The sequence below is a fragment of the Taudactylus pleione genome, unplaced genomic scaffold (genome assembly GCF_031769625.1).
Source record: "Taudactylus pleione unplaced genomic scaffold, aTauple2 ptg000092l, whole genome shotgun sequence".
Taxonomy (NCBI): domain Eukaryota; kingdom Metazoa; phylum Chordata; class Amphibia; order Anura; family Myobatrachidae; genus Taudactylus; species Taudactylus pleione.
The window spans coordinates 16978171-17050259 of NW_028284494.1; the positions used below are offsets into that span (position 1 = coordinate 16978171).

The 72089-nt window shown below is 42.6% G+C and overlaps 1 protein-coding gene across 1 annotated transcript; it reads left to right on the forward strand.

Annotated features, from left to right (window-relative positions):
• Positions 1 to 14426: 14426 nt before the first annotated feature.
• Positions 14427 to 39181, forward strand: CCL28 (C-C motif chemokine ligand 28). The gene is made up of 3 exons (XM_088469437.1): positions 14427 to 14522; positions 30439 to 30565; positions 35928 to 39181. Exons 1-3 carry the CDS (start codon positions 14456 to 14458, stop codon positions 36127 to 36129), a joined length of 396 nt encoding a protein of 131 aa, XP_088325563.1. The 5' UTR covers positions 14427 to 14455; the 3' UTR covers positions 36130 to 39181.
• The last annotated feature ends 32908 nt before the right edge of the window (positions 39182 to 72089 follow it).

A 72089-nucleotide genomic window follows, 5' to 3' on the forward strand; every position in this document is an offset into this window, starting at 1 on the left:
ACACTAGCCTGTGTTGCACTAGTTCTTTCTTGTACGCTTGCAATTCTCTCCCTGTGTACCTGAATGTGTCATCGTACATCTCGGTGATATTATCTATTAACTTAGCTAGTTCCTGGATATATCTAAAATTGAATGTACCCCTAGCAATTCTGGTGGGATCCAGGGCGACTAAAACTTGGAAGCCACTTGTCTCACTGATTAACTGAGCGGCTTTATGCATATCACCAGGTATCATATTTCTCTTGCCTCTGTGTTCATATTGTGTGTGAAGATATGGTGACGGTGTGTTTTTATGTATTCCCAACATTTCAACATGTGTGAGGGTCATAACTTCTGGGACTACTCTTCCCAGATAACACAAACCTTCGGAACTCGGGGAGAGCCATTTATACGCTTTTCTTCCACATATAAAATATACATTATCAGGGAGAATATAAGGAATGGTATGCATAATTATCATTAAACACATTTCTCTTGCAAACAATCCTATCTCAGGCTCTTCCATCTGGTATATGCAAGTTTCTGGTTGTATTATTTTAGCACAATAACCATCTGGTACTTTACCAATCATTTCTTTGGTGGAACTCAATGTATACCGGTACCTAAAATATTTCCCACTTGATTTAATTGAGCGTAGCAGATCATAGTTTATGGACTCATTATCAGCTCTTTCTGAGAAGGTCATCATCTGATTATTCCCCGTCACTTCCCAACCTCCGGGTTTATTGGGGTTGGTTATGTTTAAACACAAAAGTGATTTATCTACTTGAAATTGATAGAGTTTGAAATGAGGCGGTTTGGATGAGAGGAATTTTCCATCCAATGTTTTCCCCTTTTGTAATTCTAAAATTTCCGTGATATTCAGCGGAAATGGCACCAACCCTACATTATGCTGTCCCTGTGGCACATGTGAACACACCCAGCAATCGGTTTGATTTAACACTTTGCCTACCATGCTGTGATAATCCTCTAAAGGATACCCTCCCCAGTACGGGTTATATTTAGGTTGGCACCGTTGAATACAGTTCTCATCAACTAGGGACCCACAAAACTCACAAATACAGGAATCTTCAGACGATAACCCTTCACACCTTCCCCGAGTATCCGGAATGACAGCTCTCTTAACAATAACAGTACTAAGATTCGTCACACTCCCCTGATTGGCATTGCACTCCTCCTTCCTCTACTCCATCAGCACTGCCATCAGCTCCTGTTTCCTCAATAGGTCCCCCATCACAGACACTGGATATTCCCGAACTGACCAGGATGGTGAACACTCTAAAAGAGAATATGAAAATGAACACAGCAGGCCCATCCATTGTCACAACAAGACCTGCAAATTTCTCTCAGTTCAGGTATCTCACTACAACCTTTTCAATCCTCCCGGAACAAGCTCGCGAGTGACAGATCCACACTATCAGCTTTGTCTCCGACTTGTTTCTCCACCGGTTGATTGACCTTTTTGCAGTGAGTGGAATGGACCCAGGTATCTCTCTCGGCCACCTTCAAAGATGTAGTACTTGTCAGCAGCACCTGGTACGGACCTTCCCACCGATCAGTCAAACAACCTGAACGTAAGAAATTTTGGATCATTACATATTCTCCTGGTTCAACATCATGGCAGTTCATTTCAGGCATATCATGGGACAACAATTTCAGTTTCTGCTGCTGTTGCTTTAACTGCTTACTCATTGATATGATACTTCACAGTTACCTCGTTGTTACCCTTTAGATCTTCCTGTGGACTTATAATCAAATGTGGTTGTCTACCAAACAATATTTCAAATGGGGACAGATTCAGAGGAAATCTAGGAGTGGTCCTTATACTATGTAGGACCAAAGGTAAAGCTTCTGGCCATCCTAGTCCAGTCTCCACCATGATTTTACTTAGCTTATTTTTAATAGTCCCGTTCATCCTCTCTACCTTGGCACTGGCTTGCGGTCAGTAGGGGGTGTGAAGTCGGCTATTAATACCCATCAGCTTACACATATTTTGGAAAACATCACCTGTGAAATGGGTACCCCTATCACTTTCGATGATTCTAGGGATACCGTACATGCATACAAATTCCTGAACTATTTTCTTGGCAGTAAACGCAGCAGTATTAGTGGCTGCTGGGTAGGCCTCAACCCAGTTAGAGAATACGTCTGTGCACACTAATACATACTTAAGGTTCCTGCAGGGTGGTAATTGCATGAAATCAATTTGTATCACCTGGAAAGGTCCATCAGTCGGTGGAATGTGGGACGGTTCGGTAGGGATCGCTTTCCCTATGTTCTTTCTCAAGCAGGTCAGACAGGACATTGCTATCTTCTCTGCTTGTGAAGAAAACCCTGGTGCGTACCAGTATGCCCTCACCAACTTGCAAATGCCCTGTTTACCCAGATGAGTCAGACCGTGTGCTGCTTCAGCCAGGCTGTGGTAAAATGCCTTGGGGGCTACTGGCTTACCATGTCCGTCCCTCCAGAGCCCGGAGGACTCTTGCCCACACCCCTTGGACTTCCAAATGGATTTTTCCTGAATTGAACACAAATTTTGCATCTCAATTAATTTCAGCATATCAGTGGTTTGGAATTACATAATTGTTTCAATTGGAGAAGGCATTTTTAACCCCGCTGCCCATTTTGCAGCTTCGTCAGCTCTGTTGTTACCCAGTGACACTGGGTCATCCTCACATGTGTGGGCTTTGCATTTAATTACTGCCACTGCTTTGGGCAGTTGGATTGCTTCTAAGAGATGTTTTAAGTGTCGGGAGTGTGCAACTGGTGTGCCAGCTGCTGTCATAAAATTTCTCAGACACCATAGGGCCCCAAAGTCGTGCACCACCCCGAATGCGTACCTCGAGTCAGTGTAAATGTTAGCAGATTTGCCTGCTGCCAGTTCACATGCTCTAGTCAGTGCTACTAACTCTGCCACCTGGGCTGAGTGAGGAGGACCGAGAGGTTTAGCTTCCATGATGTCTGTGTCATTTACAACAGCATAACCTGTACATAATTCACCTGTGTCTGTTTGTCTATGACAACTCCCATCCATATAGAAAGTTACATCCACATTCTCTAAAGGTGTGTCATGTATGTCAGGTCTAGCAGTAAAGGTCTGATTCAGATATGTCATACAATCGTGAGTATCATCATGTCTGCCGAACTCACCTCCCGCCAGCAACTCCTCTCCTTCCACCCTTTGTACATCATGTTGTACATATGGCAGGTATGTTGCTGGATTCAGCGTACTGCAATGTTTAACTGTAATATTTGCAGGAGCGATTAGGGCTAGTTCCCATTTGGTGAACCTAGCCGAGGAGACGTGTCTGGTTTGAGCTGAGTTCAACAGGGCAGATACAGCATGGGGAGTGTAGACAATCATATCATGGCCCAATACTACGTCCTCACTTTTACTCACCAGTAAAGCGGTAGCTGCTACACTTCTCAAACAGGTGGGGAGTGATCTTGCTACCGTGTCCAATTGGGCACTGTAGTATGCTACGAACCTACTGGCATCACCATGTTTTCGTGTAAGGACACCTGCAGCACAACCATCGGCTTCCGTACAATATAAATCAAAAGGTTTTTCATAATCGGGTATTCCCAATGCAGGAGCTTTTGTCAGACTATCCTTAAGATTAAGGAAAGCCTGTTCTGATTCCTCAGTGTGTATGACGCGATCGGGCTTTGAGGAAGAGACTAGTTCCTGTAAAGGTAAGGCCAAAATAGAAAAACCTGGTATCCACATTCGGCAATATCCACACATTCCCAAGAAGGTACGAATTTGCTGTTGATTCTGCGGCAGTGTCATGTTTTGTATGGCCTGGATTCTATCATTTGTGAGATGTCGTAACCCCTGGGTTAGACAGTGTCCCAAATATTTTACTCTGGGCTGGCACGGCTGTAACTTGTCCTTAGCCACTTTGTGTCCTGTTTGCGAGAGATGAAGTAACAAAAGTTTAGTATCATTCACACATGACATAAAAGAGTCAGAACATAGCAATAAATCGTCCACATATTGAATTAGAACTGATCCATTGGGAGGTTGAAAAGCTTGTAAACAGTCATGCAATGCCTGGGAGAAAATACTGGGGCTGTCTATGAAACCTTGGGGCAATCGTGTCAATGTATATTGCACACCTCTGTATGTGAATGCGAATAGGTACTGACAGTCAGGATGGAGAGGCACAGAGAAGAAAGCAGAACAGAGGTCAATTACAGTGAAATGGGTTGAATTTGGTGGGATCTGCATCAGGATGACAGCTGGATTTGGCACTACAGGGAATTGGCTCTCTACTACCTTATTAACACCTCTAAGGTCTTGCACCAGCCTATAACCCCTCCCACCACTCTTCTTTACTGGAAAGATGGGACTGTTGGCTACACTAGCTGTACGAACTAAAATTCCTTGTTGCAATAATCGCTCGATTATTGGAAACACCCCTAGTTCCACTTCCTGTTTTAGTGGGTACTAGGGAATTTTTGGAGCTTGCCTACCGCTTTTTAAGTTTATCATTACAGGGCTTACGTTTGCCATTAATCCAGTGTCCTATCCATCTTTTGTCCAAAGGGAATCTGGAATTTGGGACAACATTTCATCTACTTGTGATGGATTTTCTTTTAAAACTGTAGAGTGGTACATTATCCTTTGAGGGGTGTCTAACATATCCCGCACCTCGTATACCATTCTCTCTGGGATATCTAAATATACACCATCAGGGGTGCAATATATGACACATCCCATTTTACATAACAAGTCTCTGCCCAGCAGGTTAGTAGGAGCCGCGGCAGCCAGAAGAAAAGAATGTCTGGTATGCAATGGCCCAATACTAACCTCTGCGGGCCTTGTTAAAGGATAACATTCCACTTTACCTGTCACACCCATTGTTGGTATTGTCTCGTTGGTCATCTGTAAATTAACGGGAGATTTCATCACTGACTTGGTCTCCCCTCTGTCTACAAGAAAAGGATATTCAGTACCAGCTGCATCAACCATCAAGACCGGTTCTTCCCTAGTACTTCCCGTTAACCTGACTATCTGTAGACTACAGGTATGACCTGACCCCTAGCGTTGGCTACCATTCTCCAATAAAGCATTTACGGCTACAATTGGAGCTGGTGCTTGCTGAATATTTGCTGATCTCTGTGCTTATACCTTATGGGGATATCCAGGTTTCCCTTGGTGTGGGGTCCATACTCTTTTTACTGTGCAGTTTCTACTTAAGTGTCCTGTTTGTTTGCAATTAAAACATGTCCGTGATTCAGGTGAAAGCATGTGTTGTTGTGGAGTTTGAGCAGAGGGTAAAGGTGGTGGATATGGGTAAGGATAGGGGAGGGTAAGGGTATTGTGGGGGATAAGAAGTAGGTGGATATCCTGGGACCTGTGGTTGCATTGGGTTAGTGGGATAGAGTTGTGTTTGTTGTTGAGTGGGGTTAGTGAGAGCAACTTGTTCTGACATGAGTGTGTGTGCAAGTGCAAGCGTGTCTGTTGGCTGCGATGTTAACGTCATTCTCTCCAGAGCTTGTATACTGACAGCCATTAATTTTTCGCTCTGGGTCTCCCTCTTTTTTGAGATGTTTTTGTCATGTTCTATGGCAGACTCTATGAGGTTATCTATTGTAAGTCCCCACCAGCCAGGCTGTGAGGTCTGAACCCGAGTTTTTAAATTCTCTTTTAACCCATCCATTAATATCGTGACTATCATTCCCCTGTGGTGAATGCTATCTTTAATCTCTTCTATCCCAGTGTACTGGGCGATAGCCTGCAGAGCCCGGTCGCAATATTCTTCTGCAGTTTCACTCTCTTTTTGTTTGATTGTGAAGATTTTGTTCCAGTTAACTACTACTGGAAAATATACACCCAATTGAGTCACAATGCGGGAAATGTTACCTTGGTTTACTTGGTCTGTTAAGGGAACGTCGCCATCCAATACACAGTCTGTGATAAATTTTGTCACGTCGGTATTGCGTGGCAGGCAGGCCCTTAACACCACACGACAATCTTTATTTGTGGGCTCATGAGAACTACCCAAATTTCTCAAAAATCTTTGACATTTGGCTAATTCTTTTTTTGGATCAGGGAAATCATTTATGATTGAATTAGTTCTGCCCTTGTCCATGGACAATGCATCACTACTTCCCTCGTGGGTACTATACCGTTTGCATCCGCATTTCCATTTGGAACAGTTATTGTCCGAATCGGATGCAGACCGGCAGCATTGCCACCTCTGACCTGGTTACCTGGCTGGGGGTTTAATCTGCTGCTGCTACGTATGGTATTAACAACTTCCTCAATGGGTGCAGAGTGTATTAACACTTCCCTTGCTGTTACCGATGGAGATGGCGGCACCACCCGTGATTGTGGTGATGCAGCATCTATCATTTGCACAGCATGGGAAATGGCAGACATTACAATAGGCTCATCTTCTACATCATAAACATTTTCTTTATGGTTACTTAAGAGGGGGTACAAATTACTTGTTACATTTTTATTGGTATTTTTGGTAACTGTACTTGCACCTCCATCCACATAAGGTGGGGGAGGTGAGCGTGAACTGCTGACAATACTCTCCACGACGCTACTTTGCCGCACGTGCGTGCCAATTTGCGGCTAGCCCGTATTGCAACTCAGCGTCGTGGATGTATTTTCTGGCAATGCGTTCGCAACGCTAGTTTGCGTCACATTTTTAAGCCAAGCATCCCCTTCATGCTGCCATATTTTTAAACATTCAAAATACTTAATCTTTTTCTCTCGGGATCGCACCATACTGATGTGATCCTGGACATTATCTAACACATTTTTGTCAAAACTACCAATTCTGGGAAACGGTCTAACACATCTTTCTCGTCATATTAAACCATGTATCACAATACCTTATTGCATAAGTACCGTACTTGGTATGCATGATACGACGGGCCGACCCGATTGGCGCTTCCATTAGCAGCACATCATTGCCTAACATCTCTACTGTTTGCGTGGCTCCCATTCTGAGACAACTCCTACGCTTTTCAATAAAAATTTAAGCTGGTGAAAGACAATCAAGATACTTTCACTTACCTGTGAACGATTTAAGTCGGCGACGTCCACACACCTGGATAAGATTTGGTAAGGCAACTTCCACACCTAGATAAGTTTTGAAACAGGCAACTTCCAGACCCGGATAAGCTTTAGTAAGGTAACTTCCAGACCTATGAGAGTTTATATGTCGGCCACTCTCATGCACCTCTATACAACAAAGACAACATGTACACCTGCTACTGTGTTTAGAACGGTAAAGCTGCTTACCGAGCGACTAGGCTAACCCTTGCACCTAGCCCTTAAGGATCATACGGTACCCTTAACTTTAGGGAATAAATTACCCCTACCAACAATACACTCACTGTTACACACTTTTTCTCTGCGCAGAAAATAAACGTTAACCCAGATATTGGTAGATAGAATAAAAATGTAAACCTCAATGGCTTTGTTCAAACATGTGGCAGCAGAACCGGAAGTGCGTATACGCTATTGTGTGACCGGCCGCATACACAATTATGCGACTACCACACAAGCGTATAATGACTTTTTAACTGCGTACGCAAAAATGCGTCTCAGCCGCATACTCAATACTGCGGCACCCCTCTAAACATAAGGTTCTATCAACAGAGAAAAAAAAACTTTTTTTCCTCTCTTGTCCCTGGATTCTGATCAGCGCTTCCTCTACACAATAACCGGCAGTACGCTCTCAGCAACACTGTGGTAATGAAAGACTAATGCGTCTCTCAAAAGGCACCTCCACCCTTTTGCTGAGAGAGAACCGTGTATCAGATAACGTGATAAACGGATGAGCCCCCACTGTTGAATTGTCCGTATTAACCTTTAGTATATTCCTTCCTATAAACCTCTAAGATTCACCTGCCTAGAACCTCTAAGACAAAAACCTGCCTATAACCTCTAAACAGAATGCTAATTGCGTACGCAGTATTACTGCAAATAAAGACAGGAGTTGAATCTGTGGTTCCAACGCACAAGTATTATTCAGGTAAAAGTACAGTCAATTACACGCAATCTATACATACACAAGTTAGGCGTAAAAGGAAATAATACAGACCCAAGTACAGTATACTTACGCTGCGCCTCTGGACCCAGAGATAGACCTCAGACTAGAGATCCTCAGTACACCCAAAATTCAGCATGGACTGGCAAACCAGTATTTGGACACATGTATTTATTCCCCCCCAGACTGAAACAGGACAAAGGGAAAACTTCCTGCTGATCTCATTGGTTCCCAGAGGAGAAGCATATGTTACGGCACATTTAACAGGTTGTTTCAAATAGACTTTCCCTGCCTCCGACAACTGGGGTCTTTCTAGTAACGCCTCCTGTAACATTCCATCAGCTAAACATTTTGTTGCTTGTAAGTTCTGCGATCCGTAACTTGAGTTTGCATGATGCGATCTCTCCACCGATAACACCGGGATGCTGTAAAAAGTGTACGCATCAGAACAAAACCAAACACACCTTGCTTATCATGTATAATACCTTAGTTATCAAAAACCTCTATTTCTTAGCATTTAAACTAACTTAACCAACTTGAATCATACAATTTGATGCTAATGGAACCTTGTGTGCGAATATGTAGTGTGTGGGTATTCGGGGTTTGGTATAAGGACGCTAGTTATTAATGGGTGAGATTTAAGTGCATAATCTCTCATACACGAAGTGAACATCCAGCAGTGTGGATTGCTGAGGGTTGTAGTTCTACATGCCCTCTGTCAGCAGGCCCCCACCTGTTGTGTGTTCAAAGGAAAACAAAACCTCTTTTGTTCTCACAGACTCTTGTGTGAAATGCAAATGTATTACCACCTCAAGCTGTGGAGTTTGGGGCCATCCTGTCTAGGATTCAGACAAATCCAATTGTGTAGATCAATGCCTGGATTATATTACAATTGCCACAACTATACTTTATCTGCATCCAGGGATTCCCAATTTGTATGTAAAAATACCCATTGTCTATTCTTATTTACTTTTACTCAGAAAGCTTGTTTTTCCAGTTGCCCTTGGTAGGTTAACAAAAACATTGCCATCTGTTCTTAGCTCCTGAGTTATAACTTGAATTGACGCTGGCCACTAAATGGTGTCTTGCGATCTCATTTCCAAAATGGAGTCTTGCGGCCATTTGCAAGATGGCGTCGCCGCGATTAAATTTTAAACTGAACTTGTCTCAGCCAATATTTCAGCTTTGACACATCCCACTTGTTAAGCAATCTGGGTTTGTTAATTGTCTCATGGCATCCGCTGGTGAGTACAGTAACTCATCATCCCATACACACGTATTTCCAACACTATTCAGCACAGGACTGATATTACTAGGGGCATGGATATTTTTTTTTGTCCCAATTCCCCTAGGGTACTCTGCCCCATTTTGATTAGACTGAGGCTGCTGCAAAATTTTTATAGGGAGGCCCTATGCTGCAGATCCTCCCTGGTGGTGCTATGGCTATGGACCCAAAACATCGTCTATCCAAAGTCACAGCTCTGCTCTTCTACTTTCCTGTGCATGCACAGCCCCTTACACAATCCAATGAGCAAAGTTGGGGATCACAGAAGAGAGAAAGAAGATAACTATTGCCAGGGCTTGATTAAGGTCGGTGGGAGCACCTGGGCAACAAACATGTGGGGGCCCCTATTAAATGTGAACAAACTGTATGCATAATGGGGACCTCATGCAGAGCTCAGTGGTAGTGCCCCTTATGCAGTGCCCCAAGGAGTGGTTCTCCTTAGGCTGTGCCCCCTATGCAATACCCCCATTAGTAATGGTCCCTGTAGTAGTGCCCCAGTAGTAATGTCCCCTGAGTAATGCCCCCTGTATAAATGCTCCCGAAGTATTGCCCCAAGTAGTAGTACCCCCTGTATAAATGCCAGAGTATTGCCCCCAGTAAAAGTGCCCTCTGTAGTAATGCCCCCCCGAATATTGCCCCAAGTACTAGAGCCCTCTGTAGTAATGCCCCCCAAGTATTGCCCTCAGTACTAGTGCCCTCTGTAGTATTGCCCCCGAGTATTGCCCCCATTACTAGTGCCCTCTGTAGTAATGCCCCCCGAATATTGCCCCAAGTACTAGTGCCCTCTGTAGTAATGCCCCCCGAGTATTGCCCTCAGTACTAGTGCCCTCTGTAGTAATGCCCCCCAAGTATTGTCCCCAGTACTAGTGCCCTCTGTAGTAATGCCCTCCCGAATATTGCCCCAAGTACTAGTGCCCTCTGTAGTAATGCCCCCCGAGTATTGCCCTCAGTACTAGTGCCCTCTGTAGTAATGCCCCCCGAATATTGCCCCCAGTACTAGTGCCCTCTGTAGTAAAGCCACTTGCAGAAATAAAAATAAAACCTAATACTTACCTTGAGCCCCGCTCCCGCTGCCGTCTTGTCCGCTCGGCTGCTTCAGCTCCTCTGCACTATGGGAGAGACATCAAGACGTCTCTCTCATAGTGCTCTGCGGAAGCCGGAACTTGAGCTCCAGCCTCTGGCCCCAACTGCTGCTGCTGGGAGAGAGCCGGGCGCCCGCTGGATGCAAAATGTCAGCGTGTGCCCGACAAATAGAGCCTTCTTGCGGCGCTGGGCCGGAGGAGGCGTAACTGGTTCTGTCTCTTCCGGCCCTTTACGTGTGGGGGCCCAGGGACGACTGCCCCTGTTGCCCCCCCCATTAATCCGGCCCTGACTATTGCAGCTCTCCCAATTAGTTTGCTATAGTGCAAAGCACTGTTGCTCTCTGTCCCTGTGTCTCCCTGTATGACCTACCCTGGTGCTGGTTGTCACTTTTGGGGGAGGAGACGCACTTTGTCCTCCTACGTTAGCGGTAACATGCCCAGGCTACAGGCAGAGATGCTGGTCACTCTATTATGCAAGAATAAGTTATATTTCTAAATATATAAATTTCAACCAAACAGCACTTTGATCTAAATGAAGTCGATTGTGATGAGTGATAAAGCTTTACTGCAAAATATGTTATCAACATGAAACAATTTAATAACGAACACATCATAAATCATACATGCATAGTATATTAAAAATATATAAGCATTTAAGATGGAACTTGTTTCCTTTTGGACCTTTTTTTTTCCCATTGTTTACTTTGATTGGATAAATATTTGGGGGGTGTGCCTGCCATATCTAGATTGCCTTGAATAATATACTGTATGTTGTGTCCTGATTTTGTTTTATGAAGGAAATGTTTTTTATGTAGGTATATTGTTCTATGGATATACTAATGCCCTTAAAAGGCCTATGTTTTATTTCTAATTTACCATTATTTTCGTTGCATAAGTGCTGTATTGCTCTGATGAATAAAATATATATTTTTTTAAATATATATATAAGCATACATTAAATCATAAATACACATAAATAGCTAGCCAAGTGTAAATACGAATGTATAAGGATGATAATGTAGACAATAAAAAAGAGAGTTGATCAGACTCTCTATATGTATTGTAGATAGGAATATTGAGTCCCGTAAAAAAAACCCAGCTCAACCTTGGCTTAATGTAGCTGTTTAACAAAAATCATTACGGATTGCAATATAATTGTATCCATATAGCTTATATAGTTGCAATATCCTCAGTGATATTTCCCTGGCAATTCTCTCTTTAACCGCATAAATACACAGCAGCTCTCCTTTAGATTGGCTACTCTCCAATTCAGGATAACAATCACAGTAGGAAAAAAAACTCTAGTTTAGCGGTGAAACATGCTATATGGCCAACCACACAATATGGTGACTCCTCAGCTATCTGTTGTGATTGGTCCCATGTACGTGCATAGCAATGCACGAGGAGTGGTAAGTTTACAGTCACTGGCAGCCCATAAGAAATGTTGTACCTGTAAATGTCCTGGGCGTTGCAGAGGGAGACGGCCTGATGTAGTGAACTGAAATAGCGGATGATCGGCACTCGTCTCTAGGTGGCTGTAGCGGTGTGAGACAATATAGCAGGTAGGACTGGCGGTCAGCTTACTAGTCACGGTCGGCTCACGTGTCCACAAAAGCCCGGCAGTGTGAAAACTGTAACAGGTGAAGGGCTTTGTAGCAGTCACTTCCCGATTGCCGGGTGATAGTCAAAGGTGGCGGCTGAACAGGGATCGAATCTCCGGTATTCCCAAGGTAGGAGCAGCAATGCGTTTCGGCTACTAATGTAGCCTTTTTCAAGCTAGAATGCTCCCCTCTATCCATTATCCGATTTAAATAACACAGGAACAAGAGTGATTGGGCCGTTAATTAATCAGATTTAGCCATCAGCTGTCATTCTCAGATTCAGCTGAAAAGCACCTAATCAGTCTCATTTAGTCTAAAAACACACTGGTTTATTTTATCTAGGTTATTTTATAAATATCACTAGTATTAGCATAGTAATATGCAATAAAAACATATAAATCATGAACCTTTAGTGTATTGGCTTAATAATACTGCAGTTAGAAAAATAAACAATAATGAAAAAAAAATATACATTCAAAATAACATACATATTAATCATATTATATTTTATTTTAGCCTAATGTCCCAACAAAAAAATAACATAACATCATAACTAAATAATTAACAATAAATAAATAAGTAATAAATACTAACTCGTATCATTTTTAGAGAGAGGATTTGGATTAAATTCCATATGTTTTTAGTTAACTCATAGTGATGTAAAAGAGAGTATATATAAAAAACTTTTTAAATCATTTAATTTATTTACAGCAAGTCCATTACTGATGATTTTATTAATAGCCTCAAAAGTAGAAGGAGGAAATCAGAGACACCATCTAAAAAGTACCCAATTATTTATTGTTTGTATATCCTCACTGCGAGTATACCATTCTAATGACATGCAAATAGAGGGAAGAGAGAGGAAACACAGATAATATTATAAATATTATATTATAATTGATCAGAAGCAAAGAACCAACCTATAACATACATCATTATGTCAGCATACCAACAGCATGTTTAATATTTTAATCATTGTAATACTTTTAATAATAATGTTAGTATTTTAATTCTTACTATGAATATATTCTAGTAGGGAAGAAATGTTATTTTTTATTTAAATAAATATGTGAATACATATATGAAAATAATGTATTATGATAAATATGCAGTATGATAAATATGCACATGTTGGGTATTCCCTTATGCATATATGACCTCCCTAGTAACAATAATACTAACCCTATATGGAGAGACATTACTACTATAGATCTCATGTATCCAATATTAATAACAGCAGCATTGGTGTGACATCTAGCCCTCAAATTAATTAATATAATATCAACATTAATGTTAATGTAGACCAATTTCAAAAATAGCTGACAATAATGACCGATCTATATAAGGACCCCTATAAATATAGGGTACAGATATGAAGAGTGTATATACACAAACACATATATAAGGTGTACACATGAATTCATAGATGAACCAGTAAGGGATCTAGGGACAGAACCCAGACAGAGAAGTCAGCAGAAGGTAGAGAGGATGTGGGGAGGGGTGAGACCGCACCATTGACCGGACAGTATATATGAGGCAATATTGACCCACCCCACATCCTCATAGTAAAGGCTACTCATTAAATTCCAGAGCTTCATTTAGACCGTCTGGAGATAGTGTTTGAAGTCTGAAGATCCATTTAGATTCAACTTTGCATAGTCTCTTGTATCTATCACCACCTCTTATTGTTCAGCCTACACTCTCTATCCCCATGACCCTCAACCCAGCAGGGTCTTTATGGTGGACCTCAGAAAAGTGTCTAGAGACACTATGTGTTTCCAGGCCTTTCAGTACATTGAGAAAGAATGAGAACAGCGCTGAGATATACCTGAAGACTATTTAAAATTATCAATAATTAATTAATAAATTTAATAGAAAATGAAACTAATAGAATGAGCTATGTCAGTAGACAATACATCTATTTAATTGCAAAAATACATGAAATACAATATATCAAACATCATTGGCCAATGAAACACATAAGAAATACAATATATAATAAAAAATAACCAATCGATGTTGATCAGTGATACAATGATACACAATGTAGCTAAAAATCATAGGTTATTTGAATCACCACAATGCTTATATCAAGTGATAATCAAGTGCTGGTTATTGAGAGTACTGGTATAGACATCCCCTATATTAATAGATTCATACTTTATGAAAATATCTGTAGTATTACCAATGTGGATTGTAGTAAATAGAGCCCTATGTAAGGTATTGTGGCTAGAGAAAGTGCCATGTCAAGTCGGGTTATTCCACATGCTTTTTGTGCAATGCTTCTTTCTTTTTGCATATAAGGAATGTGTACATAAGTCACATGAGTTACAATAAGATAAATCACAAGTAAAAAGGTTTTGTGGGTGTTACTGCACGTTTGGAATGAAGACACTGGGTGGGGACATAACTATGCCTTTATAACACCTCAGGATAGGTAGAAGCAAGCACAGTGCTCTCACTCTTTCAATGAACCTAAGAATGACTTCTCTGCAACTGGCAGCCGTGCTCCTGTGCGTCCTGCATGTCTCTGAAGGTAGGCTCCCACTGTCCCTATCATTAATCTGACAATGTACAGAATTCCAAAGCTTAATTGAGCTTCAATGGGACACAATCACAAATGCTCCAGTCCAAGTGCTTAGACTGTCTGTATCTCTGTGTACTGCTGATAGCGGCAACATTAGGCTGTTCTGGGAAGACGTGGGACATCTAACAAGCACGTTGCACTCTTTTGCTTCTAATTTATTTATACAGGTATTTATATAGCGCACACATATTCCATAGCACCTTCCAGAGAATAACTGGCCATTCACATCTGTCTAATAAAGTCTCATTTTGTTTATATCTGTGTATGGCTGAGTCACGATGGACTGAGCCAATGACCAAAATAAATTCATAGAAATAAATTATTTAACATTATTGACAGAGAAGTTCAACTGAGGTTTTTATATGTCAGTAAAAAAAAAAAAAGAATTGCGCAAAATATAACCTAACACTGCAACACAAACGTGTGTTTTTGGGGGGCATTATGTGAGGTTTGTGGAATTTTTATGCCCACCTATAGATAATTATATATCCATTTTTAGAGTTACTGTGACATAACATAACGATATGGCAGTAAAACAATGTATTGTTAGTAAATTCTCACAGCATTGTGCTGTTTGGCATTTCTGCTGCTGAGTGACACGTGTGAATATACAGAGAAACACCCGGACGTCTGATGGTCAGAGCGCAGTTTATATATATATATATATATATATATATATATATAAATAAATAAGCGTTTGGAATTTGTAAGTATATTCATTTAAAAGAAAAAAAAAAGTAATAATTTGAATATATAAATCAACTTTCTCCAATGTGAATGAATTTAGAGAATAGTATATGTAACAAGAGTAGGGGGCAATGTGCCATTGTCCCAGAAGACGAACATACGGTATGTTCTGACATGTCTAGAACATACTGCTTCTACCTGTTAATCCGGCCCATAGGGAGAAGGAAGACCATCATTAGTTACATATGAGTTAATAGTTCATTATGTTAAGATGATAAAACCTCTACCAGATAAGTAGCACACACACAAGAAGCATTGTCACAAACATTGTTATTACTCATAAAAGTATATATAATTTAACGATACAGAAAAGTTTTGCAATTGTAACGACAGATCAAAGCCGTAACTAGACTCTCTGGTGCCCTGGTGATCTGTCCCATATGAAAATCTAGATGTACCACTGTTATCCAGTTGTCACTGCTAAACAGTGTGAATCCAAAGGCTGCAGTGCTGACACAATAATTATGCAGTATAATACCCCTTTTACACCAGAGCAAAAACCTGGGTTTTTGCTGGGTCTACCTGGGTTGCAGCTCAGTGTAAAAGGGTCCCTGATAAATAACACGGGTCAAGTGACCCGGCAATCCAACCTAGGTAGCTACCAGGGTCGGACCCAGGATGGACCTGGGTAATGGTGCAGTGTAAACAGTGCAACCTGGGTTATCCAACCTGGGTCATGCCTAAAATTAGCTGATTGGTGGCTGTAGAGCAGTCACCTTCCACTTTTTATACCCTCACAAGTTTAGCAGGGCAGACACAGGTTCAGTGTGAACGGGGCTGACCTGGGAATAACCCAGATCGATGGTGCTGTGTAAATGGTGTCTGACCTGGGTTGGAACCATCTCTGAAAACCCAGGTTGGACCTGGGTTTTTGGTGTAAAAGAGGTATAACTAACCAGCTCTAGATGTAGGAGAGCGCTGGTGAAGCTGCAGCAGGAACTGTCCATCAGAACAGCCATGCACAAACCTGGAGCAGGCAGTGGAGCAGTGCAGCTCACCAACTCAAGATATAGAAAGAGTGCTACTTGCGGGGAGATCCGTATGTATGCACCCTGCACCGGGCAGCTGAAACCACTCGCAAAGGTACTCAAGCTGTGATGTTAACACCTGACTGCCAAATGAGAGGTGATAGGTTTGAATCCCGGGTATGACAGTATTTTGAAATGTGTGTGTTAAAAGAAGATGTTACCGAAGGTGCTTGGGGAGGTGGCCAGATGGAGGAGGGTTCACCAGAGAGGCGATAGGTGTGGCAAGGAGATGCTAGGGATAAAAAAAAAAAAAGGAAGCTACAAGTGAGTATGATTATAAACAGAAAATTGAAAATCGACAGGCCCTGCAGTGCCCTGTGTTCTGTAGTGGAGAAGTGGAGTCAGACAAGGGCATCTTCATTGGCAGAAACTCTTCTACTACTAGGCTCCTGTATGCATGGAACAGACAACGTAACGTACACCACCTACTTTACAGTAGCCTATAGACATTTAGGGGTAAGTATACTGTGCAGAGCTTTCCACTGAGTCTACAGCGGTTTCAGCCACTGAATTTAAAGAGGCAATAATATTGAGTGCAAAGCACGCCCAGTTTTTGTATCTATATTTATTGCCCCTTTATATCAACCGGCCAAAACTGTTGCAGCTTTGGCATCTTTGAAAAGCGCTGCATAGTAAATTTACACCTTAGGATCGGGTTTCCCAAATTCAGGCCTCAAGGCACCCTAAAGCTGGCCACACATCTACAGATTATCTGTCCAACCAGCCAACTAGTTGATTGGTTGGAATGAAAATCTGGTAAGGGATGAAAGCAAATGACAATCAGCAATTTGCTCCCAAACGCCGGAAAATTGACAAAAACTGTTCTTTGAACAAATTGTTTAGATCAAACATTTAACAAACTTGTCTGAACGACCATTTTCATCTGTAGGAGCAAATTGCTGATCATCATTTACTCCCATACGTTACCAGAGTTTCATTCCAACCAATCAACTAGTTGGCTGGTTGGACAGATAATCTTTAGATGTGTGGCCATCTTAACAGTCCAGGTTTTACGGTTTTGTGCATAGATGGTATAATCAAACTGATTGAGGCACTAATTAAGCCACCTGTGCTCAAGCATGGATAGCCTTAAATCTTGGACTGATAGGTGGACCGTGTTTGGTCCAGTGGTGTTTGGTTTAATGTAATTAAAAATGTGGGCACTAGCATATTTGTAAAATATGTGAATCTATTCTATTTCAATACAGAATACCGAGCTGATACAGCTGCCCCTACAATGTAGGTATGGAAACCTAGAAACCCCAATGAACTTTGAAAAAAAAAGCTAATAGGAGCATAAACAGCTGCTGGATTGAAGATATTACAAATAATTGATTTAAAATACAATTATTCATACTGCAAATCACATCACAAACGGTTAACACAGGTCAACCCAGATTAATTCAGATTAATTCATACCTAGAGTATATTAAAAAAGGGGTATATTTTCTATAGGTCTAGTTTATTTGATTTTGATCAATTTAAAATTGATTAAAATCGATCAACAAAGATGTTGAGTTTCAGGGGCTAAATCACACATTTTACTAATAATTAAAAACTTGAATAAAAACTTGTCTGTTAGTAAATGAATGATATCAATCAGTGCCGGGCTCCCTCCCTCATTCCCAAACATGCAACAACCTGACAATATTGTCAGGTTGGCCTGCATGTTTGGGCGATGAACGACAAAGACCAATGACCAGCGGGAGCGCGCATCGCTGGTCGTTATCGTTAATCGTTTTTGCGCACAAACTGAACAATATTTTGGACGACTGATCGATATCGTTATCGTTCTGTCGTCCAATATATCGCCCAGTGAGTACGCACCTTTAGCCCCAGAAACACAACATCGATTTTGTTTGATTTTTAATCAATCAAAATCGATTTTTAGTAAATATACCCCTGTGGCCACAAATCCAAATATAATAGACTGCTGCTTCTTTCGGGTGCTGTTTGTACTACTTGTAATATGTTGTGCTATTGTGCGTCTTGCAAAGGTCCTTGCTGGTGAGTGAAACATTTACTATTTTTACTAGTACCACTTTTATACCAAAGCTACGGGTCTGCCCCAGGTTGCTGGAACAGAATTCCAATCTGGATCAGACCTGGAACTTACCCCTTTCATACTGTGGCGCCGACCCAGGATATTCCCGAGTTGGCGCCGTTCACAGGACCTGTAGCCAAGCCTGTAAAATGCCTGAGTTGGTTCACCGTGTCCCTGGCCCCGGGGATTCAGCCATTTACACAGACAAAAATCCCGGGTTGATGTGCATCTTTAGATCGATGTAAAAGGGGTACGTATAAGTAACCCTGAAAACCCTGGTGAGTGCCCCTCATTATACTTCTCTATATGCTGGACTTCCTAGGAGCCCTCCTTTGTGGGATGACACCTCAGTTGCTGCTAAGGATTATTTAGATGTGAGTGCGACCTTAACAATACATGTGTGTATATATTAGAGATGAGCGGTTCGGATTCTGTGGAATCCGAACCGCTCAGAACAGTAGGGATCCGAGTCCACTTGAGCCGAGGCTCGGGTGTTCCGGCTGACTCGGGTCCCCACTGCAAGCCCAACGTCAGCATCCTGACGTCGGATCTCGAAGGAATGCCGAGCTCTCACAAGAGGTGAGAGTTCGCCTCTACATAAGGCGCCGAGTCCCGCGACTTGGTGCCAGTTGTCCTGTACGCTCCCACAGTGCGCTACTCTACAAGTGGGCTGAGGGGGCACTGAGTGGCTAGATCACTAGCACTGATCACTGAGTGGCTGTATAGGGGGACACACACTGATGCTGCGCTATACTCTGCTAAGTGGCTGCACTGGCAAAAGTGACTGTGTATGTAAGGGGGCACACTGCACGCTGCTGTATGCTGTGGTATACTCTGATGATTAAGTGCTGTGTCCAGAGACTCACAAGTGGCTGTGACTGTGTAAGGGGGCACAGTGACTGCAAGAAGTCCTCTGTGTATAACAAATATAAGCACCGTGACTTTGTTGGCCACTGCCCTCTGTGTATAACAAATACAAGCACCGTGACTTTGTGGGCCACAGCCCTCTGTGTATAACAAATACAAGCACCATGACTTTGTGGGCTATAGCCCTCTGTGTATAAGAAATACAAGCACCGTAACTTTGTGGGCCACAGCCCTCTGTGTATAAGAAATACAAGCACCCTAACTTTGTGGGCCACAGCCCTCTGTGTAAAACAAATACAAGCACCCTGACTTTGTTGGCCATAGCCCTCTGTGTATAACAAATACAAGCACTGTGACTTTGTTGGCCATAGCCCTCTGTGTATAACAAATACAAGCACCGTGACTTTGTGGGCCATAGCCCTCTGTGTATAACAAATACAAGCACCCTGACTTTCTGGGCCACAGCCCTCTTTGTATAACAAATATAAGCACCTTGACTTTGTTGGCCACAGCCCTCTGTGTATAACAAATACAAGCACTGTGACTTTGTGGGCCATAGCCCTCTGTGTATAACAAATACCAGCACCGTGACTTTGTGGGCCATAGCCCTCTGTGTATAACATATACAAGCACCGTGACTTTGTGGGCCATAGCCCTCTGTGTATAACAAATACAAGCACCGTGACTTTGTGGGCCATAGCCCTCTGTGTATAACAAATACAAGCACCGTGACTTTGTGGGCCATAGCCCTCTGTGTATAACAAATACAAGCACCGTGACTTTGTTGGCCATAACCCTCTGTGTATAACAAATTCAAGCACCCTGACTTTGTTGGCCATAACCCTCTGTGTATAACAAATACAAGCACCGTGACTTTGTGGGCCATAGCCCTCTGTGTATAACAAATACAAGCACCGTGACTTTGTGGGCCATAGCCCTCTGTGTATAACAAATACAAGCACCGTGACTTTGTGGGCCATAGCCCTCTGTGTATAACAAATATAAGCACCGTGACTTTGTTGGCCACAGCCCTCTGTGTATAACAAATACAAGCACCGTGACTTTGTTGGCCACAGCCCTCTGTGTATAACAAATACAAGCACCTTGACTTTGTGGGCCACAGACCTCTGTGTATAACAAATACAAGCACCTTGACTTTGTGGGCCACAGCCCTCTCTGTATAACAAATACAAGCAATGTGACTTTGTGGGCTATAGCCCTCTGTGTATAAGAAATACAAGCACCGTGACTTTGTGGGTCACAGCCCTCTGTGTATAACAAATACAAGCACCCTAACTTTGTGGGCCACAGCCCTCTGTGTATAACAAATACAAGCACTGTGACTTTGTGGGCCACAGCCCTCTTTGTATAATAAATACAAGCACTGTGACTTTGTTGGCCATAGCCCTCTGTGTATAACAAATACAAGCACCGTGACTTTGTGGGCCATAGTCCTCTGTGTATAACAAATACAAGCACTGTGACTTTGTTGGCCACAGCCCTCTGTGTATAACAAATACAAGCACCGTGACTTTGTGGGCCATAGCCCTCTGTGTATAACAAATACAAGCACCCTGACTTTGTTGGCCATAGCCCTCTGTGTATAAGAAATACAAGCACCATGACTTTGTTGGCCACAGCCCTCTGTGTATAACAAATACAAGCACCGTGACTTGGTGGGCCACAGCCCTCTGTGTATAACAAATACAAGCACCATGACTTTGTGGGCTATAGCCCTCTGTGTATAAGAAATACAAGCACCGTGACTTTGTGGGCCACAGCCCTCTGTGTATAACAAATACAAGCACCCTAACTTTGTGGGCCACAGCCCTCTGTGTATAACAAATACAAGCACCCTGACTTTGTGGGCCACAGCCCTCTGTGTATAACAAATACAAGCACCCTGACTTTGTTGGCCATAGCCCTCTGTGTATAACAAATACAAGCACTGTGACTTTGTTGGCCATAGCCCTCTGTGTATAACAAATACAAGCACCGTGACTTTGTGGGCCATAGCCCTCTGTGTATAACAAATACAAGCACCCTGACTTTCTGGGCCACAGCCCTCTTTGTATAACAAATATAAGCACCTTGACTTTGTTGGCCACAGCCCTCTGTGTATAACAAATACAAGCACTGTGACTTTGTGGGCCATAGCCCTCTGTGTATAACAAATACCAGCACCGTGACTTTGTGGGCCATAGCCCTCTGTGTATAACATATACAAGCACCGTGACTTTGTGGGCCATAGCCCTCTGTGTATAACAAATACAAGCACCGTGACTTTGTGGGCCATAGCCCTCTGTGTATAACAAATACAAGCACCATGACTTTGTGGGCCATAGCCCTCTGTGTATAACAAATACAAGCACCGTGACTTTGTTGGCCATAACCCTCTGTGTATAACAAATTCAAGCACCCTGACTTTGTTGGCCATAACCCTCTGTGTATAACAAATACAAGCACCGTGACTTTGTGGGCCATAGCCCTCTGTGTATAACAAATACAAGCACCGTGACTTTGTGGGCCATAGCCCTCTGTGTATAACAAATACAAGCACCGTGACTTTGTGGGCCATAGCCCTCTGTGTATAACAAATATAAGCACCGTGACTTTGTTGGCCACAGCCCTCTGTGTATAACAAATACAAGCACCGTGACTTTGTTGGCCACAGCCCTCTGTGTATAACAAATACAAGCACCTTGACTTTGTGGGCCACAGACCTCTGTGTATAACAAATACAAGCACCTTGACTTTGTGGGCCACAGCCCTCTCTGTATAACAAATACAAGCAATGTGACTTTGTGGGCTATAGCCCTCTGTGTATAAGAAATACAAGCACCATGACTTTGTGGGTCACAGCCCTCTGTGTATAACAAATACAAGCACCCTAACTTTGTGGGCCACAGCCCTCTGTGTATAACAAATACAAGCACTGTGACTTTGTGGGCCACAGCCCTCTTTGTATAATAAATACAAGCACTGTGACTTTGTTGGCCATAGCCCTCTGTGTATAACAAATACAAGCACCGTGACTTTGTGGGCCATAGTCCTCTGTGTATAACAAATACAAGCACTGTGACTTTGTTGGCCACAGCCCTCTGTGTATAACAAATACAAGCACCGTGACTTTGTGGGCCATAGCCCTCTGTGTATAACAAATACAAGCACCCTGACTTTGTTGGCCATAGCCCTCTGTGTATAACAAATACAAGCACCGTGACTTTGTGGGCCACAGCCCTCTGTGTATAAGAAATACAAGCACCATGACTTTGTTGGCCACAGCCCTCTGTGTATAACAAATACAAGCACCGTGACTTGGTGGGCCACAGCCCTCTGTGTATAACAAATACAAGCACCATGACTTTGTGGGCTATAGCCCTCTGTGTATAAGAAATACAAGCACCGTGACTTTGTGGGCCACAGCCCTCTGTGTATAACAAATACAAGCACCCTAACTTTGTGGGCCACAGCCCTCTGTGTATAACAAATACAAGCACCCTGACTTTGTGGGCCATAGCCCTCTGTGTATAACAAATACAAGCACTGTGACTTTGTTGGCCATAGCCCTCTGTGTATAACAAATACAAGCACCGTGACTTTGTGGGCCATAGCCCTCTGTGTATAACAAATACAAGCACCCTGACTTTGTGGGCCATAGCCCTGTGTGTATAACAAATACAAGCACCCTGACTTTGTGGGCCATAGCCCTCTGTGTATAACAAATACAAGCACCGTGACTTTGTTGGCCATAACCCTCTGTGTATAACAAATACAAGCACCCTGACTTTCTGGGCCACAGCCCTCTGTGTATAACAAATATAAGCACCGTGACTTTGTTGGCCACAGCCCTCTGTGTATAACAAATACAAGCACTGTGACTTTGTGGGCCATAGCCCTCTGTGTATAACAAATACAAGCACCGTGACTTTGTGGGCCATAGCCCTCTGTGTATAACAAATACAAGCACCGTGACTTTGTGGGCCATAGCCCTCTGTGTATAACAAATACAAGCACCGTGACTTTGTGGGCCATAGCCCTCTGTGTATAACAAATACAAGCACCGTGACTTTGTGGGCCATAGCCCTCTGTGTATAACAAATACAAGCACCGTGACTTTGTTGGCCTTAACCCTCTGTGTATAACAAATTCAAGCACCCTGACTTTGTTGGCCATAACCCTCTGTGTATAACAAATACAAGCACCGTGACTTTGTGGGCCATAGCCCTCTGTGTATAACAAATACAAGCACCGTGACTTTGTGGGCCATAGCCCTCTGTGTATAACAAATACAAGCACCGTGACTTTGTGGGCCATAGCCCTCTGTGTATAACAAATATAAGCACCGTGACTTTGTTGGCCACAACCCTCTGTGTATAACAAATACAAGCACCGTGACTTTGTTGGCCACAGCCCTCTGTGTATAACAAATACAAGCACCTTGACTTTGCGGGCCACAGACCTCTGTGTATAACAAATACAAGCACCTTGACTTTGTTGGCCACAGCCCTCTGTGTATAACAAATACAAGCACCGTGACTTTTTGGGCTATAGCCCTCTGTGTATAAGAAATACAAGCACCGTGACTTTGTGGGCCACAGCCCTCTGTGTATAACAAATACAAGCACCCTAACTTTGTGGGCCACAGCCCTCTGTGTATAACAAATACAAGCACCCTGACTTTGTGGGCCATAGCCCTCTGTGTATAACAAATACAAGCACTGTGACTTTGTTGGCCATAGCCCTCTGTGTATAACAAATACAAGCACCCTGACTTTGTGGGCCATAGCCCTCTGTGTATAACAAATACAAGCACCCTGACTTTGTGGGCCATAGCCCTGTGTGTATAACAAATACAAGCACCCTGACTTTGTGGGCCATAGCCCTCTGTGTATAACAAATACAAGCACCGTGACTTTGTTGGCCATAACCCTCTGTGTATAACAAATACAAGCACCCTGACTTTCTGGGCCACAGCCCTCTGTGTATAACAAATATAAGCACCGTGACTTTGTTGGCCACAGCCCTCTGTGTATAACAAATACAAGCACTGTGACTTTGTGGGCCATAGCCCTCTGTGTATAACAAATACAAGCACCGTGACTTTGTGGGCCATAGCCCTCTGTGTATAACAAATACAAGCACCGTGACTTTGTGGGCCATAGCCCTCTGTGTATAACAAATACAAGCACCGTGACTTTGTGGGCCATAGCCCTCTGTGTATAACAAATACAAGCACCGTGACTTTGTGGGCCATAGCCCTCTGTGTATAACAAATACAAGCACCGTGACTTTGTTGGCCTTAACCCTCTGTGTATAACAAATTCAAGCACCCTGACTTTGTTGGCCATAACCCTCTGTGTATAACAAATACAAGCACCGTGACTTTGTGGGCCATAGCCCTCTGTGTATAACAAATACAAGCACCGTGACTTTGTGGGCCATAGCCCTCTGTGTATAACAAATACAAGCACCTTGACTTTGCGGGCCACAGACCTCTGTGTATAACAAATACAAGCACCTTGACTTTGTTGGCCACAGCCCTCTGTGTATAACAAATACAAGCACCGTGACTTTTTGGGCTATAGCCCTCTGTGTATAAGAAATACAAGCACCGTGACTTTGTGGGCCACAGCCCTCTGTGTATAACAAATACAAGCACCCTAACTTTGTGGGCCACAGCCCTCTGTGTATAACAAATACAAGCACCCTGACTTTGTGGGCCATAGCCCTCTGTGTATAACAAATACAAGCACTGTGACTTTGTTGGCCATAGCCCTCTGTGTATAACAAATACAAGCACCGTGACTTTGTGGGCCATAGCCCTCTGTGTATAACAAATACAAGCACCCTGACTTTGTGGGCCATAGCCCTGTGTGTATAACAAATACAAGCACCCTGACTTTGTGGGCCATAGCCCTCTGTGTATAACAAATACAAGCACCGTGACTTTGTTGGCCATAACCCTCTGTGTATAACAAATACAAGCACCCTGACTTTCTGGGCCACAGCCCTCTGTGTATAACAAATATAAGCACCGTGACTTTGTTGGCCACAGCCCTCTGTGTATAACAAATACAAGCACTGTGACTTTGTGGGCCATAGCCCTCTGTGTATAACAAATACAAGCACCGTCACTTTGTGGGCCATAGCCCTCTGTGTATAACAAATACAAGCACCGTGACTTTGTGGGCCATAGCCCTCTGTGTATAACAAATACAAGCACCGTGACTTTGTGGGCCATAGCCCTCTGTGTATAACAAATACAAGCACCGTGACTTTGTGGGCCATAGCCCTCTGTGTATAACAAATACAAGCACCGTGACTTTGTTGGCCTTAACCCTCTGTGTATAACAAATTCAAGCACCCTGACTTTGTTGGCCATAACCCTCTGTGTATAACAAATACAAGCACCGTGACTTTGTGGGCCATAGCCCTCTGTGTATAACAAATACAAGCACCGTGACTTTGTGGGCCATAGCCCTCTGTGTATAACAAATACAAGCACCGTGACTTTGTGGGCCATAGCCCTCTGTGTATAACAAATATAAGCACCGTGACTTTGTTGGCCACAACCCTCTGTGTATAACAAATACAAGCACCGTGACTTTGTTGGCCACAGCCCTCTGTGTATAACAAATACAAGCACCTTGACTTTGCGGGCCACAGACCTCTGTGTATAACAAATACAAGCACCTTGACTTTGTTGGCCACAGCCCTCTGTGTATAACAAATACAAGCACCGTGACTTTTTGGGCTATAGCCCTCTGTGTATAAGAAATACAAGCACCGTGACTTTGTGGGCCACAGCCCTCTGTGTATAACAAATACAAGCACCCTAACTTTGTGGGCCACAGCCCTCTGTTTATAACAAATACAAGCACCCTGACTTTGTGGGCCATAGCCCTCTGTGTATAACAAATACAAGCACTGTGACTTTGTTGGCCATAGCCCTCTGTGTATAACAAATACAAGCACCCTGACTTTGTGGGCCATAGCCCTCTGTGTATAACAAATACAAGCACCCTGACTTTGTGGGCCATAGCCCTGTGTGTATAACAAATACAAGCACCCTGACTTTGTGGGCCATAGCCCTCTGTGTATAACAAATACAAGCACCGTGACTTTGTTGGCCATAACCCTCTGTGTATAACAAATACAAGCACCCTGACTTTCTGGGCCACAGCCCTCTGTGTATAACAAATATAAGCACCGTGACTTTGTTGGCCACAGCCCTCTGTGTATAACAAATACAAGCACTGTGACTTTGTGGGCCATAGCCCTCTGTGTATAACAAATACAAGCACCGTGACTTTGTGGGCCATAGCCCTCTGTGTATAACAAATACAAGCACCGTGACTTTGTGGGCCATAGCCCTCTGTGTATAACAAATACAAGCACCGTGACTTTGTGGGCCATAGCCCTCTGTGTATAACAAATACAAGCACCGTGACTTTGTGGGCCATAGCCCTCTGTGTATAACAAATACAAGCACCGTGACTTTGTTGGCCTTAACCCTCTGTGTATAACAAATTCAAGCACCCTGACTTTGTTGGCCATAACCCTCTGTGTATAACAAATACAAGCACCGTGACTTTGTGGGCCATAGCCCTCTGTGTATAACAAATACAAGCACCGTGACTTTGTGGGCCATAGCCCTCTGTGTATAACAAATACAAGCACCTTGACTTTGCGGGCCACAGACCTCTGTGTATAACAAATACAAGCACCTTGACTTTGTTGGCCACAGCCCTCTGTGTATAACAAATACAAGCACCGTGACTTTTTGGGCTATAGCCCTCTGTGTATAAGAAATACAAGCACCGTGACTTTGTGGGCCACAGCCCTCTGTGTATAACAAATACAAGCACCCTAACTTTGTGGGCCACAGCCCTCTGTGTATAACAAATACAAGCACCCTGACTTTGTGGGCCACAGCTCTCTGTGTATAACAAATACAAGCACTGTGACTTTGTTGGCCATAGCCCTCTGTGTATAACAAATACAAGCACCCTGACTTTGTGGGCCATAGCCCTGTGTGTATAACAAATACAAGCACCCTGACTCTGTGGGCCATAGCCCTCTGTGTATAACAAATACAAGCACCGTGACTTTGTTGGCCACAGCTCTCTGTGTATAACAAATACAAGCACCGTGACTTTGTGGGCCATAGTCCTCTGTGTATAACAAATACAAGCACCTTGACTTTGTTGGCCACAGCCCTCTGTGTATAACAAATACAAGCACCCTGACTCTGTGGGCCACAGCCCTCTGTGTATAACAAATACAAGCACCGTGACTTTGTGGGCCATAGTCCTCTGTGTATAACAAATAGAAGCACCATGACTTTGTGGGCCACAGCCCTCTGTGTATAACAAATACAAGCACCCTGACTCTGTGGGCCATATCCCTCTGTGTATAACAAATACAAGCACCGTGACTTTGTTGGCCACAGCCCTCTGTGTATAACAAATACAAGCACCGTGACTTTGTGGGCCATAGCCCTCTGTGTATAACAAATACAAGCACCTTGACTTTGTTGGCCACAGCCCTCTGTGTATAACAAATACAAGCACCCTGACTCTGTGGGCCATATCCCTCTGTGTATAACAAATACAAGCACCGTGACTTTGTTGGCCACAGCCCTCTGTGTATAACAAATACAAGCACCGTGACTTTGTGGGCCATAGTCCTCTGTGTATAACAAATAGAAGCACCATGACTTTGTGGGCCACAGCCCTCTGTGTATAACAAATATAAGCACCGCGACTTTGTTGGCCACAGCCCTCTGTGTATAACAAATACAAGCACCGTGACTTTGTGGGCCATAGCCCTCTGTGTATAACAAATACAAGCACCTTGACTTTGTTGGCCACAGCCCTCTGTGTATAACAAATACAAGCACCGTGACTTTGTGGGCTATAGCCCTCTGTGTATAAGAAATACAAGCACCGTGACTTTGTGGGCCACAGCCCTCTGTGTATAACAAATACAAGCACCCTAACTTTGTGGGCCACAGCCCTCTGTGTATAACAAATACAGGCACCGTGACTTTGTTGGCCACAGCCCTCTGTGTATAACAAATACAAGCACCGTGACTTTGTGGGCCATAGTCCTCTGTGTATAACAAATACAAGCACCGTGACTTTGTGGGCCACAGCCCTCTGTGTATAACAAATACAAGCACCCTAACTTTGTGGGCCACAGCCCTCTGTGTATAACAAATACAGGCACCGTGACTTTGTTGGCCACAGCCCTCTGTGTATAACAAATACAAGCACCGTGACTTTGTGGGCCATAGTCCTCTGTGTATAACAAATACAAGCACCGTGACTTTGTGGGCCACAGCCCTCTGTGTATAACAAATACAAACACTGACTTTGTGGGCCACAGCCCTCTTTGTATAACAAATACAAGCACTGTGACTTTGTTGGCCATAGCCCTCTGTGTATAACAAATACAAGCACTGTGACTTTGTGGGCCATAGTCCTCTGTGTATAACAAATACAAGCACCGTGACTTTGTTGGCCACAGCCCTCTGTATATAACAAATACAAGCACCGTGACTTTGTGGGCCATAGCCCTCTGTGTATAACAAATACAAGCACCCTGACTTTGTTGGCCATAGCCCTCTGTGTATAACAAATACAAGCACCGTGACTTTGTGGGCCATAGCCCTCTGTGTATAACAAATACAAGCACCGTGACTTTGTTGGCCACAGCCCTCTGTGTATAACAAATACAAGCACCGTGACTTTGTGGGCCATAGCCCTCTGTGTATAACAAATACAAGCACCCTGACTTTGTTGGCCATAGCCCTCTGTGTATAACAAATACAAGCACCGTGACTTTGTGGGCCACAGCCCTCTGTGTATAAGAAATACAAGCACCGTGACTTTGTGGGCCATAGCCCTCTGTGTATAACAAATACAAGCACTGTGACTTTGTGGGCCACAGCCCTCTGTGTATAACAAATACAAGCACCGTGACTTTGTTGGCCATAGTCCTCTGTGTATAACAAATTCAAGCACCCTGACTTTGTGGGGTGCTTGAATTTGGGGTGCATAACCCTCTGTGTATAACAAATACAAGCACCATGACTCCTTGGGCCGTAGCCCACTGTGTATAAGTACTGTGACTCTGCTGGCCGTACCCCTCCGTGTGTACAAGCACTATGACTCCTCATAGATGTGCTTTAAACTGCGGTGTCTGTGCCGCTGCTCTGACGCTTAATAACCAGTCAGCCTACTGCAACCTTTGGCCAATAATGGTGAAAACAATATTATAAGCTGTGAGGTGGTCTAACTTGACTGTAAATGACTGGAAATTAATGTTATTGAGGTTAATAACACTCTAGGAAGAAAAAAAAAGCCCAATTTATGTGATTTTAGCTTTTTTTGTACATTTTTGTAAAATATCCAAAGCCAGTCACCGCAGCTTGGCAAATCCAAATCCAAAGCCGGACGACAAATTAGAACCAAATCCAAATCCAGCAAAAATTGTCCTGTGCACATCTCTAAGATACAAATATATATATATATATATATATATATATATATAATATAATATACACACACATGTATTGTTAAGGTCGCATTCACATCTAAATATTTCTTAGCAGAAACTGGGGTGTCATGTATATATAGTCTCATAGAACGTTTCTTCCATGTCTCCTCATACCCCACCACCCCATCTAGCCGCAATCCATGACGCATACTATTTTAATAAAAGCAGCATGTTTAGAAAATAAAAATAAATAATTAAAATGCAAAAGTAAAAACAATGAGATTATATTTGAGCAGAGTGACGTGCGTACACCCTTGGCGCTTCAGGCCTATGTGATCTTTAAATACATGCATGTCTGCTAGAAGAATGGGGAAAATTAGGTGGCTACTTCTTTAAGTGCCCTCATCACCTACCTACATTGGCTGCAGCAGTTCTGTTGGCTGATATTCAGCCTATCAGTCCTCTAGAAACTAGTGACTCGGGAGGCCAAAAATACCCTGATGTCACTAGTTCCCATTGATTCGATAGGCTGCATTCAAATTAATATTGGCTTAACCCACAAGATGGCTGCTGCTGCCACTGTTTGTAGGTGCCGGGTGCACTTTAAGAAATGTGTGATTATGAGGATGATAATTATGACGAAGATAATTTCAGCTCATTCTTTTTTCCACAGCTTTTTCTTTTTCCTCCGCTAAGTGTTGCACTGAGCTGGGAGAAACCATTTCAAAGACACTTTTAAAGACAGTGAAACGCTATGTAGTTCAGAAACGCGATGGCGTGTGTCATCTCCAAGCTTTTGTGTAAGTATAAGCAGCATGAGATCATTGTAAAGTGTGTAGCATACCATGTTGGCAAATGTAAGCATGTGAAAGTCAACATGGCCTGAATGTCGATATTCAGGATGTCGACATGGTAACAATGACAACATTATAGTGCTCTGGGAGGGTGACTGCAGCCCCCCCCAAAATCCAAGTGGCCGCTGTACAAAAACAGAGAGCATCACAGTGACCATCAGATAATACAGAGAGCATTGCAGTGATCGCCAGATAATACAGAGAGCATTGCAGTGATTGCCAGATAATATAGAGAGTGTTGCAGTGATCTACCAGATAATACAGAGAGCATTGCAGTGATTGCCAGATAATACAGAGAGAGTTGCAGTGATCCACCAGATAATACAGAGAGCATTGCAGTGATCGCCAGATAATACAGAGTGTTGCAGTGATTGCACGATAATACAGAAAGCATTGCAGTGATCGCCAGATAATACAGAGAGCATTACAGTGACCATCAGATAATACAGAGAGCATTGCAGTGATCGCCAGATAATACAGAGAGTGTTGCAGTGATCCACCAGATAATACAGAGAGCAGTGCAGTGATTCACCAGATAATACAGAGAGCATTGCAGTGATCGCCAGATAATACAGAGAGCATTGCAGTGATCGCCTGATAATAGAGAGAGCATTGCAGTGATCGCCAGATAATATAGTGTGTTACAGTGATCGCCAGATAATACAGAGAGTGTTGCAGTGATCGCCAGATAATACAGAAAGCATTGCAGTGATCGCCAGATAATACAGAGAGCATTACAGTGACCATCAGATAATACAGAGAGCATTGCAGAGAGCATTGCAGTGATCGCCAGATAATACAGAGTGTTACAGTGATCGCCAGATAATACAGAGCATTGCAGTGATCGCCAGATAATACAGAGACCATTGCAGCGTTCGGCAGATAATACAAAGAGCATTGAAGTGATCGTCTGATAATCCAGAGAGCATTGCAGTGATCACCAGGTAATACAGAGAGTATTGCAGTGATTGCCAGATAATACAGAGAGTAGTCAGTGATCGCCAGATAATACAGAGAGCATTGCAGTGATCGCCTGATAATACATAGAGCACTGCTCAAAAAACACACAGAACCCTCCCCCATCCTCACCCTGTGCTGCCACACTCCAACAACCGCCATAGTTATGATCCTGATTATGCATGCTGACTGTACTTTTTTACCCTAAGCGCACCCTAACCCTAGTAGTCATATGTACATAATATAGACATGCATAATGTCGACATTATTAACCTATCAACATTACAGTATCGACATTCCGAATGTCAACATAACTACATACCTTTTTAGACAGACCTATTTTCTTGTATTATTAATTTCATTAAATGTGTTTATTTCAAGAGCCATATTTACGTTACGATGGGCTATATTTATTTGTACTGGTGATACATATCATTCATTATTGCTGCAGATCACAGCGATACTTATTATATCACCAGTATTTATCAATATTCACCTGTCTGGCCAGATACAGTAGTGTCTTCTCCTTGGCGGTATTCTCTTCCGTGTTGCCGGCAGCCTAATACTGACAGGGAAGGGTTAATGTGCACGGTAGCTGTTTGCGCACATACACATAGCTCTTCTTACCGGCGTTGTTACAGAGTGCATTTCCACCACTGTGGATGCTCATTGGTATCGCAGCTTAATAAATATAGTTAAGCCGCCGTACTCATAAGGTCTATGGGGATGGCGGTTACTGACGGTAAGTGGGTTAAGGCCAGAAAATTTCTCTGCCGTTAACCCTTTGATAAATGTCCCAAATCAATGAAAAGCCTTTCACCTTTTTCACTGATTCATGAATTGAGCCCTATGAGATAAGAGATAGTATAAAATAAAAAAGACAGCGCTCTATTTACTCCTATATAAGTTACCCTTATGGGGAGGCTGTTGCTTTATTTAATGATGTTCCCATCCACAGCTGCTATCAAGAATAGGGGTATGCTCAACCCTATGCAAAAAAAAAAGTATAAAAAGGTATAGACAGCGCTTATAGACAAGACTATTTAATATTGTGTATATATATATATATATATATATATACTGTATGTAAAACGCAATAAAAATAAGACAAGATAAATAATGATACACCGGACGTATAACCACTAGATGCAACACAAACAATGTTAAAAAATCAATATAAAGGTGCATATCCACTACACGATTCGCTCCATGAGCGATATTGAGTAATGTTTCCCCGGCAGTGGTGTGCTCAATGATCTTAAAGCATGCATGCATAAGAATCCGAATGAAATACCGATGCTGAAAGACCGAAGGATGGTATGGATTCCTACCTATCGATTCCTACCTTCCTATACTTTCTAAAATTGTTGCTATTTAGCGTAATGAGTCGCACAAGAAATAAATGCTTTCGGACTTTGAGTGTGGTTCCAAAGCACAAAAAGTTATTATTCAATATAAAAACAGATGGTTACACGCTGTGATCTAAATACAATTAGCGCAAATAAATCATACAGACCCAAGGTACAGTTGTTATATATGCACGCGCTTCTGGACCCAGATCCTGGCATCAAAATAGAAACCTCCGTCAACAGCAAAGCAAGCAGACTGGGATCCCATTTCAGAGAGCCCACATATATACTCTAGCAGAGATAGGCAATACAATAGAACAGTTTGACATGATATCAATTGGTTCTTCTTCATGGGTCTTCTGTTACTGATAGTTCATAGGTCAGTTCGTATGGACACAACATTAATATTACTGAATAAACCTTGAATATTACACTTTAATGCTAGGGAGCCTTTTATGTAAGTGTGCAGTGTGTAAGTATTGGGGAATTGAGAAAAGACGCTAGTTAGCACTGTGCGACTACGTGTTTGTGGAGTACACCATGGTATGTGTTTTGCAGGGTTAATAATTTTATATGTTTTAGTGACTGTCTGTATTTATATGGTGAGGATTTTTAACTTCTTTCTATTGCGTGGGAATCGCACGACGCTAAATAATAGCATCGCCGTATGTACTTATAATGGGCGAGATTCACTAAAATGGCGCTGGGCGGCCAGTCGCAAAATGGTGTCTCATTGCCATTCGCAAAATGGCGTCGCGCAGATTTAATTTTAAACCGATCCTGTCTCAGCCAATTATCCAGCTTCGATAATGGAGATCCCGACTGGGGCAGGTAAGTATCCTAACCCTCCCCTCTCCCTCCCCTAATCCTCCCTTAGTGGTGCCTAACCCTAACACTCCCGGGGTGGTGCCTAATCCTAACACCCCTTTCTGCACCCTAAACCTAACCCTCCCAGGGTAGGTGCCTAACCATAACCTCCCCCCTGTGGTGCCTAACCCTAACAATAACCCCCCCCCTTCCTCTAGCCTAACCCTCCCCGGGGGTTGCTTGACCATAATCTTCCCCCGGGGTCCCTAAACCTATTCCCCCCCCCCCCTCTGCGATCGCTATCGGGATTTCAACGCCTATCTTTAGTCCCAGGTCGGGCTTCCACAGTCGGGATTCCGACGGCCGGCTTTCCGACAGCCGCCAGTAACCTGACTACAGTACATGCATATTGCATATTAGGCGATGGCATTTTCATTATCATCCACAAGCATTTCAAGATCTAACAATCATCTCAATAAATTCCATGAACATGTGATTATTGGATCTTGAAATGCTTCTACAACTTGCTTGCAAAGTCTAACAGCTTTCTGCAATAATAAAATAAGAGCTTTCATACTGTCCTCTCTGCAAACTAAACTGCCTCCTTTCTTTTAAAAAGACTGTGGACCTCATTCAGAGCCGGTCGCACAGAGCGTGCGGTCGGTCTGAATGAGGGGAGGACGTCTTGAATTTTCAAGACGTCCTCCTTTGTGGTGGTAAGGCTTACGACCGCCTAAGATGATGGTCGCGATGGTCAAGACCATCGCAACCATCGGGGCTTACGACGAGACCCTAGAGTAGGGTCTCCCTTGTCATAAACCCCGGAGAGCTTTCGGCTCTGTCTGAGCTGGAAGCTCTCCACTGACATCACTAGTGATGTCAGTGGGGCCGCCCCCAAATGGTAGGCGTTCCCATGGGAACGCCCCCATTTGGGCTTTCACCCCCCCGGCCCGCCTTCCAAACGGGGCGAGCTGTCAATCAACATCAACAGCTCGCCCCCTTTGGATCGAGACCCGCTACGACCGGCGCTGTCGGTCGTAGCGGGTCTCACACATGCGCACGACGGCGCCGGCGTACGCATGTTCTGTGGGGGGCCATCGACCCGGTCCGAGCGCATCGGCGCTAACGACTGGGTCTGAATGACCCCTTGTGTGCTTGGCATTTTCCCTATTCCCGATTACAGGTGAAGGTTATTTTATTTACATTTGTTATACGCTATTGAAAATGAAGTTCTGGACTAACTTAGGGCCTGATTCAGAGCGGACACTCTGACAAGAGCGCTCACTCTGAATCAGGGCCGTCTTACCTATTATTGGAGCGGCCTCCTGGCCGCTCGCATAGCTGTCGGTGACCACCCACAGCTTATGCGAGCGGCCAAAAAGATGGTCGCGATGGTCAAGACCATCGTGACCATCGGGCTTGCGACGAGACCCTGCGGTAGGGTCTCGCTGCCGCAAGCCCAGGAGTGCTTTTGGCTCTATCAGAGCCAAAAGCACTCCCACTGACATCACTAGTGATGTCAGTAGGGCCGGACCCAGACGGTAGGCATTCCCATGGGAATGCCTCCGTCTGGGCAGCCACGCCCCCGCACGCCCACCAAAGGGGGAGTGCTGTCAATCAACATCGACAGCACGCCCCCTTTGGTGCGAGACCCATAACGACAGCTTGGCCGTCGTTATTCGGGTCTCGCGCATGCGCACGACGGAGGCGCCTCCGTCATGCGCATGCGCACTTGGGCACCATCGACCCGCTTGCGAGCGCTCAGCGCTCGCGAGCGGGTCTGAGTCAAGCCCTTAGTCCTTAAAAACTGTGGAGTCACAAAGTGATACATGGGAATAATATATCCAGCATATCTTTGCACTTTGGATTGATGAATAAGCAGAGAATAGTCTTATATCGATCTTTTAACATTGTTTGTGTTGCATCTAGTGGTTATACCGGCCGGTGAATCAATATTTATCTTGTCTTATTTTTTTTATTTTTTTTTACATATATATACTATATTAAATAGTCTTGCCTATAAGAGCTGTCTATACCTTTTTATACTATGAGATAGGAGATGTCACACAAGAGCATTGTCTGTTATGTACATATATTTAGCTATTACAGACACACAGTATATGCCTTATTTTCTTAACATCTGTTTGATTTTATTACTATGAATTTTTATGACGTGTTTGAATTGTATTTTACAGGTTGTACACAAAAGATAGTGCTCTGTGTGTGAGTCCTAAGAATAAGCGCGTAAAGGCATGGGTCAAAAAACAAGCAAAGAAGGAAACTGGCAAAAGAAAGGCTGAGAAAAAAGGGACTGGCAAAAGAAAAAGAAATCAGAGAATGAACAAGAAAAACAGAAACAAAAAACTTAAAAAAAAGGAAAAATATGGAATGATTTAGAAACGTTTTCAGCTTCAGAATTGACTGATTTACCACTAGCATCGGGGCTTAGCGCAGGAATTTATCTGTATTGGGAAAGGACATTATCATTTACAACTCGTATGTTTGCGTTTTTCCCTGCAACATTTTCATGCCAACTCTAGCAAAGGTTCATCTGGGAGATGAACTAAATGCATCATTTACTAAAGTTTAGTAATACTGCTTTCAGACCAAAGCCCTGGGTCCAACCCAGCTCTTTAATTATGGCTGCTCACACTCCTTCACCCGGGAATAACCTGGGTCTACCCCTTTCACACTGATCCCGTATCAGCCCTGCAAAACATTGTATGTCATAAAAAATGGACCCGCATTATGGTCAAATGACCCGGTCCGTGCCTTTCACACTGCAACCGAGATGGATGATTTGGGGTATAGTCCTGATCTCGACCCAGGTCGAGATCCCAAGACACACAACCCAGGTTGACCTTTTCACACCGAGCCAGGACCCAGGTTGCCCCGGCAATATCCTGGGTCAGAGGCTTGGTCTGCAAGGGGTATAAGACTGTTATTCTTAAAACACTTGTGTGCTAGAAAAAGAAAAATACGTATGTGCTGCACTAAATAATACCAAACAAATGGCTTGGTGGCTTATATGGAAACTAAAATAAAAAGTAGAAATGAATATATATATATATATATTATATATATTATATATATATATATATATATATATATATATTGTGTATAACAATTAACAAGACAAAAAAAAATCATACATTCAAGGAGGGCTAAAAAGACAACATAGATTGTGGCAGAGAATAGATAATGCATTTTAGTGGTGTCCAATAACCCAGTAACCATAGAACATAGGAAGGATTGTACTATTCATTACATGGGGTTTGCCTGTGAGATAGATGGTTGTAAAGTTACAGCCAAAGTCCAGCTACACATTGTATAATAAATATATATAGATAAGATAAAGGCAGCTTATTTGCAAGCCCCACACCTTAAAGCCCCACTAAACCTAAAATTTAAATGGTCATAACATAATCGTGAATTTAAAAACCATTTTCAAGTTTTGCCATGACTTCTCACCAAGCCTATGTTAAAGCATACTCTACTTTCAGCATGTAGACAAGGCATATGAGTAATATCCTGCACATCTTCACAGCGTTACAAAGACTGATTTGCAATCTATCCCTGCTCTCGCACATAGACATCTTATTCATACACTAGAGATGGCGGTAATGATCAGAGGACAGCACCAGTACGTGTACCATCGCACTCCTTGTTCATTAGCCTATTCCTAGTTTTGCTGGAGGGGGTTACAGCCTGTGTTAAACTTTATAAATAGCACAAAGCGCTTATTACTACAGAAATATGTTTTCGGAGGGCTTTTTGGGGTTTAATAAATAGACCCCCTTTGTTACATATACAGATTTCTGTATTCACTGAATGTGCCTTTTGCCATAAATTCTGGGTTATTAGACGACAGTATTTGCTTCTTTTTTTTAATTATTTTAAAGGTTTGACTGTGATAATATATTAGGGGTAGGTTTGACAATCTACTCCCTACTGTGTATGATACAGATATCTTAGGCTCGCACAGACACAGACAGAACACATCTCTGACACACACAGCCGGACTGGCCACCTGGCACTTCTGGCAAATGACAGAAGGGCCGATGGCTGGATGAGCCGGTCTGTTTACCAGAATACCCGGCCGATGCTCTCTCTGCCTGGTATGCGGTAACGGGGGCGTGCTGCGAGTCCACGCCCTTGTGACTCACTTCATGCCCCGTGACCATGCCTCTTTTTCCGTGGTGCCAGGTTTCACCCGTAGTCCGTCCCTGCTGGCACATATCAGGTGTCCATGTCTCTGAATATTTGGTAACAACCTAAAATACAAATATAATGCACAAATAATGCTATAGTATGTATAAAGCTTTGTAAATGTCTTTATAAATGGTGCTGATATCTTCAGTTCAATGTTCATTAGGAAAACATGTATTTTAATAAGGATTTGGTTACAGAACTCTTTAGTGACTGCTGATACCCTTAGAATTTACAACAGGTGAAACATTACACCATATATAAGCTGTTGAAGCATTTACATTTCATTGTGGTTATGGATGGTCAGATTTCTAATTCCAAATTTCCGCATTGTATTCTGGTTGATTCTAACAGCTGTTTTGTATATTTTGTACATTTTCTTCTTTTAACATTAAAATTTATTGTTAACTACTACACTTTTAGTACTGCTCTGGTTTCTATATCAAGAGCATGATTTTGCTGTGAGTGCCAGTCTCTGATCACCGTATTGCCCCGTTCCCCTCAGTAAAACATGATTTTCTATAAACCTGCTAACTAGTTCTAGAAATAGGACACCATTTAAAAAATGAATACATTAAGCATATGAAGACTTGTCCAGAGCACTCCTGATGAAGTTGGAAAACGAAACGCGTTGGATGCTGACCATGAGGTGACTAGTACCAGACGGGTGGAGGTGAAATCTGAGGATGAGGGAATCGATATTATTCAGGTATCGGGGATCAGGGTCTGGTGAAATACTTGTATTTGGGAATTTAGATGTATATGTTTGCTACTATTAAAGTTGTGTTTTAATACATGATCTTACAATTGTGCACCCCTCATACTTATATATGCTACAGACTATGTACAAGAAACAATATGAGATGTGCAAGATATATATTAATGAGCAATAAGCAATAAGACAATGGTCCATTATAATTAGATTCAAGTATGCAAAAGTAAATAGAAAAGTAAATTTTTCTTCTTTAACAGTGACACTCCCTTTTCATATGGAACTTGGCTGCAGTCTTTTAGTTGTTTAACTGGTTGTCAGATTGTAGTTCTGTGAATACTAGAATAAGAAAGTCCAAATAAAGTCTAAACATCAAATCTTAAGATAAGTCTTACTGGCAGTCCATAGTAATCAGTCCAACAAGGGTACAGGAACAAGAAATTATACACCAATCAGAGAACAGCTGCCCTCCGATAAGCCTGATTTTATTCATTTTTATTTGCGTGTATTAATTCTGTGTTGTACTGTTTGTCCCTATAATATTTTATTAAATAAGTATTTTTTGTGATAACACACTGGGAAAATCATTTTTACCTCTATGAAATCCATTGTTTGGTGGAGAGTCTACTCCTAGAATACTCAAGAGTAAATCACACGATTTCTGGTTTGCAGTCTACCTATTGCTTGTTGATCTTCATTGGTTCAAAGAATATCGGCGCTATGTAATGAGAAGTCTATCCATCTGAACAACTCCTGAGACTCTCCCAAAAATTCCCATACTTCACATCACCACTGCAACAGATAAGATGCCTGATTATCACTTTTTTTTCTCTTCTCTCTTCTCAGCTCCTCAACCTCTCATTGACTATGATGTAATGTCCTTAATGTCCTTAATAAAGTAATTTTATTTTAAGGGCCGTATTAAATTAGAAGCGAAATGCCAAGATCCACGAAAAAGTATCGCCGATTGCGACTTTTTACCAGGCGGAAACTTATCTCTGTATTCAATTCCATCCGCTGTTCGCGTACGCGGTAACGCAATGCAGTGTAATAGGCGAAAAATATTTGCCTCTGCATAGCAGGAGAAAAGAAGTGCAACATTTTTATTTAGTTATTTAGGTGGGGAAAAGGTGGGGAAACCGCTCAGAACCCTTGGAACAGGCACCCAAAGGACAACTGATTCAAAACATCCCTAAAAAGAAGTAAGGAACACCACTAAAAAGTAGTTTGAATTTGGGGGTGAAAAAGTACAAAGTGGGGGTACAAACATAAAAAGTAGTGAAATAGATTTTTTGGGTGTCTGCAAGTATGGGTGAGGTGTTTTTTTTTATTGCAGGTGGTTGCTTATGGTGCGTTTTAAGTTTTTTTATAACTTCACTTTAGAGACATTTAAACATGCTAGCACCCATTTTCAAGTACCCCAAATGTCTCCAAAAAACACTACATAATGCCATTCTTTCACTTGCGCAAAGACGCTAATTAGAGGCAATTGTACCAACTTAAGTACCCCAAACAGTTTTATTAGGGCTAATCGGCCACTACTACATTGATCCCCAATGTTTCTGCATAATTTTGCGGGTTCAGGCTGATTTCCCTGATTCTGACACCACTTTTCGCCTGGTCTGACTTCGCGTGTCTCCATTTGCGCGTCTTTTGGAATTGAATAGGGCGATTCGCAGGTACACGCATGATAAGTTTCCGTGGCCAAAATACACGATGTACAGTAGGCAAAAAGTCCGGCAGGCGAAACTTTATCGCGTATGCGAAACTAATTGGATACGGGTATAAATTCCCTATTGAGTGCCCTCTTTTGTAAATAATATATAAATAAAATAGTTTTTCTATAGCTCTACCCCCAGTAGCTCCACCCACAGTTCCTGAACCTATTCTTCCAGAAAAATAGCCCTGGTGTCTACTGCGCTAACTATATTCTCATGGGTATGTTCAGCACACACAGAATTGCTGCCGACTCCACTATCTGTTGACAGCTTCTGAGTTAATCTCTCTGTCACTGTACTTTAACCACTTGCCTGGCACGGTCGTATCAGATACGACCATATCAGACTGGGCTTTGCCTGAAATGGTCGTATCTGATACGACCATTCAGAAATGCCCTGTAGGTGGCTGTTGGAAGAGAATCTTCCGGCAGCTATCAGCCCCAGAGGGACCTCCCGGTCCCTCTGCAACTACGTATTGTATTTGTTTCTGCTGTTCACTGCTGGGCACAGTGATCAGCAGCCCGACGCCTCCCCCCCCCCTCTACACACACACCCGGCACTGCTCCCCTTGTTAGTCCCAGCACTGCTCCATGCAGACGCTGGATCATTGAACTAAATGGAGCCGATGCTCCAGTGTAACCCCCGCCCCGCGCTTCCGGTAGAAGAGAACAGGCAGCCTCCGCCTGCTCCCCCCCAGCCAGTCCCCCCCGTCCACTGATCAGCCTGGTGCTGCTTCTTGCAGACGCCGGGCTGTTACTATGGAAGGAACCTGTGCTCCTGTGGTAATCAATATAGCCGCTGCCCCCCACTGGTTAGAACGGGTGCTGCTCCACGCAGACGCCAGGTTATAAGACTGGATGGAGCCTGTGCTCCTGTGTAACCCCAGGGCTGCTCCTTGCAGATGCCGGGGAAATTCAGTAAATGGAAACTCTGCCTCCTGTGTAACCATTGGCAGGTTACCGTGATTAGGAAGTCACACTTTATCCATGATCCATCCCTTCTCCCCTACTTACAGAATATATGGTGCTCTTGAAGTGTGCCCTGCTCATCCCTGACCCACACAGATCATGTTATGGCCCCTGAAGTGTGCCCTGCTCATCCCTGACCCACACAGGTCATATTATGGCCCCTGAAGTGTGCCCAACTCATACCTACACACACTCCTCCTCTTTCTTCTCTTCCCAGTAACAGGGGTGGGCAATCCTAAGGATTGTCCACTCCTACCTCTCCATCTCTTCCCAGCAACAGGGGGTGGACAAACCTATGAGGATTATCCAGCTCATGATACTGGTGACTTATATTGTTACATGACTGTGAGTCCTGTGACAGTGTAGCTGAGGAGAGAGAGAGATAGACATCAGTGATTGAGATAAGGATACAATTGTTAGATATTACAGTGACTGACACAATTATAAAAAAAAGTTATAATAACTGTGATCATCAAAGTAAGGTGAAAACCATTATCCATTTATCATCTACACTAAGAGCGCAGTGATGTCCACCAATGATACAGATTCTGATTCTGGAAGTGACATGTATTCTAGTGATGAAGAAGAACTACTTTTGGATATCACTCAGAAAGAGCAAGATCAAGAGGAGGTGCGCCAATTTTGCGCTCTAGACAGGCAAAACTGGTCCAGTGCCATCACGATTTCCCTTCATGGGTGAACCCCAAGTGACAACAGAAAGTGGAATTCTGGGATATTTCAAATTGTTTTTTGACCTCCACTTGGTCGAATTGATTACTGCGGAAACAAATCGGTATGCTGAACAGTCCATAGCCAGTGCAACACCACGCAAGTTTTCAAGAAGCAATGATTGGGTCCCAACAACAGCTGCAGAAATACTGGTATTCCTCTCTCTGCTAGTGCTGCAAGGCTTGATACAAAAACCTCGGCTGGAGTGGTACTGGTCTAAGAGGAATGCCCTGGCGACACCATTTTTTGCATCAATAATGTCCCACAGATGGTTTATCTTACTGAAAAAATTCCTACATTTTGTAGATAACCAGGCTGAAGAAGAAGTCCATCCCAACCCCAACCTCCAGAAAATATGGCCTGTTTACTCCTACTTGTCCAAGAGGTTCTCTGTACTACTGACCCCAGAACGAGACATTTCCATTGACGAAAGTCTGCTGCTGTACAAAGGCAGACTGGGGTGGAAGCAGTATATTCCAAGTAAAATATCCAGATTTGGAATAAAAATGTACATGCTGTGTGAAGCAAAATTAGGATACATTTGGTCCAGTATTATATACACAGGCAAATGGACAATAGTGGACACAGAATACAAAGATTTACCATTATCTGCGCAAATAGTAATGAGTCTACTGAAACCCTTACTCAATAAGGGATATTGCGTCACAACAGACAATTTTTATACATCACCTCTACTGGCCGATATATTGCTGGCCCATTGGACTGATACCTATGGGACCCTGAGGATGACGCGAAAAGATGTCCTTGAAGCACTTAAGAGAAAAAAACTCCAAAAGGGAGATATTAGAGGCTTTCAATGGGGAAAAGTTTGTGTGATGAGGTGGAGAGATAAAAAAAATGTTTGTGTCTTATCTACAGTCCACAATATAGAACTTGTAGAAATTGAAAAATCCCAAACAACCAAAATCAAACCACAGGCTGCTATTGATTATAATTTGACAATGGGTGGGGTAGACCGTGCAGACCAGCACATTACCAATTACCCCATAAGCCGTAAACGGGGTAAGAAATTTTATATAAAAATTTTTACACACCTATTAGACCAAGCAATTTGGAATGCTTACATCCTGTATAAAAAAAATGGAGGTGGTAAAACCCACCTACAATTTAGGTTGGAGTTGAAGGAGTTGCTAATAGAGAATCACCACACAGCAGAGCCCTGCACAGCAAAACGCGGCCGGCCACCACCTAGCCCAAACCCCTTACGGCTAACAGAGAGGCATTTCCCAGAGTTAGTCCCTGCTACAGAAAAAAAAGACAATGCAGCCAGAAAATGTGCTGTTTGCTGCTCTAAGAGAGATGAAAGTGGCAAAAAAATACGCAAAGAGACACGGTTCTACTGCAGGGAGTGTGACATTGGACTTTGTGCTGTGCCTTGTTTCAAGGTTTTTCATACTGAAAAAAAATTCTAAATGTTCCATTACACTGAAAATTACTGGTAAATTAGTTTTATATAAGTCTTAAATAGTGTAAAAGTTCATGAATTTGAAAAAAATTGCTATTTTTATGGCATAGTATGTACCAAAAAAGAAAAAAAAACAGAAAAAAAAGATTTTCATTAATAAAATTGTGTTGAATAAGTTTTAACTAGATGTTCTTGACCTAATTCAGTCATAAAAAAAACCCGACAATTTCGGAGCGGTTTTTGGAAAAAGAATTTGTCAGTTAAGTGGTTAACCAGCATTAATAAACATGCATCACTTGCCATTGGAATGTTTTTGCTGTTTTCTACACAGTTTTTTATATTGTACTAAGAAAATTTATGTAAGTAATAGATGAATACTAAAAATGTTATCAGCTTCCCTTATTGAGGGCAGCAGTATTTATAGATGGAGGAATGCATGTCAGTCCACCAGAGAGCTGACCTAACCTGGACCAGACATTATTGGAGCGCAAGATGTAACAGCAGATATATAGGAGTAGTATATTATATATATATATATATATATATATATATATATATAAAGAAAATACTAGGGTGGTCACAAAAATCTCACATTAGTGTATGACAAGAGTGGAGGTGAAACATAGGCTGCAAGGGGTGTTAACTGAAAGAAATGCATAAAAATTATTCAAAAAACGACAAAATAAACGCAAAAAATATACAAAACGTGCTGAACTAAAACTATGATACTGCGGAAAAATAATGGTTAAAGAATTTGAAAAAAAGAAAAAAATTGAGTTCTATCCGTCAGTCAAACCAGGAATCTTGAGGAGTTGAATCAATGGAAGGCACTCCAGGTAATCTTGTCGTTAAGACCAGCAGGGGACACAGTATTAAGCCTAAAAAACCATTTAGCTTCCACTTGAAGGAGACGTCTCCCCCCTGTCTCTCTGCTCTGATGGTTTTCTCCCTATATAAGGTAAGCGGGCTTTGCTCTTTTCTTTCTATATCCTTGACAAAGGGGCCTGAGAGCCCCGAAACGTTGGAGATGTGACACTTAGTGCCACATTAAAGTTCATCTTTGTTTAAGTCTCCTAGTGCCGCTGTTTGTTTATTTTCTTTATACCACTACGCGGAGGGCACAGGAGCACCAGTACCAGTAGTATAGCTGAGTGCCGGTCCATACAGCCTTCTATATATATATATATTTTTTTTTTTTCAAAGATCTGTTTATTTTGGATTTTCAAACAGCAAGTGACAGAAAAAATTGAAAATGTTACAGGCAGATATCAATAACAGTAAATCACAATGTGCAATAGTTATATAAAGGTAACATGGAAAAAGCAAACTGGTGTGTAGATTCAGCCACTAAACATACATTAGGGAAGTAGAAATATAATCCCAGTTCAAATAACAATTGTATAACACTACAAAAAATAGTCCATGAACAGTACTATAATATCCAAAGAAAAGCAAAACAATACATATGGATATCTGGATCAAAACACAAATATAACAGCAAAAAATACAAATATTAGAAAAAAGGAGGGGAAGGGAGGAGGGAGAAAGAAAGGCAGCGTTGCAATAGAATCAATGAAGAGAGAATATGTGGTCAATATCAGGGTGATGTACAGAGCATGCCCCCTGAGCATACATACTACGTATATATAGGAACATCCAGGTTTACAATTGATCAAAAGGAAATACTATACATAAGAATTTCCGTATCAAGATAACTGTCTTAGTAAATACCATGAGGTAGTCTCAAACACCTTCAAAATCTGAGCTTGTGTAGAAAAATCTGAGCTGAGTCGAGTGATTCAATATATGCGGCCCATTTTTTATAAAAGGATGTAACCCCTGCTTCCAGCGCAGGGAAAACTGCTTGTCTATCATAATACAGGGTCTGGAGCATAATAGACTTAACCGTTCCCAAAAAAGGAGGGGAAGGGGAGGTCCAAGCACATAAAATGAATTTTTTAGCTACTGTGACAATGACGGTCAGTAACGGGACTATGCGAGATTTATCAGGGCCCAAATCCCAGTTTGTGAATTTAGCTCATAATAAGGCCAACGGATAACTATAAAGTTTTAGGTGAAAAATAGAGTTAATAAAGATCATTACCTTACCCCCGAACTTTGCAATCTTAGGGCATGTCCAGAAATTATGCAAAATAGTAGCATTCGGGTGCCTACATTTTAAGCAATCACCCGTCTCCCCTTGCACCATAAAGCTCCTGCGAGCCTGCGAGATATATGCTCTATTAATAGTTTTGATGTGAACCTCTTGTAGCCAGGAACAGCGCAAAAATGTAAAAGTAGCATCGTAAGTATGCAACAAGCAATCCATGGAAGTGACCGTAGCCAGGTCTCTGCTCCATGATGAAAATGTATGTTTCCATACCTTGTCATGCGAACTCCCCACCAGATCTGTGGTAAGATACTTAGTCTTATAGGGGTGTAGCACGAGAAAGGATAAGAGACTGTGCAGAGGGTCAGGCACATTAGAGGAATGAACCGGGAATTGAATAGAACGAGCATAATGAGTGGCTTGAAGGTACATATAGAATTGTCTGTGAGGAATAGGGGCATCGGTATGGAGGGTAGAGAAAGGGAGAATAACTCCACCTGGGTCGAAAATGTCCTTAATTAAGGCAATACCCTTTTGTTTCCACTGGCAAAAGCCAGAGTTATCTAGTCCTGGTGGGAACATAGGGTTACCAGTAAAAGGGATATACTTCGAGGCGGTATAGGGTCTAGATAGTTTGGTGCAAATAGCTCTCCAGGCCAAATAGGTATCATGAAATAAGACATTGTGAAATATGTGAGTTGGGATAGATTTTCTAGGCGTATGCAACAAAGCAGCAGCTGAGTAAGGTGAACTGTTCAACAACCGATCACCAATATACCTAAAATGCAGCGCCCTAGTAAATGTCAGAATATCGGGGAGCCCCAGCCCTCCATGAGATCTAGGATGTAGTAACTTGTTCACTGCCAACCGGGGTCTGCCATCTCTCCACAGAAATTTGGTAAATAGCTTGGTGCAGGTTTTTATGTCTGCTAGTGACATGCTAATTGGGAGCATTTGTATGGAGTAAGATCATTTGGGAAACGCTACACTTTTAAGCAATGCGATTCTATCAAGTAGGGACAGGGGTAGCTTCTTCCAGATATCCAGCAATTTAGTCAGTTGTGCAATAATAGGAATATAATTAAGACAATATAGGTAACCACAGGAATATTAATACCTAAGTATTTGAAATGGGAGGCTGTAACACGAAAATGTTGATAGGCAGGATCCCTCAAATCCACTGCTGTGATATTTGCAAGAGGCATCAATTCCGATTTGTGTAAATTGATTTTTATACCCTGCAAATGATCCAAACTGGGCTAACAGAGAAATAATACTTGGTATAGATGAAGCGGGGTTGGAAAAAAACAGGAGCATGTCGCCTGCAAATAGTGACAATTTAAGCTCGGCCAAACCAATACGTATACCTGTAAAGCTATGTGACTGACGTAGCGCTACAGCCAAGGGTTCCAGGGCCATAGCAAATAAAAGGGGAGACATAGGGGCATATCCAATTAGGCACGTATTTGTGTTTTTTTTTCCGCGGCGCACATTTTATTTATTTTTTCGCATCTCAAAAACTCACGCAATCCAAATGTTATTTTGATGCGCAATATTTTTCCAAAGTTTATAGCGCGCGAAAAAACCATGCACGCGCATGCTTTAACGTGCACTTTCCTATTAGAAAGTATAGACGCCTAGCTATCCAATTGTTCTTGCGTCGGAATTCACCCGCAAATTTGGCTGTAAAGTTTCACCTTTTTTTTCACGCATGTCAAAGAGGTGCCGTGGTTTGACCTGTCCAATGTCCAAAACTTACCAACCCCCACAAAATGAAGTGTTACATTCCATTACTCCCCTCTATTTCTGTTAAAAAAAACGCAATGGCACATTCGAAACTGCTTTATTCCTGTTTGGACCTGCAAATTTGCTGTAGCAGTCTGGTTGTCACAGCACATGTCAGTCTTTGAACCTGTGATGGGTGCATTTGGAGGAGTTTTATGGTTGTGCCTGATGGATGAGGTAATGGAGGAAGGTGAAAATGAAGGCACTGCTCCAGTGGCTACAAATGTTGCTGTTGGGATCCCTTCAGTAGCTGATGTGGTAGCAATCTGATGGCCACGTATATATCGGACTCAGCGTTTGCTGTCTGACATTTCAGAGTCCGAGATAATTAGATTGTTATAGACTGTCGTCATCAGCAATTTTAGAATTGTATGATGTATTAATGCCTGACCTTGAGCCCAGGGCACACACTAATAATGCCGTCCATGGTTTATCCAAATTATTGGCAGGCTTACATTTTTTTGCATTGGGAACCTATCAACCCACACTTTCAGCGTTAGCTGGTTTTTCCCAGTCTTCTTTTTCACGGATTTTAGGGCAGGTTTTAAAGGCATTCCGGAAACAAACTCCAAATTTTGTCAAGTGGCCTGTTGAAAGTGAATGGAGGGAAATTAAGCATGATTTTTATCAAATTGCTGGCATTAAAAATGTCATGGGGGCAATCGATTGCACTCATGTTGCCTTGACACCGCCACAGAGTAGTGAAGAGTGTTTTCGCAACCGTAAAAATTTTCACTCTATTAATGTCCAGATGGTCTGTGATTCACAACTTAAAATCCGCAACGTTTTGGTCGGTTACCCAGGATCATCACATGACTCCTTCATTCTCCAACAGTCGTTTTTACCGTTATTTATGGAGGACAGACGTGAGCCAGGATGGCTTGTTGGTGCGTACAATTGTGTTTTTATTAGGGATGTGCAGGCTCGGATAGGTTCGAGTTTGCACGCCGAGTTCGGATTTTTCCCTCCGAAAAAACAGAACTCAGAAAGAGGCAAAACGTCATCTTGCATGGACAAACATCATCATTCCTTGACTTTTGCCCAGGAATGATGATGTTCGTCCATGCAAGTTTTATTGTGTAATATCAAGTACCTACCCTAACATTATTTGACATGGATGTATTGTGTAAGCTGGTGATTAAAATGGACACCTCCAGCTTCCCGACTGTTGAACCCTGTGTGGGGCCTAATGTAAGGACTTCACGTTAGGCTCCACTCTGGGAGGGATAGGGTGAGGCTAGGATAAGGTGTTTTTCTGGTTATGCTCCCCAAGGGGTTGTTTATGGTTATATGGTTACGCCTCCTTATGGTGCGGGGAGGGTTATTGATGTTTATTTTTTGTTAACATAAATTTCATATTTTTAAATGTAATCCACACATACACATGTTTGAGTGTTTTCAACTTTTAAAAAGGAGGTTTCTTGTAGGGGCCACGGCAGTCCTGCTGGCATCAGCATCACCTTTTTTTGGGGGGGTTGGAGGCCAAGCTTCCAAATGTTCCAATACCCATATTGTGAAGCATTGCCAATATTGTTTCCGCCACCTAACCTCATCTCAAGATAGCGTTAGCCGCTGGTGCCTCTAGCTACATTACCCTTTAACAGCTGTGTGAGCGATTGGCAGGATACCTCCGGCAGCAATATGGTTTGCTGGCAATCCGTATGTAATTCCAGGGTCGGCATGGCCGGCGGATTAAATACCGTCTGCGCTTGGCGTGTAGGGATGAATTTCACCACTGCCTAAAAAGGTAAGTAACCATAATCTACACCCCCCCTAACCCTCCCTTAGGTGTGGCTACACCTAACCCCACCCCAAAACATCAGCCAAACACTCCTCTAAGTGCATAAATGTAACACCCCCTTCCCCACTGCCTAAACCTAACCCTCCAGGGGGTGCCTAACCCTAACCCCCCCTTCCCCTAGGCTAAACCTAACCTTCCCGGGGCTGTGCCTAATCCTAAATCCCTCTCGTATGGCGTGAAACGTAAACCGCCCCCCTGCATGGCTGGCGGCGCCCGGCTTACCTTTGTTTGGTCTGCCAGCCATTGTGCGCCTGGCATAGGTCTAATGATAGGTGTTGTGATTTGGACGTGTGTCATTAGTACCTTTCTGGAAATAGACAGTTGGACTTGGGAAGCTTGTGTTGCGAATGTTGTTTGAGCGTTTTTATCCTGCTCCTGTTTGCTGAGGTACATGACACTGAGCTGTGCATGCACCCCATACACAAGTGCACTCTGGCCACATCACAAGGAGGGTTTCCTTTTGGAGGCCGTCTCCCTGCATGTGCTGGATAATACATTCATCCGCTCAGTTTGAATTTTGGTGAACAATCCGGACCAGTACTTACATGGCCGAATTGGTTTCACAAAATGCCCTTTACTAATATTCTTCCCTTATCCACTTATGGGTTTTGGTTATGATTAGCCACTAGAGTGTGAGTTTCTGTTTAGCCACCCTACAGGAGGATTAGTGTTATGGGTGTATAGTGTTATCTTTAGGCCATAATACTTACCTGGTCTGCTCTTGTCATGCTGTTTTTTATTATTTTTAATTTTACTGACCGGACCTAAGGCCATTCATTGAACGTTTCCACCATAAAAAATATAGTAATTTGTAGTTTTACATTTAAAGTTTATCTTTGTGTTGAAGCAAACAATTTCATTTTATGCTGTTTGAGCAGATGATGCTGGTTATGCTTGCCGACTATGGTTGCTTACACCACTTGTAAATCCTCTAACTCCTGCCGAGAAAAGGCTTCAGTGTGCCCATAAAACTACAAGGGGAGTTATTGAACGGACATTTAGCCTACTTAAGAGCCACTTTCGATGCTTGGACCGTTCTGGTGGTGTCTTATTATATTCACCTTCAAAAGTGTGTGAGATTGTAAATGCATGCTGCATTTTACATAACATTTGTATTGTGAAAAATTTGACACTTGACATTGATCCTGATATTAATTTGGATGAAGATATGGCATTGCCAGTACATGATCACCTTGCATCTGGGGACAACCTAAGACGTGAATTAATTCAGAATTACTTTTCCTGTAAGTATCCATGTTTACTGTGTTTCACGTGTTTTTTTTGGTGTAGCTAAATGTAGATTGGTCACTTTAAAATAATGTTGAACTGTCAAATACCATTTACAGCAGGGGTGGGGAACCTCCGGCCCGCAGGCCGTATACGGCCCGCAAGGTGAAATCATGCGGCCCGGCCAGGTGTCAGCGGCAGCAGCAGAATCAACGTAGTGTAGCGGCTGTCAGCGGTGGCACTTAGCGCAGCAGGGAGAGCGGGGATGTCAGGATTGTCATCGGCGGCAGGTAGCGCAGCGGGGGAGAGGTGATGTCAAGTTTGTCATCGGCAGCTGGTAGCCAGTGACAGCCCTGACACACCCCTTCCCCCTGCTGCGCTATCAGCGGCGGCAGGTAGCACAGCGGGGGGAGGGTGTGTGTGTCAGGGCTGTCATCAGCTATCAGCGGCGGCAGGTAGCACAGCGGTGGGAGGGTGTGTGTGTCAGGGCTGTCATTGGCTATCAGCGGCGGGAGGTAGCGCAGCGGTAGAGGGTGTTAGGGCTGTCATCGGCTATCAGCGGCGGCAGGTAGCACAGCGGGGGGAGGGTGTGTGTGTCAGGGCTGTCATCGGCTATCAGCGGCGGCAGGTAGCACAGCGGGGGGAGGGTGTGTGTGTCAGGGCTGTCATCAGCTATCAGCGGCGGCAGGTAGCACAGCGGTGGGAGGGTGTGTGTGTCAGGGCTGTCATCGGCTATCAGCGGCGGGAGGTAGCGCAGCGGTGGAGGGTGTTAGGGCTGTCATCGGCTATCAGCGGCGGGAGGTAGCGCAGCGGTGGTGGGTGTTAGGGCTGTCTTCGGCTATCAGCGGCGGGAGGTAGCGCAGCGGCGGCGGGTGTCAGGGCTGTCATCAGCTATCAGCGGCGGCAGGTAGCACAGCGGTGGGAGGGTGTGTGTGTCAGGGCTGTCATCGGCTATCAGCGGCGGGAGGTAGCACAGCGGTGGAGGGTGTTAGGGCTGTCATCGGCTATCAGCGGCGGGAGGTAGCGCAGCAGTGGTGGGTGTTAGGGCTGTCATCGGCTATCAGCGGCGGGAGGTAGCGCAGCGGTGGCGGGTGTTAGGGCTGTCATCGGCTATCAGCGGCGGGAGGTAGCATGGGGGGGAGGGTGTTAGGGCTGTCATTGGGCGGATTAGTGCAGGGGCTCTCTCCCTATCAGCGGCGGCAGGTAGCATGGGGGGGAGGGTGTGTGTGTCAGGGCTGTCATCGGCTATCAGCGGCGGGAGGTAGTGCAGCAGTGGAGGGTGTTAGGGCTGTCATCGGGTGGATTAGTGCAGGGGCTCTCTCCCTATCAGCAGCGGCAGGTAGCACAGGGGGGGATCAGGGTGTCAGGGCTGTCACTGAGTGGCATGCAGGGCTCTCTCCCCATCAGCGGCAACAGGCAGGCAGCGCACAAGGGGGGGGGAATCAGGGCTGTCATATGGCTGCCATTGGTCTCACCCTAACAGCGCGGGCAAGCAGGCAGTGGTGGCACAGCAGGGGGTGTGTACAGTCAGTGCTGTCATCAGGCTGGTTAGGACTGAGAGGACCCCAGGGCTGCCTTATCAATCTGCCTGTCACACATCCATAGGGACTGCCCCTCCAGACTCTACCTGGCAACATACCAAAGAGAAGCAGTTACTCACAGCCATCGCATTAAGGGTGAGTTAATAACGTTTTTAACCAAATATAGGAGGCAAATTTTAAGTTAATAATTTGTATGGCCCCTGAATGATTTTCTAAAAATCAAAATGGCCTTTGCAGGAAAAAGGTTCCCCACCCCTGCTTTACAGGCTTAATGTATTCTTGTTTTAAACCAACATGCCCTGTGTTTTGTAGCTTATATTTGTCCAAATTGTTGCGATAAAAAAAAATGGATTTTACGTTATATGCTTTAAATGATTGTTAAACCACTGGTTGCTTTGGATTTTGACTGTGTAAATTTTTGTTTTTGATTCTAACAACATAAATTTGGTCAAGGGTTATTAATTAAATAGTCCAAACATTTTTACAATTTTAAATCCAATGTGTTAAAAACTAACACTTCTATTCCGATGTCCTTTCGGAGATAATTTGACATTATTAATGCCTTTGTTATAATTGTATTTTGTGCCTCACATTGTTCCCTAAATAGGTGTTAAAACATATAACTGGACAAAACCAGTTTAAGGGCAAACCAAATATCCTAATATCAAACACATGTATTCTTAACTGAACCCAGCTTAAATTGCCCATCCCTGCATTTTTTCATCGCTTACCGCTGATATGCGCCTACCCCATAGTTTGCTAGGGTGTAAGCAAGGCCACCCAAGTTAACAATATGTGTAATGCAATGGCCCCCAGAGGTAATGTCATATGAAGGATAGGTAATCCACTGTAGGCTATGCTGTCCAACCTGCACTATTACCCGGCATAGGAGTCCGTTGTAACCCTACCCTTCTATGCTGCCTGTGCATATGTACATCACCTCCAGTAATGTCCAGTCACTCTCCTGAGATATGTCAAGTAGAGGCAACTTTTAGAGGGTTGGCCCCTGCATGCCCCAGGCGTAGAGTGTTAAATTTTTCGCCAAAATTGGCCATTACTGACCTGACATGTTTTTCACCATGCAAACCAATTATTACTGGTCCCCTGTGACTTACCTGCAGTGTAGTAATGTTATGTTTCAAAAACAGAGTTAGTGTTATTATCTAAGTCCCAAAATCTCCACGGACACAATCACTTAGTAAGCTAATGCATTTGTCATTACTGAAGTGCCTGGGGGTTTGTTGTTTATGTTCAGGGACTGACGTGTCTAATCTTAAAAAGACACCACACCCGTGAGGGCTTGGATCTTCTTTGGGAATGTTGTGGTTAGGCTTATGCACACCTAAGGGCTGGTTAGGGTGTGTTAAGGTCTAGGGCTATCTCACTTAAGTGCCCTTGTTGTGTTTTAACAAATCTGACTGTTTGTATATTTGTTTTGGAAGACCAAAGCACCTCTTACAGTAAAGCTGGGTACACACTGACAGATATATCTGTCCAATTTGTCTGGTGGAAAGGAAAATCTGTAATGTATGGGAGCAAACACCAATCGAAATTTGCTCCAAAACCCTGGAAGACAGACCAGATTTTCCTTTCCACCAGACAGATTGGACAGATATATCTGTCAGTGTTTACCCAGCTTTAGTTTGCCTTACAAATTCATGTTTATTTTTAGTTTTGCCTCTGGTTTTTGAAAGTTTGTTAGCTTTAAAAACACCATTAAATTACTAAATTGAAAAAAGAGAACCAAACAAAGAACTTACTTTTACAGGTTAACAAACCTCGTCAATGACAAACCTTCGAAAGGTGCCTTGCTGTTGCATCAGTGTCTATAGGCTCCCTATTTTTTAAGTGTAATTTCTAAGGACTAATTTTAAACAATTTAGCCAGTCCCCAACAAACAAACATAGCTAACTCACGACTCCCACATTTTTGATGCTTGCAATATCATTAATGCTTGTTTCCTTCATTTAGATTTAAAATCTGTAGGTCATCGACCATGGAAAAACTTATTCAACTTGCATGGATTGCTAAACTTAGAAAAAGTGTTCTTTTTAAAAGCAGATAATGTTTCCCATTCCCAAACCACCTCAAGAGTTTGCCACTGTTTTTTTTTTTGTGTGATTTTTGCAAAAAGCAAACCAATTTGGAAATGACTAGCCCAGACTTGGCCATGTAAGAATGAAGATACTATGGACTGGCATTACATGTACAGTGCATTTTTTTCTTTGTGGCCCCTTCAGTTGCCAATTTCATTTTACTGATATGCAACGTCTGTGATTTAAATAATCCCAATGTATTTGTTTATTTTGGCACATTTTGATTTAACAATAGAAGCATGAGGCCAAATATTAAGGATTCTGACTATTGTATTTTCTTTGTGAAATTTGGACCTTCATTTGTTTGACAAACACTTTGTCAATCACATTGCCTAATGTAATAACATATGTGTAACTTTTCTTGCAATTACTCACATTATGCGTTGAGTTTATTAAAATTTTTAGTGTTATCCAAATCCCTTTTTGTTATAATTTTTAATTGGATAACATGCCTCATACAACCCTTTATTGTTTGTAGGCTAAAATGACATAATTCCAATCAGCCATGTCAACCGACACTACCAATTTTGAATTTTTATGGTTCGGTAACAACATATTAGAAACAATAATGTGTTTTTGTTTATAGAGGAACAATTTGGCAACCTTTGCAAGTGAAATTGTCAGACCTCAAAAATAGCATACAAATGTTTCTGGAGGTATTTTTAGGTCAATTTTTAAGTTAAAAACACAAAAAAATCCAAAGTGTCTAACATTGGGATAGATTAGCCATGTAGTCTGTGGGATGTTGCCACACCAAGGTAGTTATCAATTTTAAGCTGTTTCATGCTGTAAATAAAAAACAAACAAAACATAGTTAATCTCATGAAATCAATGTCAAATGTTACACAATATTTATGGCTTTAACAGTGATAGCATGGCCACATCATTGTGATGCCAAGTGTGTTTTATTAATGTATGTCTAAGCTTTGGAATGTTGGTGGATGGATTGATGTGTTTTCTTGTTTAGACACATTATGCATAGGGTATTTAGTTTTAGGTCTGTGGCATGGTGTGGAAATGTTTTAATATTGTCTACCCAGAAGTAAACTAGTGTTTTTTGGGAGCCAAGCAAAAACACAAAATGAACCCTTTCTTGGATTGTACACCTTACAAAATTCACTATTAGGTATGTACAGTCAACCTGATGTGTGACCATTATAAAATGACTATTGTTATTGAGAAATATACTACATAACTACTCATGTTTTGAATTTTTAGACAACAATTTTTAAAGTAGACAATGTCCAATTGTAAATATTTTCCTTTAAACTTCATCAAAATTACACGGAATTTCAAATTTAAAAAACAAAATTCTTATAAAAAAAGGCAGGCAGAGTGAAAGTACACTGAAGAAACGCACCTTAATGAAAACACATTCACGCATGAACATGCACACACAAACAAACACATTACAAGTAATGGTGTAAAAATGTACACCAAGCTAGGCCAGCATAATCATGGTACCAAAAATGTTTTTTTTTTTTAATCTTTAAAAAAAAAAATAGGTAGAAAACAACAGTACTTTTTCAAGTTTAGATTCCCTTACATATGCAGACTTACTTTGCTTTTGAAATATGAGTCAAAACACACTCCACAACATCAACGCCTACTGCGGCGCTGGGTCTCCATGGGCTCATCTTCTTCCTCGGGTTGTAAATCCTCAGTCTCCAAGGTAGCTAATTCTTGGCTCAGGGTACATGAGAGGTCAACTGGATCACTTGGTACCACTCGTCTGTGTTCCGGCAAAGGAGGTTCCTTCCTACCAGCTGGTGTAGTACCTAGTGGTACATTTATTCAACCTAGTTGTAAATTGACCAGCAATTCCAAGTTGGTGGCTATTAGTGTTGAATTCACTGCAGACTGCTTGAAACTTGAAGCCATCTGAGCTTGGCTGTTTGCTTTACATTCTATGCTGTTAAAATACTTCAACATGCAGTCTATCATTACATCTTCTCTTCTAGAGTTATACTCCATTTTGGTTATAATCTTCTCCAGGCTGATGATAATATTGTCTAGCTTACTATCAAATTTGGCAAAACCACTTTCAACCACCAATTTTAGATTGTCTTGCTGCTGCTCCATCACATTACCATACTGTTTTATCATGGCTATTCTGTCTGCTGATGTTGCCTCAGCTGCTTCTGGTGCCACCACAGGTGTTTGTTGGCTCATAGCTGTTGAGCCACTGTTAGGTTGACCTGCTGGCCTTGCTAATAAACACAATTGTATATTTGTCAATTACTAACCCATAGTGTTGTGATTGCAACATTGTATAAGATTTATAAAAATAACGTGCAACATTCTGTTATAGTCAAGTCGACTTGAACATCCTCCTCCATATCTGAGTCTGAATCTGGATTAAGGATGAAAAATGAAACCACTATTAGCTGACATTCTGAAATATACCCAGAGACTAGTAAATAATAAAATTATGGAGTTCAAATTTCCATGTAATACAAGATGCAGACGAAAAAATGTTAGTCCCAAAGACGTTCCACCACTGGTCATTGGTTGGTCTACAGTGATATGTTTTTAAAAAAATTAAGATAAATTTTGAGGGGGCAAAAGGGTTGCAACAACATGTAACCAAAAAAACAACAACCACAAAAATAGCCTGACAAAACAACATAGATAAGAGACACAAAGCAAACCAAAATATAATGTGTACAGAATACATACAATAATGTTCAAAACAAAAACACAGACAACAGACCTAGTGGGTCATGCATGAATGAGATGTCTAATTTTTAAAGGAAAATATGTTTAAAGTATACCTTCAAGTCCTTCCAAAACAACAACATCCTCAACTTCTGTATATGGTGGTTGAGCAGCAACTTCGACATTATCCAAGGATTCTAGGATCCCCTGTGGTGGCACTTCACCTAGGTGTATATTTATCAATTTAACAATTAATTAAATGGCAAACAAGAACAAAAACTTACAACACACTAAAAAATTTAAACATTTCACAATCTCCGGTTGTATGTTAAAATTACGCCATGCCAGTAATGGCCATGAGCACATATAAATAAAAATAGAAAATAGAGAGGTCTCATCTGCAACATGCAGGATCACTGCCTCTCAAAGGAGACCAACCATGCAAACACTTCGTAGACTTGACAACCACTAGAGGAGGTGGGGCACATGTGCATTCTCCTGGTTTGCAGATGCACATCTGCCCCAGCCATTCTGGAAACATACTTTGGTCAACGCGAGGTAAGAGTGCACTGTTTGAACCATAGCCAACAGTGAATAATGCCATCTTCAGATGGCGATATCTATGGTGCCAAATATGGGGAATACATTACCAAACAAAACCACATACATATGAGGTTTATATGGATTTTTGCAAGAACGTGAAGTGTTCAACGCACCTTTTTAATAATCCAGCATAGGCACATTTAAAGTAGAAAGGGGAGGATACCTACAACTAACAGTAAAACAATATGTAATTTATGGAGCATGGGATAGCTCCTCCAAAACACACATTCAAATGGTCCACATTGACAGATACAGGCTGGACATACTATTTTGGAAAATATTAAACACACAAAACCCAACTTTGAAAGAAGAAATACATACATTGCAACAACACACTCCTGGGGCATATTTTTATTAATTTGCATGTGTGAACACTGACATTTAGCCAGGAATTGTTTATGCTAACTCAGACATCCACCTTTTTCCAGTGATAATATTGTTAGGTTATTATCCCCAAAACTGCTAACAATGCGGTCATCATGCAGCCACTCAATTTGTATTTCACCTGTGTTTTTGGATTGCATTAATATTTTGAATTAATAGATAAAGGAAAAAGCATTACATGGAAACAGACACAAATACAGCGATAAACACTTAAAAATTGAACTTAAAACAATCCAAATTTTTTAAAAAATAAATAAATAAAAAAAATAAAAAAAAGTTTAGAGTCTGATTTAATGGGCTAAAAATAATAAACCACCATTACATTAATTACATAAAAACTGTTGAATCGTGCAATGAACCTTTAGTACATTCCTGCCTATAAACCTCTAAGATTCACCTGCCTAGAACCTCTAAGACAAAACCTGCCTATACCTCCTAAAACCATAAGGTGTCGCTAATTAGTGCTGTGTTTAATTATACCATTAATAAAACTCTAAGACAGTGGAATAGCGGTCCAACGCGCTAAAGATTATTATTCAGGTAAAAGTACAGATGTTACCATGCTATGAGCTAGCAATGAGCGCAAAATAAATTGTACAGTTATTAGGTCATAAGGTACAGTCAATACATACGCGTGCGCTCTGGGACCAGATACCGGCATCAGTAATGAAACCTTCGTCGAAACAGCATAACAGGAACACCGCAGACTGGGATCTCGTTTCAGAGCACTCACATATATACCCGTACTGGGATAAGCAATACAATAGAATACGTTGGCAGGTTCTCATTGGTTCCTCTTCTTGCTTCTTCCGTTACGGTACAATTCATAGGTCGGTGCAAAGACTCAACCCAGCCTCTAACAGCCTGATTGTGTCCACTTTCCCGCTGCATAATAAATCTAGTCTAAATTATGGCATACAACATTTCAAGGAGTTATTCTCTCTATCATTCATATTTCATAGCCGCATGTTCTGGTCTTCTCACCGATGCCACCGGAACGCTGTGGGAATAGAGTAGATCAGTACGGCACCAATCACGGTCCACTTGCCATTTACTAAACCATAGTTACAGGAAACATTCATTTCTTTATATGCTGACATTGCGATTAAACCAAATAATAATCATTCCTTTCATGCTGCGGGACCATTGCTTTTAAATGTGTATGCAGGGAGAAATGACATTAAATTGTGTTGTGCGTTTGAGGGTCTGTGGGGAACTTAGCGACCAGCACTAAGTTGGAAAGGCTTCTGTGTATGTGTGTGAGCATGCCAGTATGGGTTTGGGAAAGATCACTAAAAAGCTGGCTGTGCGTCTAAATAGCTATTTTGCATTGTCCTATGTTTAACATGAAGTGCAGGGAAAACACCACTAATTTGCTACTTTTTGCTACATCGCGTATGTGTTAATGTGAATGCAGGGGAAAACACCACTACTTTGCTACTGCTCAAATATGTTTGTGGTGATTTTAATGTGTTGCAAAGTTATTTTATGTCTGCTAAACACCGTCGGTAGGTGTTTGGGGAAGATTGTGAAAAAGCTGTTCGTGCTACTTTTTAGCAACTTTGCGTTGTGAGTAGCAAAATTGCTACTTTTAGCAATTTTGCACTGTGGATTGTGTACTATGTATTTTTGACAAAATGGCGCTTGTGTAAGCTCTTTTCTAAAATGGAGTCTTGCTGCCATTCACAAGATGGTGTCTTGAGGCCAGTCGCAAAATGGCATCGTCGAGATTAAATTTTAAACTGAACTTGTCTCAGCCAATTATTTAGCTTCGACAGTCCACCCTTTGATAGCAAACAACATGCTATCACAATCTGCTATTAGGATTTAATTTAGGCTTACATTTATATATTATTTTGTGTTATTATGGGATGGCACAAGGTGGTTCTTAATTCATCAATAATGTGTCTCTGGGTGGGGACATAAAACTACTATTATACGCACACCGTGGATCTTGGGAGATCATGTGACAGGTGTGGGAATGCACCAGTCTTATAACAGCAGTCTTGAAGGGGAATTTGAGACTTTACATTTTCTGGGTGTTCTATAAATAACATTTCAATAATATCCTTTATGCATGTCTAAATATTATACATTTAAATGATGGTACTTCCTAGCTCAGGGTTGTAATGCAGTTCTGTATCTACCTCGGTATACATATTATCATTTCTAACCACCATCATAGTTTCATTCCTTCGTTTCACTCTGTTTTTACATTTTCCACACTTCAACACAATAGGAACACACCGGACGCATATGCCAATTACTATGATGACAATCAGTATAAGGATCAAGAATTTGCCTATACTGGCGATCACTTCCTGGACCCATTCCCCTAGACCCGAGAACCATTTCACTGGGTTCAGCCATGACACCCATCCTTCTATCTTTTCCCCTACTTCAGCCACTGAAGCGTTATGGTTCTTGCGAAATTCCCACTTTAGCTGCAGAATTTCATCCATCTTCCGGTCTATCACCTCCTTAGGGTCGCTGGTATCATTGGTGACATAGGTGCAACATTTTACTCCAAATTGAGTGGCCAATGTTATGCAATACCCTCCAGTAACAGCTGTTAAATAATTCAACACTAGCCTGTGTTGCACCAGTTCTTTCTTGTATGCTTGCAATTCTCTCCCTGTGTACCTGAATGTGTCATCGTACATCTCGGTGATATTATCTATTAATTTAGCAAGTTCTTGGATATATCTAAAATTTAATGTACCCCTCGCAATTCTGGTGGGATCCAGGGTGACTAAAACTTGGAAGCCAGTTGTCTCACTGATTAACTGAGCGGCTTTATGCATATCACCAGGTATCATATTTCTCTTGCCTCTGTGTTCATATTGAGTGTGAAGATATGGTGACAGTGTGTTTTTATGTATATTCAGCATTTCAACATGTGTGAGGGTCATAACTTCTGGGACTACTCTTCCCAGGTAACACAAACCATCGGAACTCGGGGAGAGCCATTTATACGCTTTTCTTCCACATATAAAATATACATTATCAGGGAGAACATAAGGAATGGTATGCATAATTATCATTAAACACATTTCTCTTGCAAACAATCCTATCTCAGGCTCTTCCATCTGGTATATGCAAGTTTCTGGTTGTATTATTTTAGCACAATAACCATCTGGTACTTTACCAATCATTTCTTTAGTGGAACTCAATGTATACCGGTACCTAAAATATTTCCCACTTGATTTAATTGAGCATAGCAGATCATAGTTTATGGACTCATTATCAGCTCTTTGTGAGAAGGTCATCGTCTGATTATTCCCCGTCACTTCCCAACCTCCGGGTTTATTGGGGTTGGTTATGTTCAAATAAAAAAGTGATCTATCTACTTGGAATTGATAGAGTTTTAAATGATGTGGTTTGGATGAGAGGAATTTTCCATCCAATGTTTTCCCTTTTTGCAATACTAAAATTTCCGTGGTATTCAGCGGAAATGGCACCAACCCTACGTTATGCTGTCCCTGGGGCACATGGGAACACACCCAGCAATCAGTTTGATTTAACACTTTGCCTACCATGCTATGATAATCCTCTAAAGGATACCCTCCCCAGTACGGATTATATTTTGGTTGGCACCATTGGATACAGTTCTCATCAACTAGGGACCCACAAAGCTCACAAATACAGGAATCCTCAGACGATAACCCTCCACACCTTCCCCGAGTATCCGGAATGATAGCTCTTTTAACAATAACAGTACTAAGATTGGAAAGACACTCCCCTGATTGGCATTGCACTCCTCCTGTCTCCACTCCATCGGCACTGCCATCAGCTCCCGTTTCCTCAATCGGTCCCCCATCACAGACACTGGATATCCCTGGACTGACCAGGATGGTGAACACTCTAAAAGAGAATATGAAAATGAACACAACAGGCCTGTCCATTTTAACAACAAGTTCTGCAAAATTTCTCTCGGTTCAGGTATCTCACTACGACCTTTTCGATCCTCCCGGAACAAGCTCGCGAGTGACAGGTCCACGCTATCAGCCTTGTCTCCGACTTGTTTCTCCACCGGTTGATTGACCTTTTTGCAGTGAGTCGAATGGACCCAGGTATCTCTCTCGGCCACCTTCAAAGATGTAGTACTCATCAGCAGCACCTGGTATGGACCTTCCCACCGGTCAGTCAAACAACCTGAATGCAAGAAATTTCTGATCATTACATATTCTCCTGGTTCAACATCATGACAGTTAGTTTCAGGCATATCATTAGACAACAATTTCAGTTTCTGCTGCTGTTGCTTTAACTGCCTACTCATTGATATAAGATACTTTACAGTTACCTTGTTGTTACCCTTTAGATCTTCCTGTGGACTTATAATCAAATGAGGTTGTCTACTGAACAATATTTCAAATGGGGACAGATTCAGAGGAGGTCTAGGAGTGGTCCTTATGCTATGTAGGACCAAGGGTAATGCTTCTGGCCATCCTAGTCGAGTCTCTGCCATGATTTTACTTAGCTTATTTTTAATAGTCCCGTTCATCCTCTCTACCTTGGCACTGGCTTGCGGTCGGTAGGGGGGTGTGAAGTCGGCTATTAATACCCATTAGCTTACACATATTTTGGAGAACATCACCTGTGAAATGGGTACCCCTATCACTCTCGATGATTCTAGGGATACCATACCTGCATACAAATTCCTGAACTATTTTCTTGGCAGTAAATGCAGCAGTATTAGTGGCCGCTGGGTAGGCCTCAACCCAGTTAGAAAATACGTCTGTGCACACTAGTACATACTTAAGGTTCCTGCAGGGTGGTAATTGGATGAAATCAATTTGTATCACCTGGAAAGGTCCATCAGTCGGTGGAATGTGGGATGGTTCGGTAGGGATCGCTTTCCTTATGTTCTTTCTCAAGCAGGTCAGACAGGACATTGCTATCTTCTCTGCTTGTGAAGAAAAACCTGGTGCGCACCAGTATGCCCTCACCAACTTGCACATACCCTGTTTACCCAGGTGAGTCAGACCGTGTGCTGCCTCAGCCATGCTGGGGTAATATGCCTTGGGGGCTACTGGTTTACCATGTCCGTCCCTCCAGAGCCCAGAGGACTCTTGCCCACACCCCTTGGACTTCCAAATGGATTTTTCCTGAATTGAACACAAATTTTGCATCTCAATTAATTTTAGCATGTCAACGGTTTGGAATGACATAATTGTTTCAGTTGGAGAAAACATTTTTAATCCTGCTGCCCATTTTGCAGCTTCATCGGCTCTGTTGTTGCCCAGTGACACCGGGTCATCCTCACATGTGTGGGCTTTACATTTAATTACTGCCACTGCCTTGGGCAGTTGGATTGCTTCTAAGAGATGTTTTATGTGTCGGGAGTATGCAACTGGTGTGCCTGCTGCTGTCATAAAATTTCTCAGATGCCATAGAGCCCCAAAATCGTGCACTACCCCGAACGCGTACCTCGAATTAGTGTAAATGTTAGCAGATTTGCCTGCTGCCAGTTCACATGCTCTAGTCAGTGCTACTAACTCTGCCACCTGGGCAGAGTGAGGAGGACCGAGAGGTTTAGCTTCCATGATGTCTGTGTCATTTACAACAGCATAACCTGTACATAACTCACCTGTGTCTGTTTGTCTATGACAACTCCCATCCGTATAAAAAGTTACATCCACATTCTCTAAAGGTGTGTCATGTATGTCAGGTCTAGCAGTAAAGGTCTGATTCAGATATGTCATACAATCGTGCGTATCATTATGTCTGCCAAACTCATCTCCCGCCAGCAGCTCTTCTCCTTCCACCCTTTGTACATCATGTTGTACATATGGTAGGTATGTTGCTGGATTCAGCGTACTGCAACGTTTAACAGTAATATTTGCAGGAGCGATTAGGGCTAGTTCCCATTTGGTGAACCTAGCTGAGGAGACGTGTCTGGTTTGAGCTGAGTTCAACAGAGCAGATACAGCATGGGGAGTGTAGACAATCATATCATGGCCCAATACTACGTCCTCACTTTTACTCACCAATAGAGCGGTAGCTGCTACACTTCTCAAACAAGTGGGGAGTGATCTTGCTACCGTGTCCAATTGGGCACTGTAGTATGCTACGGGCCTACTGGCATCACCATGTTTTTGTGTAAGGACAACCATCGGCTTCCGTACAATACAAATCAAAAGGTTTTTCATAATCAGGTATTCCCAATGCAGGAGCTCTTGTCAGACTATCCTTAAGATTAAGGAAAGCCTGTTCTGATTCCTCTGTGTGTATGACACGATCGGGCTTTGAGGAAGAGACTAATTCCTGTAAAGGTAAGGCCAAAATAGAAAAACCTGGGATCCACATTCGGCAATATCCACACATTTCTAAGAAGGTACGAATTTGCTGTCATGTTTTGTATGGCTTGTATTCTATCTGTTGTAAGGTGTCGTAACCCCTGGGTTAGGCAATATCCCAAATATTTTACTCTGGATTGGCACGGCTGTAGTTTGTCCTTAGCCACCTTGTGTCCTGTTTGTGAGAGATGAAGTAATAAAAGTTTAGTATCATTCAAACATGACATAAACGAGTCAGAACATAGCAATAAATCGTCCACATATTGAATTAGAACAGATCCATTGGCAGGTTGAAAAGATTGTAAACAGTCGTGCAATGCCTGGGAGAAGATACTGGGGCTGTCTATGAAACCTTGGGGTAATCGTGTCCATGTGTATTGTAAACATCTGTATGTAAATGCGAATAGATACTGACAGTCAGGATGGAGAGGCACAGAGAAGAAAGCAGAACAGAGGTCAATGACAATGAAATGGGTTGCATTTGGTGGGATCTGCATCAAAATGACAGCTGGATTTGGCAGTATGGGGAATTGGCTCTCTACTACCTTATTAACACCTCTAAGGTCTTGTACCAGCCTATAGCCCCTCCCACCACTCTTCTTCACTGGAAAGATGGGACTGTTGGCTACACTAGCTGTACGGACAAAATTCCTTGTTGTAACAATAGCTCAATTATTGGAAACACCCCTAATTCTACCTCCTGTTTTAGTGGGTACTGGGGAATTTTTGGAGCTTGCCTACCGTTTTTTAAGTTTACCATTACAGGGCTTACATTTGCCATTAATCCAGTGTCCTGTCCATCCTTAGTCCAAAGGGAATCTGGAATTAGGGACAACATTTCGTCTACTTGTGATGGGGTTTCATTTACAACTGTAGAGTGATACATTATCCTTTGAGGAGTGTCTAACATATCCCGCACCTCGTATACCATTCTCTCTGGGATATCTAAATATACATCATCAGGGGTGCAATATATAACACATCCCATCTTACATAACAAGTCTCTGTCCAGTAGGTTAGTAGGAGCCACAGCAGCCAGAAGGAATGAATGTCTGCTATACAACGGCCCAATAGTAACCTCTGTGGACTTTGTTAAAGGATAACGTTCCACTTTACCTGTTACACCCATTGTTGGTACTGTCTCATTGGTCACCTGTAAATTAACGGGAGATTTCATCACTGACCTGGTCGCCCCTGTGTCTACAAGAAAAGGATATTCAGTACCAGCTACATCAACCATCATGACCGGTTCTTCCCTAGTACTTCCCGTAAACCTGACTATCTGTAGACTACAGGTATGACCTGACCCCTAGCGTTGGCTACCGTTCTCCAATAAAGCATTTACGGCTACAATTGGAGCTGGTGCCTGTTGAACATTTGCTGGCCTTTGTGCATATCCTTTATGGGGATATCTAAATTTTCCCTGATGTGGGATTCCTACTCCTTTTACTGTGCAGTTTCTACTTAAGTGTCCTGTTTGTTTACAGTTAAAGCATGTTCGTGTTTCGGGTGAAGACATGTGGTGTTGTGAGGTTTGCGCAGAGGGTAAAGGTGGTGGATATGGGTAAGGATAGGGAGGGTAAGGGTATTGTGGGGGATAAGAAGTTGGTGGATAGCCTGGGACCTGTGGTTGCATTGGGTTAGTGGGATAGAGTTGTGTTTGTTGTTGAGTGGGGTTAGTGAGAGTGGGTGTGTGTGCAAGTGCAAGCGTGTCTGTTGGCTGTGATGTTACCGTCATTCCCTCCAGAGCTTGTATACTGACAGCCATCAGTTTCTCGCTCTGGGCTTCTCTCTTTTTGGAGATGTTCTTATCATGTTCAATGGCGGTTTCTATGAGGGTATCTATTGTAAGTCCCTCGCCAGCCAGGCTGTGAGGTCTGTACCCGAGTTTTCAAACTCTCTTTCAGACCGTCCACAAGTACTGTGACTATCATTCCCCGGTGGTGAGTGCTATCTTTAATATCCTCTATCCCAGTGTACTGGGTGATAGCCTGCAGAGCCCGATCGCAGTAATCTTCTGCAGTCTCACTCTCTTTCTGTTTAATTGTGAAAATTTTGTTCCAGTTAACTACTACTGGAAAATATATACTCAATTGAGTTACTATGCGGGAAATGTTACCTTGGTTTACTTGATCTGTTAAGGGGACGTCACCATCCAATACACAATCCGTGATAAATTTTGTCACGTTGGTATTGCGTGGCAGACAGGCCCTTAACACCACACGCCAATCTTTATTAGTGGGCTCATGTGAACTACCCAAATTTCTCAAAAATCTTTGACATTTGGCTAATTCCTTTTTGGGATCGGGGAAATCATTTATGATGGAATTTAGTTCTGCTCTTGTCCAAGGACAATGCATTACTACTTCCCTCGTGGGCACTATACCGTTTGCGTCTGCATTTCCATTTGGAACAGTTATTGTCCGAATGGGATGCAGACCGGTAGCGCTGCTACCTTTGACCTGGTTACCTGGCTGGGGGTTTAATCTGCTGCTGCTACGTATGGTATTAACAACTTCCTCTATGGGTGCAGAGTGTGTTAACACTTCCCTTGCTGTTACCGATGGAGATGGCGGCACCACCCGTGATTGTGGTGATGCATCATCTATCATTTGCACAGCATGGGAAATGGCAGACATTACAATAGGCTCATCATCCACATCATAAGCATTTTCTTTAAGGTTGCTTAAGAGAGGGTACAATTTGTTTGTTACATTTTAATGGGTTTTTTTTTCATTGACTGCACCTACACCCCCATCCGCATAGGGTGGTGGTGGTGCGCGTGAACCATCTGTACTACCTTCTGCTACGCTACCTTGCAGTGTGTGCGCGCTATCAGGCAATGCGTCTGCGGCGCTATTTAGCGTCACCGGCACATTGCCCGAGACTGTGCCCGCGACGCCTGCTTGCGTCGCGGGTACCTCCTTCAGCCACATTTCCCCCTCATGCTGCCACAGTTTTAAACATTCAAAATATTTAACCTTTTTCTCTCGGGAGTGCATCAAACTGATGTGATCCCGATCATTATCTAACACATTTTTATCAAAACTACCAATTCTGGGAAACGGTCTAACACTCTTCCTCGTCATATTAAACCATAAATCACAATACCTTATTGCATAAGTACCGTATTTGGTATGCATGATACGACGGGCCGATCCGATCGGTGCCTCCATTAGCAGCACATCATTGCCTAACATTTCTACTGTTTGCATGCCTCCCATTCTGGGACAACTCCTACGCTTTCCAATAAAAATTTAAACCGGTGAAAGACAATCAAGATACTTTCACTTACCTGCGGACGATTTAAGTCGGCGGCACCCACACACCTGGATAAGATTTAGTAAGGCAACTTCCACACCTGGATAAGATTTGAAAAAGGCAACTTCCACACCCGGATAAGATTTAGTAAGGCAACTTCCTAGCCTATGAGAGTTTATATGTCGGCCACTCTCACGCACCTCTATACAACAAAAGACAACATGTACACCTGCTACTGTGTATAGAACGGTAAAGCTGCTTACCGAGCGACTAGGCTAACCCTTGCACCTAGCCCTTAAGGATCATACGATACCCTTAACTTTGTTCAACAAATATTCACTGTTACACACTTTTTTCCTGCGCAGAAAAATATACGTTTAGCCCAGATATTGGTAATAGAAAAAAATGTAAACCTCAATGGCTTTGTTCAAACACGTGGCAGCACAACCGGAAGTACGTGTACACAATTGTGCGACTAGTCACATACACAGTGATGTGACCAGACCCACGTGTTATTACCTTAATGCTATTATGCTACTCCCTCTAAACTTTTATCAACGAGAGAAAACAACTTTTCTCTCCTTGTCCCTGGATTCTGATCAGCGCTTCCTCTACACAATAACCGGCAGTACACTCTCAGCAACCCTGTGGTAATGAAAGACTAACGCGTCTCTCAAAAGGCGCCTCCACCCTTTTGCTGAGAGGGAACTGACCGAGTGTTACCGTGTATCAGATAACGTGATAAACCTACGAGCCCCCAACTGTTGAATCGTGCAATGAACCTTTAGTACATTCCTGCCTATAAACCTCTAAGATTCACCTGCCTAGAACCTCTAAGACAAAACCTGCCTATACCTCCTAAAACCATAAGGTGTCGCTAATTAGCGCTGTGTTTAATTATACCATTAATAAAACTCTAAGACAGTGGAATAGCGGTCCAACGCGCTAAAGATTATTATTCAGGTAAAAGTACAGATGTTACCATGCTATGAGCTAACAATGAGCGCAAAATAAATTGTACAGTTATTAGGTCATAAGGTACAGTCAATACATACGCGTGCGCTCTGGTACCAGATACCGGCATCAGTAATGAAACCTTCATCGAAACAGCATAACAGGAACACCGCAGACTGGGATCTCGTTTCAGAGCACTCACATATATACCCGTACTGGGATAAGCAATACAATAGAATACGTTGGCAGGTTCTCATTGGTTCCTCTTCTTGCTTCTTCCATTACGGTACAATTCATAGGTCAGTGCAAAGACTCAACCCAGCCTCTAACAGCCTGATTGTGTCCACTTTCCCGCTGCATAATAAATCTAGTCTAAATTATGGCATACAACATTTCAAGGAGTTATTCTCTCTATCATTCATATTTCATAGCCGCATGTTCTGGTCTTCTCACCGATGCCACCGGAACGCTGTGGGAATAGAGTAGATCAGTACGGCACCAATCACGGTCCACTTGCCATTTACTAAACCATAGTTACAGAAAACATTAATTTCTTTATGTGCTGACATTGCGATTAAACCAAATAATAATCATTCCTTTCGTGCTGCGGGACCATTGCTTTTAAATGTGTATGCGGGGAGAAATGACATTAAATTGTGTTGTGCGTTTGAGGGTCTGTGGGGAACTTAGCGACCAGCACTAAGTTGGAAAGGCTTCTGTGTATGTGTGTCAGCATGCCAGTATGGGTTTGGGAAAGGTCACTAAAAAGCTGGCTGTGCATCTAAATAGCTATTTTGCGTCCTATGTTTAACATGAAGTGCAGGGAAAACACCACTAATTTGCTACTTTTTGCTACATCGCGTATGTGTTAATGTGAATGCAGGGGAAAACACCACTACTTTGCTACTGCTCAAATATGTTTGTGGTGATTTTAATGTGTTGCAAAGTTATTTTATGTCTGCTAAACACCGTCGGTAGGTGTTTGGGGAAGATTGTGAAAAAGCTGTTCGTGCTACTTTTTAGCAACTTTGCTACTTTTCAAATATAAGTCTGTGATGATTTTAATATGTTGGAAAGTTATTTTATGTCTGCTAAACACCATCGGTAGGTGTTTGGGGAAGATTGTGAAAAAAGCTGTTTGTGCTACTTTTTAGCAACTTTGCGTTGTGAGTAGCAAAATTGCTACTTTTAGCAATTTTGCACTGTGGATTGTGTACTATGTATTTTTGACAAAATGGCGCTTGTGTAAGCTTTCTTTTCTAAAATGGAGTCTTGCTGCCATTCACAAGATGGTGTCTTGAGGCCAGTCGCAAAATGGCGTCGTCGCGATTAAATTTTAAACTGAACTTGTCTCAGCCAATTATTCAGGTTAGGACCAGATACAATTAGCCATGGTCTTTTCACTGTGGCTACTAGGTTAACTGCTACAATTCAATTTGAAGGGAATACATGTGTCGGAATTATTATTATTATTATTATTATTATTATTATTATTATCATCATTTATTTATATGGCGCCACAAATGTTCCGCAGCGCCTTACAAAGTACATAAACAAGTTGTAGACAAGCGACTTACAGAACAATACACTACAGGACCAGGACATGGGTAATATATATTGCTACATTAGCAACCATAACACCCAGATAAGCAACAGAGCATAAGCAACCAAGTGTTAGGTGCCCTAGTGGTGAGTAAGAAGTAGATGGAACTAAAGTAGGGAAAAGCACAAGAGGGTAGAGGGCCCTGCTCGTAAGAGCTTACATTCTAAAAGCTTACATTATACACACAACCCTGCATTGGAGGCCCCACAGGGCTATTTTAACTTATACGTCCTGGAGATGTAAGGTAAATTTTAGATGTAATTTAGATTTTGAACCTTGCACTTGAGGAATAAAGGCAGTGATAATGCTTTTTTGTCTGTTTCAAAAATTAAAAAGAAAACAAGTTCCACATTCAAAATGCATTGCAAACAATTAAAGTAATAGCTTGTCCCAGAGCTGCTGGAGTTTGAGGTGCAAATTTGCCAGCCATGAAACTATACACATAATTTGATGTGCCCCTTAGCTACAACAAACTTATGAGCAACTAAAAATGCAAATGTAAAAATATCTAATGTTTACCAAATTTTAGAAACTACAAATGCAAACTAGGATATACTAAAAATGAAAAACAAACATAAAACATGGTTGAGTTCCGACTAAAAAATACCTATCAGCCCAATGTTTGGAAGACTTGTTTGAAGATTGGAAGGAGCCATTCCCAAATCTGTGAAAAAATAACCAAACATGTATAATTTGAACATTCTAAAGGATCAAACAACAGAAATCTTACCCTTTGACTTTCTCTTGGTGCTTGTTGTCTTTGACTTCTTCCTTGCTGGCCCTTAAAGAAATTTAGGGGGACATTCAGACCCGGTCGTTAGCGCCGATGCGCTCGGACCGGGTCGATGGCCCCCCACAGAGCATGCGCACGACGGCGCCGTTGTGCGCATGCGTGAGACCCGCTACGACCGACAGCGCCGGTCGTAGCGGGTCTCGATCCAAAGGGGGCGAGCTGTCGATGTTGATTGACAGCTCGCCCCGTTTGGAAGGCGGGCTGGGGGGGTGGCAGCCCAAACGGAGGCATTCCCATGGGAACGACTTACGTTTTGGGGAGGCCCCACTGACATCACTAGTGATTTCAGTGGAGAGCTTCCGGCTCTGACAGAGCCAGAAGCTCTCCGGGGCTTACGACAAGTGAGACCCTACCCTAGGGTCTCGTCATAAGCCGCGATGGTCGCAATGGTCTCTGACCATCGCGACCATCACCCGAGCGGTCGTTAGAGCAGTGGGTGTTAACCCACAGCCTAACGACCGCAACAGAGGCGGGCGGTCAGGATGCAAGTGGCCGCCCAGTTTCTGAGCGACCGCTTGCATCCTCCGACCGCCTCTGAATGAGGCCCTTAGTGTGTTAAATGTCAATAATTTATTTTTTTTTAAAAACAGGATTAAGGAGGCAACACATCAAATTTAAAAATTAACAACTAGACAAACACAGAGCAATAGCAAAAAACAAACTTTTGCCAAAACCATACAGCCTTGCCAAACCAGGCCCAAAAAACACAATCAGTAGATCTTTAGCTGCATTAACATTGGATTTACGCAGGACTGCAGATGTCTGTGTGAAGCTCTGGCTTAGGAGTGATTGATCTGTAACCAATGAAAATTGTTTAGTGAAGTACCAAACTGCTAAAAAACTTTAACAAAACAAAAAATTACCTGTTCCCCTCTCAGTTGAAGGGTTCATTGAGTCAATTGTTCCACCAACCCCTTCAACCATTTGAGGTTGTAATTTATCCCGCATCCGCTCCTCCCAGTCCAACCACTTTATTATTTTTACAGGACCACCACCTGTAGCACAGGCATGGCGATATTCTTTGGCCATTTTTTCCTTGGTTTTATGCTTGCAATCCTTGTAGCGATGTTTGTAAATGTCCACAGCTCGGAGTGCATGACCTACAGCACTGACTTTTTGGGCAATAGAAAGCCAGATGGCTTTCTTCTCTCGGGGAGCTATTGTCTGGCCCTTGCTGTCTATAATCTTGTCATAATTTTTTAACACTTCTTCCACAAGACATAGGTTTTCAGTGTTGGTGAAGCGGATGGCTTTCCCACCTGCTGACGCACTTGCTGTTCTAGATCAGCATCATCTGACTGTTTTTTTTGCCTTTACCACTGCGTTGCTTTTTTCACAACAATTCCTTCTTCTTTTGATGTCTTTGTTCCTCGAGTTCTTCAGACGAACTATAGGATGAACCCGAACCTTCAGTAGAAGAAGGTGGATTGGAAGGCTGCTGGCTTGAAAATTCCTCTGTAAACAGACCAAAAAGGGTCCT

Excerpts from the sequence above, each read along its gene's own strand:
- CCL28 (XM_088469437.1), top strand. The coding sequence starts at position 14,456 with ATGAACCTAAGAATGACTTCTCTGCAACTGGCAGCCGTGCTCCTGTGC. Across the intron at positions 14,523-30,438 it reads CGTCCTGCATGTCTCTGAAG|CTTTTTCTTTTTCCTCCGCT; the intron begins GTAGGCTCCCAC and ends TTTTTTCCACAG. Across the intron at positions 30,566-35,927 it reads TGTCATCTCCAAGCTTTTGT|GTTGTACACAAAAGATAGTG; the intron begins GTAAGTATAAGC and ends TGTATTTTACAG.